The sequence below is a fragment of the Anguilla rostrata genome, chromosome 7, assembly GCF_018555375.3.
Source record: "Anguilla rostrata isolate EN2019 chromosome 7, ASM1855537v3, whole genome shotgun sequence".
NCBI classification, from domain to species: domain Eukaryota; kingdom Metazoa; phylum Chordata; class Actinopteri; order Anguilliformes; family Anguillidae; genus Anguilla; species Anguilla rostrata.
Genome location: NC_057939.1, coordinates 54849323 through 54919646, shown reverse-complemented (window position 1 = coordinate 54919646; position 70324 = coordinate 54849323). Strand labels below are relative to the sequence as shown.

The window sequence follows — 70324 nt, the reverse complement described above, 5'->3', positions numbered from 1 at the left end:
GCTGTTGACAGTTCACTTAGAATGCCTGCGTCTGTGTGCTGGGTATGCAGAGATAAAAGCGGTGGTTTAGGTAGGTGTTGAAAGCTGGGATTAGGTTTAAGGATTATGGGTTGTAGTTAAGGTCTACACTGGAGAGTAGAGCAGCCACGATGAGGCATGATCCAGATTCTTCGACTAATAAGGCTGTCAGGTTGTCAGCAAACTATTATTAAATGGTTATTATATATACATAAAAAGGGTTAATGAAGAGCTAACACAAACAAACAAACACTAGAAAGTTTGTATCCTTAAACTTCTGAAACAAACTCATGATATGCAGTCAAATGCTACATAACCGCAGCCTTTCACCTGTTAAATTAATTAACAGGTGATTAATTTGAAGGGCCTCCCAGTGAGCAAAAGCCGGAAACTAAGGGTCTGGAGTGGTGGAAACCTAGGCCGAGAGACGTTGTGGCATAATCGGGCTACACTTACTCCAACAGGCTATATCATTAGTCGGTTAGAAAACTTTCACTTCTCAACTCAAATGTAGCCGGGTTTTCACTTCAACGCCTAGAAGGCATTTCGCTGACTTTTTATCAGAAAGATATTCGCTGGGCTCTGGCTTAAAACAAGAGATAATGAAAAGGGAAAGAAGACCCCTGGCCCTGGGCTTTGCGGATTCGTAGGTCGCGCTCTCAGTTCCCGACTGCCTCTTGCAGAGAGGCGACAGAAGGCCGCTTGCTCCTGTCGGGGACCTGAATGGGGCCTGCCGAAAGCACAAAGACCAGATTAAAACAGCTGCCAATCATCCCAAAATCTTAAGCAGCGCTTTCTGCCTGTCTCTGAAGTCTTCCTCTCGCACGGTAGCACGTCTCCACCCGAGCGCGAGTAGGAATCTGCTGCTTCAACCAAGGAGGCCATGAAGCAAGTGCTCAGACGTCAAAACAAAAGGAAAAAGGATGCTTTCCTTGTTTAAGGGAACAGACGTGTTATTTTGCTTGGAGAGACAATTTTTCAAGCGGGTGTTTCTAGAACTACAGTCCCATATTTTGCCTTTGTGGGAAGTGATTTTGGCAAACTTGCCATAAATTGTCCAAAGTGCATTGCATATTGCATGCATATTGATGGGTTTGACATTATTTCACGTTGATTGCGATGATATTTATAGTGCTGTTGTACCTTCAATGAGGACAGAAATTCATTTGTAATGGTTCAGATATGAAGCACATTTCCTAGCGGATATTTTCAGGGGGGCTGCCATATTCAAAAACCACAATTCATTCATAAAGGTCAGTGTTTAATATTTCTACTCGTATGGCCCTGTATGATATGTTTATTCTATGACAAGCAGATATGTTTTTAATCAAAGCCTCCAAACATTCCTTTTTCATTTACGGTGTATAGATAACAACAATGTGACAACATTCAAGCAATATGAGGCAGTTTCTCTGAAATTAGCCGGAAACTCATGGAGCTCAATAGCTTCAAAAGAGCGAATCCTTCTGCTTGACATCAGTCCTTGTGTGCGCATATCTGTGTGAGAAGAGCCGGGGTGTCTTCCCTCATCCAATGAGATGCAGTAATATCTCAGCACTATCAGATCTATCTCATTGTCAGTAGAATCAAAACATTTGCACTCATTGAGCTGTGGAGTCACTTTCATAGAGCCATATTATTTTATTAGCCTCTGTGGGAATCCTTTAATTCAAAAAAGAAAAAATTTTTTTTTCCAGTGGTTGACTACAAAGGAAGGACATAGTTCATGGCATATTTTATACCCTTTTTTTGAGCATGCTTCTCTTTTATGAATCAATTTTCCTCAGGGAATCACTTCTAACGATGCAGCCCGCTGCATCATGTGCAAATCATCAAGTCATCCGCCATTTGGGATCATCCCAAACCATTACCCGGGCAGCCCCGGCTGAATCAGAGAGTAATGATGAAGTGCATCTTAAACAGAAAGGGCTTTAACCCGTTACAAGCGCGTGTTCACGGTGCTCGTGCCGAAAAGTGCACCTTCAACATCACAGCAGACTCAAGCGAGGTGTTCGGTTTAAAATGGCCGACAGGGGCAAGTGTGGAAGGACACACAGTTGGGAAAGAAAAAATGAAGATGAAGATGAAAAGGGAGGAAGAAGGCGGAGTCGGGCCCGAGGGGACGCGTCATGGCGCCGCCGCCGCTGTAGCGGTGGAAGACCCGTAAGGTCCCAGGTTCATACGGTCCCGCCACCCCGGGGGGCCGTGCCCCCCCCCCCCATTATTTCCCCCAGTTGGAAGCGGAGCAAAGGAAAAAAAGAAAAAATCTGCTTTTTTGAAGCCCACGCAGACGTTTCCAGAACAAAGCCCCGCTCAGATTCCGCCATGCCGTGTCAGTCCATAAAAGCGGAACCTCTCATCTTTTGCTCCTTGGGGGGAAGGGGGAGCGTAATGACGGACGGGACTGGTTTTATGTTTTATGGTACAAATTTCAGAGCGAGGAGTTGAGGGAGGGTCTAAGGCCAGGGGCTTTCTCTCATTGGGATTGGGGGGGGGGGGGGGGCTTCAATCACTTATTTCTCCTTTTTTCTGTCCAGATTTCCCCCTGTGAAACAGTCATACATTTCAAATAACCATCGTGTGAAATATCGCCCGCTGAGCTGAGTCCATGTTTGAAAGGGATTCGCGGCAGAGTGTTCCCATTGGAGAGTGCAGAAACCCAGGATAGTGACCCTTCTCTCTCACAGTCTCCCTCCCCTAACAATAACAATTTTGGACAATTTCTGAAAGTCAAGTTGCTCACAAGCAAGTCCACACACTGACCTACAGGTGTCTGTGCTGTGGTGCAGGGCTGTGTGATCTGTACTGCGGTCCTGGTGCTGGTGGGGGGGTGTGGAGGGGCAGGTCAATGGGGCAGCAGGCGCACGATGGGTGACCGGCGACCTTTGACCCCGCCCTTTTCGCGGTTCAGTACCGCCATTGCTCTTTCCCTTACAGGACGTAGCGGGATGGAGAGGCCCAGACGGAGCTCATCGGAGGGCTGAACTGCAGCGTTTCCTCCCTGGCTGTGTCCCGCTGCCCCAGGCCTGTGAGACTGCAGCTCTAATTGGTCCGTTTCCACACAGACACTGGAAGGCAATGGGCCACGTCTGCACAACATTTTAATCTGAAAGGCACCACACAAATTATCTATACAAATATTTAATTTTGCATCACTTATTAAATATGAATATTACTGTCAGTAACTTTTTTTTAGGGGAGGAAAGAAGCATTTCTGAACAAACAATTTAAGTGGTCCACACTGTAAAAGTGTTTTGGGTACTTTAATGCTTGGTTAGGACTACAGAAATTATTCAGCGAAACTTAATTTTAAAATATTGAACCCATTGATCAGATAAAATAAAACACTGTCCTCTAAAATTTCTGAACGTCACTGGAATGCTTCCCTAAAACCGTCTCTATTTTGCCAATGGATTGAAATTTTTTTTTTTAACCTTTAACCATTTTCATCATTTCAATGAATAATCTTTTAATATTTTATATTTTTTAAGCTGGTGGGTCTCGTAAGAAAGGAGAGAAGCGCAAATATTACCAGGCCTTTGGCCCAGGTGAGGATGCTGCCAGTGAATATAAACTTCAAAGCACTCAGGACCGGATCACACACCTGAGAAAGGCGGACCGCACAGGTAAACACCTTCCCACCCCCAGCCTGGAGTTCCTGAACGCAGGAGCGGTAACAGAGGTTTAATCTCTGAGCTCATCTCCATCGATGACACGGGCGCACTGAGCGTGTCTGTTTCCCTACCCGCAGAGGGGCGCGGTCTAAAGGGGGCGGGGCTTCGGTCCACCTGCTCCGCACAACGCCGCCACGGTGGCGAGCTGGCACGCTGGTCCGGGAGGATGCCAGCCAAAACCGCACGGACGGGCACAGAACACCCGGGTCTGGTGGAGGTGATCCTCGCTCACACACGGATGCACACACACACACACTCACACACACACCTGCATGCATGCACGCACACGGGCACACACACATGCACACACAGACACACACATAGCATGAACACACACACACACACACACACACACACACAATCCTGGACCCCTTGTGATACGCATTACGCACACGCTTGTCCCAGGTTTTGGTTTGCACAGTGAGGGAGTTCCAGTTTGAAGCAGTTGCCTTGATCTGTCTTTTGATTGTTTTATACTTAGACAAGAAAAGCTTTAGAACTAGAATTGCCTCCACTAACACCACTATGATGCCTAATTATTCTTTAAACAAACACAATGGTGAGCACTGCTGGTCTAGTGAGAGAAGTGCTCTCATGCTTTTTGCATGGGGAACATTCACATTAAATGAATAAATAACACGTTTTACTGCAATTAATTTTTTTGAAATTATTACTCATAGCTGGAAAGAAACACTTGTCACGACAAAAGACATGACACTTTTTAAGATTAAAACTTGTGTTCTGCTAATTTATTAACAACTATGAAACTTATCCTGGATCAAATATATCCTTGTAGAAATAGAAGAAAAAATTAATTTACATGGTATTAGTCTGTGGCTATGAAACACATCTCTTAAAAGGGGTTTTCCTCTTTTAACAAAAAGAACAACTTTCACTGTAAACTTTTACTAAAAGTAAAACTTAACAGTAAAATCATTCAACAAATTAGATATTTTATATATAAATACAGATTTTTGTTTCTCACATCAGATTTGTATGTATGTTTCAGAATGTGGTGTATGGAAGCATACCTTCATGTGTGTCTGTGAGAGCACTAAATGTTGTTTGCTATTCAAGCAACTCGTGTTGACAAATTACATGTGTGGAGGCTAGCTTTTTTACACATCACGCGCAAAACCAGCCATGACACTCCCTCCTTCCATCAAGGGGATAATACATTTTTAATAACACCGTGTGTCTCTCTCTTACTGCAGTTTCCATAAATCAGTAGATCACAGGACGGGTCGCTAAAACGATCCCCCCGGAGTCATGCTTCAAACGGCTCGCTTGCCCGTGATTTTCCACCTATCAAAGAGGAAGAACCGAAACGATCGCTCACCTCGTAACTCTGCGGTCTGATTTTTTTATAGTTGATAAATTGCCCCCTTTTTAAATATATCTGACTGCAAAACATTTTTATCTTAATTTGACGCTTGTTTCCTGTCTTTTATCGGCGCAGCGCTCGGAGCGAGGAGCTATAAATTTAGATTACAGGAGATGTCTTAATTGCAGCAGGTGGAATCAAGAACTCTGCCACCTGTGTTGTGGGCGGGTTTGGGGGTGGGGATGGGAGAGACTCACCTGAGGATCTGAATGATATACTGGATACTGGATTAAGTACATCAGATTCACATCATGCGTTCGGCTTATTAACAGACACGCATTCACACTGATACGGCGCGAGATAAATATTTCGGCATTGACAGCGCAACGAAACTTCGTCGACGTGAATACGGAGAACACATTGCACACATCAGTGAGGTATGGATAACAGATCAGCCAAAAGGCTTTGGAAGAGCGCGTTTCATCTCACAGAGGAAGTGAGACCTTTCAGACCTTCCAGACTCCAAGTGTCAGAAAGACGCACGCGATGATTAATGCTCACCCGTGAACAGAATAACAGAGACTCAGCAGTAAACCTGCAGCAAACAGAGACAAACGCGTCATATCGCTACTTTAACACTGGATAAAAGGCTTATTTACTAGTTCATCATCAGCTCATTTGTAACATAGACCACTGCTTTGGCTTCAGGTGCTGGCCTACTATGGTTAAAAATAAATAAAGAAATTAATAAATTAATAAAGACGGTATAACGCGTGCTAAGATAGAACTGAGGAAAGAACGTCCATCGACACAGCACTCGTGAATCCGAACCGTATTTCCAATAATCACGTGATGAATTATGGCACGAGAACGCGCATGATAAACTCTTGCATAATAAACAGATGAACTGCACTGCACTGAGCCGCACGTTCATGTAGGCTACGTTCGCAACTTCAAGGTCACGTCGCGCTTAAAATTCCGCAGCTGCGCCCGAAAGACAGAGCAGGAATTCAGGCCAGCACACAGCGGGCAAAAAAAAAAAAAAGCTTCTGATGCCGGATCCAGAGAGGTCATTTTCGCGAGCTCATTGAGCCAGGCAATGTTGGAGGTTTCTTGTTATTGTTGTCATTATTATTAGAAACCTTTGAAAATGGAACAACGTTTAGACATCATTAGTCTCTAAATCCACAATTGTGCCTGTGTCTTCAGTCTGTTAACTCACACAAGGCTGTTGGAGAGAATTGTCGCAGAAACAAAGCTGAACCTCCTGCCCAGTACCCCAATGTGCAAATGAACATGATGGATTTTCATGAGCATGCACTGGGATAAGCAAGAGGCAGGAATTCACCCCGGACAAGTGGCCAATCCATTGCAGGGCACACACACCACTCACTCACACACTCATGCAGTACCTACAGGCAATTTAGACTCCAGCTAGCCTAACCTGAATGCCTTTGGACTGTGGGAGGAAAGCGGAGTGCCTGGAGGAAACTCACACGAACATGGGGAGAACAAGGAGACACAGAAAGGCCCAGGCCCAGGATTCACACTCAGGACCTTCTTGCAGTGAGGCGACAGTGCCGGTGGGACAGTCTCCCTACAAAAAATAGTCAGATAGTAAAAATGAATAGCTGTCAAAAGGGAGACTCCACTGAACTGCTTTTCGAGAGAGAACAAATAATGAACCATTACAGCGGACCCAGGGGGAGGGGCAGTCAGATTCCACTCACTTCCTGTGAAAGGAAAGCGGCCGACCACACCGAGAAAAAAAACCACACGCTTCGACTCCAAAGACAACGAAGCAGACGGAACCTCAAAATCCAAACCAGATCTGAGCGTGCTTCTCTTCGTTTTCATTCTGAGTTATTCATGCGAGATCCAGAAAGAGTGGAACTGCAGCACCGTGGTCTCTCAGCTCCGGTCAGAGGAGTCACGAGTTCAGATTCGGGGAAAAACATATCGCTTGCGATTCAGCACAGGTACAACACAACTGCATCAGTCTGCGTCAGAGTTCTGATTACCCAGCTGTATATGAGGGCAACGCATTATTTTCTTTGGGATTTCCCCTGAAAACATATCTGAATAAATATACAGTATGTTCTGAACTCTAAATGAGAAAATGCTTTGATCCTGTTTACTAACTTGCATGGTGAAGACATGACCTTTCTTCACACAGGGGAGAACCCCCCACCTCTCCACCTCCCCGCCATTTCAAGTAAATATTTCAGTAAAGCATTTCTGCATTTCAAATGTTGGCGTAACAAACTGGCAGATTTCTCACACACTTTGAAGGTGTTTAAAATATTTAGACAGTGGAGCTACTGAAAACAAATATGTAATTTGTCTAATTTGAGACAGCGTGTTTTAAGGCATTAACCAAACAAAGACAGAGCAATGTTTTGATATCCAAATGCATTGCCAAAGCCCCACCATTTACAGGTAAAGCCTTTTCATTGGCGCCAGCTGCACACCTTGTTTTCATTCTAAATGTTCTCCAGAGCACACCTGCGCCCGCTTGATAACACAAGCATCGCCTTTCTGCAGGATTGGAAAAACGGGCTGAGAAAGGTGGCACGCATTCGCTAAAGATATGAACACACATCTAAAAGCATTCACAGTAATAAAGGATATGGGCCTCTTTCACAAAACTTTATTTATTAAAAATGTTAAATGGATAAAGCAATGAGCGCCATGACACATGCGCAGACCTTTGTTTTTGTGCGTATCCCAGGTGCATGGAGATGATGTCAGTAAATTTCAACGCACAATCCTGTTCGTGTGATTTGCATAAAGAAACAGCCGAGAACAAATACAGGCAAGAAAGAAATGATGAATGGCGTTCTTAGAAACGTGCGTACACACAGTTTACGATCAAAATGTGATCCTACGCATGTTTTGGGAAGGAGGCCCAATGACTCCAGGTTTGCAGTGCAGAGAACCTGGGTCCCATGCTGGACTGAAACATCACTCTATAGGCTCTTCAGAGACCGCAACAACATCCCCTTCTCAAAACGGCTAAAATATTATATCATAAATATCGCATTTCTCTAGCTGTGCACGTTTATATCCACATTCTGGTCTGGCTAACATGACACACTTACTGGACTATTTACAATGTCTGATGTCTACAGTCAGCAGACTTGATTCCAATAGAAATATTAAAACAATACTTGCCCTTCAGCTCAAATAAAATAAGTTTATTACCATCCAAAGTGTTACACCCCAAATGTTTTCCAGGGATTGAATATAAAAGAAGGCAAACAACAACAAATACGTGTTAAACAACAAGTAACACCTTAATACACTGCAGTTCTAAAATTCCTAAATATCTTGCGTGTAAATGATACCTTCGGGGGAAAAAAAATAAGTGAAAACAAGAGAAAAATGTTTGTGCATACTGTGGATTATTAAACGCACGCTGATTATTCCTGGCATTTTGCAGCGGGAATCGTTTTCCCGTCAGCAAGCGTGTGTGTGTGAGTGCGTGCGCGCTGTGGCCGTATTTGTGGCGCGCCTCTCAGTTAAACCTTGGAATGCGGCCAGCCTCGGCTCTTTCCAATCCACATTCAGATCCAAATCCCAAGCCTTTGATCTTTTCGCTGTCTCCTTACCCGGAAGTGAACCCTTGCCTTCTCAGCTGAGATGAGGCGCACGTGGAAATTCTGGCTCCTTTCCATCTTCTTACCAAATCTGGTAATACAAAGCCGAAGGAAAGAAAAGGGGGGGGCGAGCGGATGAAAGAGCAAGCCGCCAGACGATCAAAGGGAGCCGCGGCCCCGCCTGCTAACCCCTCCTCCGCGCCTTATAAAGATCTACCGCCTGCTCGGTTATTCTCACGCAATCTCTCCTCGGCCGCCGAAGCGTTCTGCCTTCGTCTCTCTCACTCGTAATTTTCTGTTCTTTTAAAACTTATGGCACGAATATGTAGCCCATTTTTCCGCATTAGTATTCGTTAAGACTCGTAGATTATACAACGTTGGATAGCCTATGCTATATATACAATTATACAAATTGTTGTACAACGTCATTTTAAACGTAGTTTCTGTTAATTCCACAATAACTAGTCTTTATAATATTTTAATTAATGCACATGATGCATTTACAAACAAAGATGACAATTTGTTTCTTGTGATGTAGCCAATTTAAATATCCATTCATCCGCGGAATACAAAAGCTGTAGCTATTTGGCAAAGTCATTTTTTCTCTCTTTGCTTCCATGCTTAATCACTATATATGGGGTTTATTTGCTTGCGGATTCATATATTTGTTTATTGTTTCAAGGTTTGTGTTCTGGAATATTATCACCCCCCCCCCCAAATGGGCTTTTCGGGGCTGTGGCTTCATCTGCTTATGCTCTTGTCATAAATCATTATTCGCATCCACGATCTTCTCTCACAAAGTTAACGCCAAAAAAAAAAAAAAAAAAAAATCGGAACGGGAAGTTGTCCAACCCACATAAAGGGAGCAAGCAAGATACTGAAAGAAAGGGAAACATTAAAAGGGACATATCTCTTAAATTAAACGCTGTGTCTGGAGAATAATTTGGCAGTAAAAATGGTCTTCGGTGGTTTCTTTTTATCTTCAGGTTAAAGGTAACAGACAAAATACGTGCCCTTCCTTTTGGTTTTAGGAACCATTTAAAAGATCTAACAGATATTACCCAGGCTAATGTTTTAATGTCAGTACGTATCCAACAACGACAACAATAATAATAACAAAGGAAAAAATATATCAATATATCAAATATATCTATTTGTGTAATGTGTTTGAATGTACTGGTTACCACCACTACAAGGATTGTGTTTTTAATTATTGATACAATTTTTTTCTTACCGTATCATACACACACTCACACTGGACTACACCGGTGTCTTTATCCGTTACCTGGAAGATTAAAGCAGTAGGCTAATCTGCGCATTTCTCATACGGGCCTAGTCTAAAATCTCGAACAAGCTTCATGAGGCTCCAAGCCACACCCAGGTCAAACACTCCAGAAGTAACTTCTCACTTCAGTTTCTCTAGCTGCCCTTTTCTTTTCTTTTTGTTTATTATGAAAATATATTTTTTTAATCTCATGGTCGACAGTGTAAAATCAAACCAGAATAATATGAAAAATTATAGCCTATTACGTGTCCTACAGGCGACAAGAAATTCTTAACGACAAGAACCACATCTTAACAACAAAAACATCATCATCAACAACAATAACAACAATCAATCAATCAATCAATCAATTTTTATTTGTATAGCGCTTTTAACAAAGGAGTTTGTCAAAAAGCAGCTTTACAGAGAACCGCCCCCCAAAGGGCAGCAGTGGCAAGGAAAAACCCTCTGACTGATAACAGGAAGAAACCTTGAGCAGAACCGGACTCAGAGGGGGAACCCATCTGCCGCGGGCAGGCACCGGTTTTTTATGGAAAATCAACAGTAATAATAATAATATAAAGATAGTAATATAATGATAAATAATATATTTTAAAGTAAATAACATTTATTTAAAAAAAGGGTCAAAATATGGAATATCAACACTGACAAAAGTAAATATGAAAAATGAAGATTCGGATATGTAGATTATATTAAGCCAAAAAAGGTTTAGGCTTCATAGACTGCTAATGTCAGCTTCTTGTCTCCATCAGACCACCACGGACACAAGGTGAAGTATTCAACTGCACACATCGAGTGTGAGTGAAAACTTGATTATATAGGCTACGACAATAAAATAGTATGAATGAAATGTGCACCTCTATTCGAACAGATAACCACGACTGATAATATACTATGTATTACATCACTGGAATACTGGCATCCGTCCAGTTATGTAACTGTCTAAACGACTCGTCTAGTCTGTTGAATATGTTTCAATTTAAAAATCGGGTTTTTTGTTTGTTATTATTTCTTATAGTAGTGATAAATACAGCGGGAAAGTGTGTTATGTAAAAGAATGAGTGTATAAATTCATTCAAAGTTTCAGCCGTTTGCCGAGCCTGAATGGAAGTTTTGAACTGAACTGCCATTGCTAACCTAATGCGGGTCTATATTTTCTGCGTAATGAGAGACAAACCATTTTAACAATATCATATTGTTTCACAGAGAACTCTTGTTACAGACTGCAGTCTGTTTCCGAAACACCGCCGCTCCTGCCTCGCCCCCTTTTCCCCCCGCCTATCCGCTAGCCTTGTTCGTTGTACGTATCCTTCTGCCCACTCTCTCAAGAGTGTCAATCAGTGCGGTGTCAATCAGACCGGCGGCTTTCCTTTCATCTCTCCCCCCACAGTCATAGCAAGATATAGGGGAGGGGGGAGGAGAGTTACATTACTAACACACACACACATACACAGACGCGACATTACTTACGGAGCCAGGCTCCAGTTTGGAACTCTGTCTACAACGCGCAGATACCGCCTCGTTAAGATTTATTTTTTAATTTGTTGGACTTTCTTTTCCGTTTTAAAAGAGAGTGGTGTTCAATACTTTGCCTGTTTATCAAGGATGTGCTATACATGCAGCTGCAGAAATATAGACACGCCGCGTCTGATGTAAAACGGACAAGCAGCGACTTTAAGCATTACTTAGGATAGTTTTTTACTTGGGTTCACAACAATCTGGGCACATTCGTAGGTTACTCACATTTTTCTGAGATTTCACCAAGATTTTTGCGTCTGGAGCACCGGAGACGGAGATATTTTTAGCACCACTTGTTTTTATGGTTTATTTATTTTCAGGTGCGGGGCTAGCCTACGGAAAATTTGGCGTGTCCCGACGTAACTGCACTTGAGGAGTTGTTAAAAGATGTTTCTATTTTGAAGTCCGAATGAAAACTGGAGTTTCCGCTCGAGGAACATAAACATTCAGCTGATAGCTGCATCTAGCCAACTGCATTTATTTGTTTGTCAGCATCGTTTTAAGAAGAAATTACTTTAAAAACGAAGTTAAAAACATTCGACTCCGCCGTTGCTGTTGCGAAAATACGAGCACTTGCAGTGGGACATTGGCGCAGAGCTTGAATTGTGCTAAGATTAGCCACCTTCTGCAGGACGTTTACGGTTGCCTCTGGGAACTTGATAATTTGCCATTTTTGACACTGGAAAAGCTGCCTTTTAACAAGGCATTTTGCAATTACCTGGACCAAAATGCCTCAGTTAGCCGGAGGAGGCGGTGGGGACCCGGAACTATGCGCCACCGACGAAATGATCCCGTTCAAAGACGAGGGCAATCCGGAGGAAGAACAAATATTCGCAGAAATAAATCACCCGGAGGAGGAAGGGGATTTAGCAGATATAAAGTCGTCTCTAGTAAACGAGTCGGAGATAAATCCAAACAGCGGCAGTCATGACGTGAGTCTCTATCCTTTAGTCATGCATGAGCTTTAGAACAATTTGGATTCATTACTTGATAAAACTCTCTCTGTGTGTGTAGATCGTTATGCTGTGCAACTATAATCACTCTAATTGAGGCACGCGCAGTTTTTGTGGTGTGTTTCAGATTTCCCCCTCATATCCCCATTCAAGTGAGGGGGAAAAGGGGCAGGAGAATATCAAGATGCGCAGGGTTTCAGAGGATTGCGTTTATCCTCTGCTTAAAAATGCGGATGCGAGGCCTCGAGCTGTAAATAACAGCATACAAAGGTGAACAAGACACGTGCACTTGATTACACGTCCTTTATCCGCCGGCGGCCAAACTGAAGTGAATGCGGAGAGAGGATCAAACCGTTATTTAGGCCTGAACGAGTTAACATAAAATTTATTTAAATTAACCTGCAGAAGAAGACTACATTTCCCTATGCAGTTTCATAAGGGAAGTTTTTGTGTATATTTTTTTTCAATCACTCTTTCTTTATAGTTAAACTACACCTGATGCGTGTTAGCAGCGTCAGTCAATGGCCTCAAGTGCACTATGTGTACCGTGCTGTGTAAACCATACCAGAAAATGTTATTGTTTTCAGTTAACACATTATTTACAATAATGATCCAAGGAACTATTTAATTAAAAACAGACTATTTGACATTTCATTACTTAAAGCAAACAAATGTAATGTCATTTATTATTATTATTATTATTATTATTATTATTATTATTATTAATAATAATAATAATAATAATAACAACAACAATAATAATAATAATAACCACCTGTAGTTATAGTTTATTCCGGCTACCAAGACCTGTTTGAAAGTGTGTTATAGTATCCACACTGAAATGCATACCTTGAATATTGGACATAATGTTAAAATAGTTTGTGACGTCTTAATTTATAAGACACATCTCTTCGTAAATGGGAACGCAAGATTTATCGCGCATCGTTTTAAATATTCCCCGTCTACTCTTCCTTGCATTCTACGTTTCAAACTGGCACACTCGATTAAAATCCATTCATGGTTGTATTTAAACCAAGCAGGTTGCACTATAAACATACATTACAGGCGCTTACTCTTGAGAACTAGACATTTATTTATTTGCTCAATTACATTTCCAGTGTCCCCAGTGCTTAAACTGAAATAATCACATTGCGGTGCAATCTCCTCTTCGTTTTTGACATTGATAGCAGTGAACCACATCACTGAGAATCTCGCTAGTTTGTGCTCCTTTAGAACGAGCAGACATTTCACCGCAGTCCGTCTGAGGTAACTCGTCAGTCTCCTGATTTTTTCCTCCTACTCATTAGTGTGTATGCCTGATGCAAGGGCCTGGTTGAAAAACGCCATTTAAACCCAAACGAAGGACGGAGGCTCGTAAGTTATGGTCGCAGTCTAGCACGGGCTGATTGGATGCTCGCAGCATCGTCAGCTGAAATGCTTATCACCCGACATTTCTGTTCATTTATTATTGCATCATTCCACCTGGGCCAATAGGAAAATTTGACCCGAGTTATTTTTGTATGCTGATAGGTGACTCAAGAACTGCATATAAACGGGGGAGGGGGGGGAGCACGTGGCCCCTAAAACTGCCTCCTTATGCTCATAAAAAGCACCTTATTTAAGGCCTCTTCAAACAGAGTTGTGCCCTTATTTCCTGCAGTAGCAGAATGACCCTGGACGCTCTTATGTCAGGGTTCTGTTTGCCCCTCCCTCCCCCCTTCATTGACATCACTGTTTTTTCTCTCTCTAACAGGCAGCTAGACAGTCCCAAATACCCCAGGATTCATACCACGAAAAGCACAGGGATCACATCGATGAGGGTGAGTGGGGTTCGGACCGGACCGACGGCTGCTTGCTTTACCTGTAGACGCAGGTAAAGGGAAGCAATGCTGTCGTACATGTTGACAAGCCAGCATCAGTTCCAAATAACAAGTCTAAAAGAGTGTGCATGGACCCACCCACCAACGTGACAGTTTTCTTTTTTGAAAATTCCAAAATCTGAAATCTAACCTGTAGGATGAGGTTGGGCTATGGAATATAGTCACTGTTGTGACCTGTTAGCTTGTGTTTGTCTTTTAAGAGGAACCTCAGATTGGTCTGTCTGAAGGCATGAGCATGATGATGTAATGAGTGGTGAACGTTGTCAGAATGATTTTCACGGACGCTCAGCTAAGTTACATTTTGATCTGAAACGGCTAATTATGAGATTCCTGCACGTTATAGTATGTGGGGGTGGGGGGTGGGGGTGGGGGGGGGTCATGAGGTAATATCGGTACTTTGTTCCATGCTGGTTGAAGTTGTAAAATATCTCTCATTTCAGTTGAGAAGTGGTTGCGTACAATAAACACTTATGTCGGTATGTGGTTATGTCATATTTTCTAAATGAATTTCTCAATCGTTAAGCACATCGTGTCGAAGTGGTATTTAATAAATTAATAATGAGCGCGTACAAATTAGTCTCAACAGCGAAATGAAAGTAATTGTTGTGACGCTGTGACATCACTGCTGTAGTAGCTCAGGGGCAGCTTTTTTGTTTGTCGCTGATTGAGCAGGCCACCTTTCAGAAAGGGCAGCCAAACAACGCTTTGTTCCCCTCCAAGTGTGTCGTTGTACAAACGCTGCCGATTCTTGTCAGCGACAACAAGTTTTTTTACTGTGGAGAGGGAGGGAGAGAGAGAGAGAGAGAAGGGCATCCCCCTGTTCCTTTCTTATCTAAATGAAGCGGGGCTAAAGATCTAGATGGAGACAGAGAGAGAGAGAGAGAGCGAGAGCGAGAGAGAGCCTGGTCTTTGTTCTTCCCCTGAATAGACCCACACCACTAACCCAAAGCCCAGATTTGAATAGACCCACACCACTAACCCAAAGCCTGGGCGTTGAATAGACCCACCGCACTCTGGCGCAAGACAAGGCAGTGAATGGGTGGCCCTGACTGAATGGTTCCTCCCCAGCCACCAGCGTGGTCAGTGCCAAGTTTAGCATGCTGCCATCAATTCAGTCTCTACCCAGTGCCCGACTCCACTAATCACGCCTGTCACCCCTCCTGGGTACGGGCGAGGGGGGGACCTCCGGGAGTGTGCCCCCCCCCCCCATCAGGTCAAAGGTCGGGGCCAAACAGTGGGGCCTCCTTGTCTGACATAATCTGTCTATTCTTCTTAATTGCTTCTAATTGGCACGGAGGGGGTTCCCCTCGGCCACAGAACAAAAGGGGGAGGGGTTAGACGACGGAGGACAAGCGCGGCACGGGCCACGGGCGAACCGCGCGCCAAAACGATGTTCCAGTTGCTGCTCACGCAAACTCAGAGCACTTGGCGTACATGATGGTTGTGCTGCTGAATGTGTGCCCTTTTGATAGTGGATGCGTTGGCTTTTCACTGAACTCAGCTTTTATTTTCTATGCTTTTTCCATTTTTCTATAATGTTTCAGAATGTTTTATTTGGTATCATAGCTTTTTTGTATCCATGTGCGTAATTTCCGATGGCTTCCATGTAAAACTCTGCTGATCAAGTCAAATGGGATATATTTACTTGTTTCAGCCCTTTTAAGATGATACATGTTTTTTAATTTTTATTTATATTGGGGAAAAAATAAGTCTCTTTGAGAGTGTACTTATCAAGTTGGAAAGTGATAATTGGCAGCAAGAATAACTTTTGGTGGGCAACAACAAACAGGAAACTCGTTTTTGGGGGTTACACAGCATGATAATATTGGGGGGTGGGGGTGGCATTTGACGTTCTCCCCCCCCACCCCCAGGATCTGCCTCCACGGTTGGGAGGTCAGTGGCGGGTGTCTGAAATGATGGAGGGGGACGGCAGCCTCGCCCGGTCAGAATGAGTGTGACGTTCTCGTTCCTCTTTTTCGGCAGGGAAGCACCACGACGGATACGGCAAAGGCCATCCCTACCCGGGATATCCCAGCTACATCATGATGTCCAGTATGAACAGCGACTCGTACCTGAGCAACGGGTCTCTCTCTCCGCCCATGCCCCGCACGGTGAGTGCTCTCTGTCTCCTGCGTTTTCCTTTTAGGACACGTAACCGTTTCTTTTTTTAATACACAACTTTTCTTTCCATTTTAACTCCTCACTACATGTCACACGGATGTGTGTAAAAGAGCAGGAATGTGTTCCGCTGGTATCTGAACTGAAAATCGTGAGCATTTTTGGCTTCTGAGGTAATCAAACTCGTACGCTGTCTGTAAAACTGCAGTGGCACAGTGTACGTCTTGTGGGCGCTAAATCTCTTCAAGCGGTCGTCCTGGCACCTTGGACGTACTGTAGCATGCTATATAAGTGTTTTATTTCATCTGAAAGAGAGCTGAGGTTTGCCCTATGGCGTGCGACCAGACTGTTGCTCTGTGCCTCAGTTTGTGTTTGAGGTCACCCTGCTAGTATTAGCGACCGCTCTTGTTGTGTGAAATGGTTACTGATTTTTCTGGTTAGCCGGGGTCAAAGCCGAATCGCTTTACACGAAGACGAGGCAGGACAGAAAATGAAGAAGGCAACTTCCTGACTTAGCTCTGCGGCTGTCATATAGAGAAGGAAACCCAGCCTGGCCCTAATGCAGAATACCTGCAGATGTGCCATTTGATGTTGGAGCATACCTGAGGTGTACCTGGCATACAGTGGGGAGTGTACCTGAGGTGTACCTGGGGTACAGTGGGGGGTGTACCTGAGGCTCAGTGGGGGGTGTACCTGAGGTGTACCTGTGGTACAGTGGGGAGTGTACCTGGTGTACCTGGGGTACAGTGGGGGGTGTACCTGAGGCTCAGTGGGGGGTGTACCTGAGGTGTACCTGAGGCTCAGTGGGGGGTGTACCTGAGGTGTACCTGGGGTACAGTGGGGAGTGTACCTGAGGTGTACCTGAGGCTCAGTGGGGGGTGTACCTGAAGTGTACCTGAGGCTCAGTGGGGGGTGTACCTGGTGTACCTGGGGTACAGAATGTGTATGAGAGCTGGGTTTAGTTCAGCCAGCATGTAGTAAGATTATCTTTCCTTCAGCTCCCAGTGGTTAGTTTGTAATGCACTTCAGCACACAGCGATGTTCCTCCATGTGTATCGCAAACTGTGTTTTATCTTTTAATGTCAGTCCTGTATAATACAGTGGAACTACGAGGATTTCTTGCCTCTGTAGATCTCATGTAATTGCACTCCTATTGGGAGCCTCTCATCTTTTGATTGATTTTTATTTGAGTTATATGTCACAGCGTGTGTTCTCTGTATGGGTGCTTTGTTTGCTCTTGACGGCATAAAATATACCCATTTTCCTACGGTTTACAGTTGCGCTGATCCGATTTACCTGCTGTTCACTTGATTTGAGAGGGCACACCTTCAGAATACTGAGTTGATAGTAAAGGGGTTTCTGGCAAGTTGTAGTGCGGGGGTCAGAGGATTTACAGTCATTTTTTAAATCGGGCTTATGGTATTTTACAAATTACCTGAGACAAACCAGAAAGAACGTGGTGCAGAGGTGCTGATGGGTAATGAAGTCCAGAGTGTGATTTAATGGAAAACAACCCCCTTGTTTTGGACCTCACCTGTCTTTCACCAGTCAGCAGAAATGCCCTGCAATATTTTGCCAGCCAAGAGGGTATGACGAAATATAGGAAGAGGAAACTTAGACCAAAAGGCAGAAAACTTTGGTGGGTTTGAGCATTTTGTTGCTATTTAGGGCTGGTTTCACAGGCACAGATTTAAGCTTAGTCCTGGAATAAACTGAGTTTCGTATGGAGAATCTGCATTCAAAATCTATATCTGTGAAATGGGTCACTGTTTAAATGGTGAAAGCCCAAAGGAAGACTCTGATGCATACTCAGGCTTGGTATCTCACGCACTCCAAGTCTAAAGGTTATTGCAGGCAAGAACAGCCCAACACTCTTACTGCTATTTTTAAGAAAGGAAGTCTTCAGGCGGAAATGCGTTCAGATTAAAAACAAAACAAAACAAAAAACAAAAGACAGGCGTTATAGATGTTCTCACCAGAGGGCCACAGACCCAGGAACGAAGTGAAGGCAATAAGACGTAATTCCTGACGGATTTACCTTCTCTAGGGCCCGCGTGTCTCCTGACATCTGGACTGACCAACACGAAATAACGAGTTGCAGCTGCCCTCGTTCATTCAGAGACTCCGTACTGCATTACGCGCGCCCTTGTCTCCCGAAGAATAATAAAATATCAAAAAACATTATGACTAGGATGAGGAGTGAAATCTAATAATTTGCAGCGAAAATGAGAATTCCCCGTCAAGCTGTAACAGTGAAATTAATTAACTAAAGTGCACGTGTCGTCAGTTTTCGTACGTATAGTCGGTTGCTTGTGTCTTTGTTGACCACTGTAATAATGATGACTAAATGCAAGCCTTCGCAGAGTGCGGAGCAGGAAGCGCGTTTCCCTGTGTTTCCCTGTGTTTCCCTGTGTTTCCCTGTGTTTCCCTGTGTTCCTGCGTTCGGCCTGTGCTCGCTGAATTGTCCGTGTGTTTCCGTCTCCGCTTTTGTGAACCCGGCTATCCCCGTGTTCCGTGTCCGGCAGACAGGGAGGCGTGGCGTTCGCCTGATGCTCCGCCCGCGGATCTTATTGGGACAACATCGGCGATCCACGCCGTGGAGTCTAGCTTCGGCAACATCAGGAGGGATTTCCGGGTCGCGGGTTAGCCCTAATGCCGCGCGGATCTTTAGGGACGCGGAACCTTTGCGGCAGCTCTCGACCTGGCATCGCTTGCGGTCTTGCCTTAGGCGATGGTTGTGTGGGTGTTGTTGGTGCGGTTACCTAGCTGCGCCTTTGTCGGTGTTGTCCGCATGTGCATGCTAGTGGTGTGTGTGTGTGTGTGTGTCTGTATTTTCAGCTGGTAATATTACTGTTTCTTTGTAATTGCTGTGTAATCAATTCCAGTCTTCTTCATTTAGTATAAATTCTTCAGTGATTACAAAAGTAATCCTGATTAGAATTTAAGGACGTGTGATTTCGGTTTATGTTCTGTCACGTGTGATTGATTTTAAATGTCCAGTTAGCTCGACCTTGATTCCAGTGTCTGTTTAATGACATCACAACCCGCGCTTGGAATAGTAATTAACCCTTCCCACATCCTCCAGTTTCTCCTCACACATGGAGTCCTGTCCTATGTCTCATGCTTGTGGAGTACCATGGCCAGTTAGATTTATGTAAAGCTGGCTTGGCTTGCATTTTCTCGTAACTTTTTGTTGTGTTTGTAGAGGACAATTGCAGCCCCCATATTTTCTCCCTAACTGTAGCAGTTTGTGTTTGTGCAGTTTAAGGGTTATGATGGCAAGGAATGTGATCTCTGCAAGTCTTGGAAGTTGACATTGTTTTGGGTGACACACTGAGTTTTGAATTCCCAAAGTTATACTTTTGACACCCAAAGCCAAAACTGCATGTGCATGTTTGTGTGCATGTGCATGTCGGTGTGCCTGTCCGTGCGCATGTTTGTATGCATGTGCGTGTTTGTGCAGTGTGCATGTTGGTGTGCCTGTCCGTGCGCATGTTTGTATGCATGTGCGTGTTTGTGCAGTGTGCACGCATGCTCCTTGGCATGTGTGCTGCAGTACGAGGCTCGTGCTCTGCAGTGTGATCTGTCTCCTCTTATCTGAGGCTTTGGTGATGGATGAGAGCTCAGCTCACAGTGTGCAGGTACGGCCTGTGGATCAGGAGCTCCAGCAGCCCCTGCAGCCCCGCCCAGTCCCAGCAGCCCCTGCAGCCCCGTCTAGTCCCAGCAGCCCCTGCAGCCCCGTCCAGTCCCAGCAGCCCCGGCAGCCCCGTCCAGTCCCAGCAGCCCCTGCAGCCCCGTCCAGTCCCAGCAGCCCCTGCAGCCCCGTCCAGTCCCAGCAGCCCCTGCAGCCCCGTCCAGTCCCAGCAGCCCCGGCAGCCCCGTCCAGTCCCAGCAGCCCCTGCAGCCCCGTCCAGTCCCAGCAGCCCCTGCAGCCCCGTCCAGTCCCAGCAGCCCCTGCAGCCCCGTCCAGTCCCAGCAGCCCCGGTACCTGCTGAGGGGGGTTCAGTCAGATCCGCCTGGCCCCGCTCTGGGGTACGGGAGGAGGCCCTGCGGCCTTTGTGTGAATGTTGCCCTGCTGGGCACTGTGGGGACTTAGTGTGTGAGTGAGAGAGAGAGTCTGTGTGCACATGCCTGGTGTGTCTGTGTGCATGCGTGTGTGTGTGAGTGTGAGAGAGGGTCTGTGTGCACGTGCCTGGTGTGTCTGTGTGCATGCGTGTGTGTGTGTGTGTGAGTGGTGTTGTTGAGGCTCTTGTTTCTCAAAGTGAGCTAAATGAAAGAGTGCTGTCTTTAAAATCTGTTTAATTTGCACCAAGTGAGCTCTTTTATTTACCGTATTTCCTGTTATTGGTGAGGTCTTGTGTGTGTGTGTGTGTGTGTGTGTGTGAGTGTAAGAACTTCCACTGCCTCTCAGGCATTCCCAGATATACTCCCATTCCCAGCGATTAAAGCTGTGCTCGGGTAATTTAATAACTGAGGTGACGAGCTGGGAGATGCTCCTCAGTAATCCTCTCGGGTTGCGATGCGTTAGCGATGCTGGCGTAGCGGTGAGCGTTAGGCTGCGCGGCTGATTTGCGATGCGTTAGTGATGCGTTAGCGATGCTGGCGTAGCGGTGAGCGTTAGGCTGCGCGGCTGATTTGCGATGCGTTAGTGATGCGTTAGCGATGCTGGCGTAGCGGTGAGCGTTAGGCTGCGCGGCTGATTTGCAGTGCGTTAGCGATGCGTTAGCGATGCTGGCGTAGCGGTGAGCGCTAGGCTGCGCGGCTGATTTGCGGTGCGTTAGCGATGCGTTAGCGATGCTGGCGTAGCGGTGAGCGCTAGGCTGCGCGGCTGATTTGCGGTGCGTTAGCGATGCTGGCGTAGCGGTGAGCGCTAGGCTGCGCGGCTGATTTGCGATGCGTTAGCGATGCTGGCGTAGCGGTGCGTTAGCGATGCGTTAGCGATGCTGGCGTAGCGGTGCGTTAGCGATGCTTGCGTAGCGGTGAGCGCTAGGCTGCGCGGCTGATTTGCGGTGCGTTAGCGATGCTGGCGTAGCGGTGAGCGCTAGGCTGCGCGGCTGATTTGCGATGCGTTAGCGGTGCTGGCGTAGCGGTGAGCGCTAGGCTGCGCGGCTGATTTGCGATGCGTTAGCGGTGCTGGCGTAGCGGTGAGCGCTAGGCTGCGCGGCTGATTTGCGATGCGTTAGCGGTGCTGGCGTAGCGGTGAGCGCTAGGCTGCGCGGCTGATTTGCGTCGTTTGGGCACGTGCGGCGGGATAATGATTCTGCTCCGGCGGTGGAGCCGTGATCAATCGCCGCTGAGAAAATACGAAACTTGAAGGCTTTCCTTTTCAGAAGCTCGTTATTTTGCAGATATTGTGGGCGTGCGTCTGACGGCTGTGAAATATTAATAGCCCGTTGCGTATGAATGTGGCGTACGTCACTGCATTACAAAGGGAATGGCTGTTTTTCACCAGGGACTATTAGCCGGGTGGTTAAATGAAGGGAGAGAGAGATGCTATGCAGATGCGTTTGGCTGCACAGCAAGCCTTCGCCTGTTCTGCAGGTACAGCTCCACGTTTGCCGCGTTCTGGTCTGTGAAGTGCTAGCGGGGGTGGGGAAAGGGGTAGGGGGGGGGTTCTAAATTCATTTTGTGTGGTCTGCATTGTAAAAAGGGCGGAGTGTAGCACAGTGGGTAAGGAACTGGGCTTGTAACCGAAAGGTCGCAGGTTCGATTCCCGGGTAGGACACTGCCGTTGTACCCTTGAGCAAGGTACTTAACCTGCATTGCTTCAGTACATATCCAGCTGTATAAATGGATACTATGTAAAATGCTACGTGAAAGTTGTGTAAGTCGCTCTGGATAAGAGCGTCTGCTAAATGCCTGTAATGTAATGTAATGTAAAAAGCACCCTCAACACTCTTTGCATTTTGGAAAAAAATGGCTGTGTTTAATTCTTAGGAAACTCATGAAAACTTTGCTTTTCCTTTCATATCGGCCTCTGAACTGAAAACAAATGGGCACTTTCTTCCCCCTTTCTTTCTTTGAACTGCCCAATTATGGAGGTGTGAAAATAAAAATCAGCCTGTCGCTTCTCTCTCTTTCTCACTCTCTCTCTGTCTCTCATTTTCTCTCTCACTCCTCTCTCACTCTCTCTCTCTCCTTTCCCTCCTTTCTGAGCGAGCGGGGGTATCTCTGATTTGAGAGAGTGATGTGGAGAGAGAGGAGAGAGAGAGCGATGTGGGGAGAGAGCGCTGTGGAGAGAGGAGAGAGAGAGCGCTGTGGAGAGAGGAGTGGAAGGGTGGGAGAGAGGTGATGGGAGAGAGCGCGTGGGAAGGGGGAGAGGAGAGAGCGCGGTGGTGAAGGGGGGAGAGAGAAGTGAGAGAGAGAGCGCGGTGGAGAGAGAGCGCGGTGGTGAAGGGGGGAGAGAGAGAGCGCGGTGGTGAAGGGGGGGAGATGAGGAGAGAGCGTGGTGGTGAAGGGGGAGAGAGAGAGGAGAGAGCGCGGTGGTGAAGGGGGAGAGAAGGAGGGAGAGGGGCGCGGTGGTGAAGGGGGGGGAGGAGGAGAGGAGAGAGCCGGTGTGAAGGGGGAGAGAGAGAGAGGAGAGAGCGTGGTGGTGAAGGGGGAGAGGGAGAGAGAGAGGCGGGTGGTGAAGGGGGAGAGAGAGGGAGAGAGCGGTGGTGAAGGGGGGAGAGAGAGAGAGGGAGAGAGCGCGGTGGTGAAGGGGGAAGAGAGAGAGAGGGAGAGCGTGGTGGTGAAGGAGGGGGGGAGACGCAGCGCAGCTGCAGTCTGCCGTGCCGCGGGGAGCTGGGCTGCGAGCCCGCGGGCCGCCCGTATTCCCTGGGCACGCCGCGCACGGCCCGCCGCCTTGGCTTTGATCTCTTCAAAGCCCGCTGCCTCCTACTAGACGGGGAGTCTTGGCTGCTGTTCATTGGAGCTGGAGAAAGGGGGAAGGGGGGGGGCGGATTAGGAGAGGGGGAAGGAGGGAGGAGGGAGGAGGGTGGCTGGCTGTTTTTTTTCTTCTTTTCCTCTCCCTTTTCTTGGCTGAAATCAATCGCTGCGCAGAAGCAATTATGTGTAATTCAGCTGGGCTAGACTTTGGGTGGGGCGGGGGGGCGGGGGAGCGGGGGGGAGGGGGGGAGTTTTGCTACCTGAGCGACTGTGGCTGGCGTGTGGGGAGATGATGATGAAGTGATGAAGAGCGTACCCCTGCTCCATAGTCTCGCTGACAGTCCCGTCCCAGGGGTGGGACGGAGGGAGGGACAGTGGGATGGAGATGAGGGACAGGGGAGGACAGGAAAGGGAAGAGGATGGGGAGGGACAGTCGGAAGAGGGGGGATGAAGGGGAGGAGGAGGGAGGGACAGTGGGACAGGGGGAGAGAGGGAGAGAGGGAGGGAGGGATGGAGAGAGGGAGGGAGGGAGGGAGGGGTGCTGTAATCTGGCAGTCACTCCGTCCAGCAGAGCAGAAAATCGCTGCAGAATAGAGTGATTAGCGTGCAGATGCTCCATATTTGCCTTTCTGTGTTTGTTTGTTTTTTCTCAATAATTTTGCACGAGGCAGAAGTTGCCACCGTGCTAACGAGGGTGTCTTTTTTGGGGGTGTCTGTGTCCCTCCCCCTGCTCAGCCACCCCTGCGCTCCACCCCTCTGCCGATGGCCCACGATGCCGAGCGGCTGGTGCCCCTGCTACACGGCTCAGAGAGCGTCACGGAGACGTACGCAGTCTCTCTACTCTGCCCCTCTTCCTCAGTGCCGTCACATGCCACGGACGCACAGTCCAGACCCCTCCCTCTCGTCTCCACTGCTGCTATTCCCCGTTAATCGTATTCCCTGGTAATCAGTTAATATTCTTATCATAAAGAAATGTTTTTGTGATATTTTTAAAGGGGCTGCAAGTCCAATTGCAGGCGATACTTTTGTCTTGTGATTTGGGGCTTTGAGTACCCAACACTCCCTGTTGCCATTCCATTATTACCTTGAAATAAATTTGTCTTTCTAAAGTGCATATAATTCACTCCAGTGTTATGTGCAACATTATGTCTGTACAGGATGTTTTGAGACAGAACGGTCTTCTCTCAAGTACATGTATGTTTTCTCAAAGAAAATGAAAAACGCCAGGAACGTCTGAATCCAAACTATGTTCTCAAAGAGAAGTTAAGATATACTAATTCCTGGAGCCAGTCGTGATCAACAGGCTTCAGCATGTCTGTAAAGAAAAAAGAATCTGTTGAGTAGACAGCCATAAACCTGTCATATCATTAAGCTCTTGGAAGTTCCTGTGACCACCCTGCGCGTGTGTGTGTTTGTGCGCGTGTACGCTCGTGTGTGTGTGTGTGTGTGTGAGTGTGTGTGTTTATGCGCGTGTACGCTCGTGTGTGCGTGTGCGTGTGTGTTTGTGCGCGTGTACACTCGTGTGTGTGTGTGTGTGTGAGTGTGTGTGTTTGTGCACGTGTACGCTCGTGCGTGTGCGTGCGTGTGTGTGTGTGTGTGTGTGTGTGTGTTTGTGCGCATGTACACTCGTGTGCATGTGTGTGTGTGTGTGTGTGTTTGTGCGCATGTACGCTCGTGTGTGTGTACGTGTGCGTGTGCGTGCGTGTATGTGTGTGTGTGTGTGTGTGTGTTGGGGGGGGGGGGTGGGAGGTTGTCCTGCGCACGCGCTCAGTGCTCGGCACACAGGTACCCAGGTGAGGTCTTTCATGTTCCCCACGCCGCGCACATCAGAGGGGCGTGTGCCACTTTGAGCCGCCCGTCTTCAAACGGCGAGTCAAAACACCCAATCAATCGGCCCGGGCCCCGCGCGCGCTGCACCTTCACATCAAAGGGAGGGAGCCCAAAAGGCCCAAAGCGCCGAGCGGGGCGGGGCGGGGCGGGGCGGAGTGGGGAGGGGGCACCGAGTGGACTGAACGCCAGGCGAGCGGGGCGGGGAGTGGGGGGGGCACCGAGTGGACTGAATCTAGCCAGCGAGCGGGGCGGGGGCGGGGGGGGGGGGCACCGAGTGGACTGAACTCTAGCCGAGGCGGCGGGGCGGGCGGGGGGGGGCGGCGGGGCGGGCGCGGGGGGGGCACCGAGTGGACTGAACTCCAGCCGAGCGGGGCGGGTTTGGGGGGGAGGCCGACTGAGCGAACCATCAGCTGGGCCGCCATGCATGACCTGCTGCGGATGGCGCCGCCGGTGAAGGTCGATGAAGGTCGATTCATCCGATAGGTTTTCGCCGTGAGTCGGGAATCTTCTGCTGGAAGCTCCGTGCTACCGCTCTCCTGTGGCCTCCTGGGGGTTTTCCTGGGCTAATTTCACACCTCCACCTTTCCCCTCCTCCCCCCCTTTGATATGTATGGAGGCCAGGCCACACAAAGGGTTCAGTTGTCTTAGGAAAGGTGATGTCTGGCTGCTACTGCTTATGATCCTCATAAGATGTGGTGTTTGTGATGTCATCGCTGGCACAGCCTGGCTTTTTGATTGGCAGATGCGTTGGAGCAGTCATGCTGCTGTAAATTTGGCAGGTTTTTCCACACTGAGTTGTTAGGCCTCAAACCTCAATTAGAACTCCTCACCTTACAAGCTCACCTAGTACATTTCAAAGTGCATCCCCCCACCTCTATGCACTTACCTTCTACAGAAAAAAGTTGGAGTTGGGAGGGAGCGTGCAGGGTGTTATGGAAGACAATGATGAAGTGTGAATATTAGCTACATTGAAATGTCACTATTTTTAACCCAGTAAAAATACTGTGTGGGCAAAAGGCATATGATCCTCACAGTTTACACCTGTCTGTTACACACTTCCTGTGTTTTGTTTACACCGGTTTGTGTTACACACTTCCTGTGTTTTGGGGAAAGGCTGTGTGGAAGCTGTTGCTGGCCTGTTTGAGTAACAGAAGGATGAAATTTATTTTCTTCACATTCCAGACAAGACGTATGTGGAAGTGCATGGCGAGAGAGAGCGCTATGTGTAAAGCCAGTGGGCCAGACCTCTTACCTCACAGAGATCTGAGAAAATAGATTTTTCACAGGTGTAGCCTTTTTGGATGCTGGTGCAGTCATGAAAGCAGTTTTATAATGGAGCGCACAGCGCAAAATTATAACAGAACTGTTCACATCAAAGGTGTATTTGCGTAATGCGTGAGAAGCATTGTTATTGTTATTAATTCTGGCAATAACAACTTTAAAAGATTTTTATGCGTTTGTTTATACATAATAATTTCACTTTTGCTGTTCTCCGGAGGGAGTTACATTGAGGTATTGAGTTATTGAGGTGCGATACATTAAAAAATGCACATTTTCTGTCTTTTGTTGAAACAAACAGCTTTGCTATTCAATGTTTTATGCTGCTTGATAGCATAACAAGGCTGCTATTGCTTGGGGCATTTTTCAGAATGGACTCCCAGCCTTCTACACGGCTGTGTTGAGTGCGATGTGTTGAGCGTGATGTGTTGGGCGTGATGTGTTGAGCGTGATGTGTTGGGCGCAATGTGTTGAGCGCGATGTGTTGAGCGTGATGTGTTGGGCGTGATGTGTTGAGCGTGATGTGTTGGGGGTGATGTGTTGAGCGTGATGTGTTGGGCACGATGTGTTGGGTGTGATGTGCTGTGATTGGCCGCTTGCTCAGGGAGGAGATGACGCTGTGACTGGGCCTCGCGTCGCATTCAGACCTGCGAAGGCAAACGTGCGATAAGCTGCGGAAACATTGAGACTTTGGTTTCAATGGCTACTGAAACCTGTGAAGTGCGCGTGTGTGTTATTATTAAACAGTTTTGGCTGTGCTCTGATACAGCACTACATTTGCCATGGAATCTGAGTATTCCCTGAATTATGTTAGCAGGTATTTACCTGTATGGGACTACTGCAAATCTAGACTTTGTAAAACTTGTATTTGTAAAACTTGGCCAATTGTATCAGGCACCTTGTTTATGAATTGATGCAGGTCATTTCATTAGCTGCCTTAACTTTGAACTGTTCCTACTGGTCAGAAGAGGAAGCAAACTGCTGTTGACTATTGAATCGTACTATGCATATCTAATACTGGTGTCAGCAGTTGAAGTTTTTCTGTAATTTTACTGAACTATTCTGAGTAAAACCTGAAGCTCTGCGTGTGGCTGTGATGCTGATAACGAAGAAGAACATTCTAACTCATCACAATCGCGAACATGACAATAGAGTTCAGTAGCCTATTTTCTGAAGGAGGTCTTCGCCACATTGGCTGACGACCCTGAAATTGATTACGGTTTGCGGCTGCGCATCCCGAACGCGGCGTTTTCACCGTGCGTGTGCTTGGAAGTGCAGCTCCGATGCAGAAAACTGGGTCACCTCTGCACGCCGTTCAAAAAAAAAAAAAAAAAAAAAAAAAATAACATTGCAGGTGGGCTGTGGTTGCTACTGATGCAAGGAGGCCGTTCAAACCTTTTTGTGCGCACACTTCAATACGCAATTGTTACCCCTCTGAGAATGCTGCAAGCTTGCAGTGCCCCCCCCCCAAATCCACGCAATGGTTTTTCAAAACTTCTCAACATTTCATCTGAAATGTTTAGCTCATGGCTTTTTTTATTTATTCCCGATGCCAAATTTCCGCTTGTGCTGAGCAGGCACAAGACAGCGGCGACGAGCGCGCGGCCTCTGCAGGCAACACTACAAAGGGCGAGCTTGACGTTCTTTTCCCCACCCTCATCATCCTCTCTGAAATAGAACCTGACAGCCATCGGCGGGGAGAATACCTGCTTTAAACCTGGCAAAATCCCCGTGCCCGCCGATTCAAAAGGCTTGCTAAAGACGGCCGCTCAGCGCTTTCTCTCGCGCGTTTCGCTTCCCCGAGCCTGCACCGAGGGAAAGACGCTAATGTTGTTTTTGGATCCGTGCGCTTGGCAGAGCGGCCCTTTCATTCGCTTAAAGCCTCCAAAAAAGATTCCCATTTGGATACTTGAATTTACCGACGTGGATGCTTTTAACGGCCAGTCAAAGCAAGAGCTTTGTTTGTGTGTTCTCTTTTGCGGTCTCCGTTTCCGCAACTAGTTTCTCATCCAGCGCTCGTTTTATGTGAATCCTGCCACATTGGAAGTCATGTAAGCTAACCGGTGCACCGGGCTCTGTAGACTACGTGGAATTAAACAAGTATCAAGATGCAAGTAAGATTGAACCTTAACCATAGATGCAGTATTACGAGATTCAGTTTTAATTCCCACTGGAAGTCCGCTGGATATTATGAGCTAGGCTGCAAGTGACTATTCCTCTTGAGTTGTTTGTGTTGGCTTCACACATGAAAAGCCTAGTTGCCTGTTTTTCACACACATGAGCATTATCAGTGAGTGAACTGAACAAAGTGTTTGAAAATCGCCCTTCATAAGACCGAATGGAATTAGCCGCAAAAGTATATTTTGTGAAAGTTACTGTGAAAACATGGATGTGATTATTATGAAAAGTTTTCATGATAAATCTGTGTGTGTGTATTGCTGTGCTTTGAGTGTAATGCCTCCAGGTGTCTGTTTGGTCATACCTGACCATCCTGACTCAGCTGTGACTCAGCCTCCATTTTCTCTGCTGTGTCTCTGATAGTCTGGTGATTAAGCGAGAGAGGGCTTTGTTTGCTTTTTCTAGTGAAGGGGAGGGGGGAGGGTTTCGATGGTCTGAGGGGGTGGGGGAGTGGGGGGTTCTGGTCTGCTGACAGCGGAGTGTCACCTGTGTGGAATGTTTGCCCTCTCCGGGGCCTTTGATCTGGCCGGGTTCTCCTGGGATAGCACCGAGTCCACCTAGCTGCAGGTAAAGGCTTCCGCCTGGCGCTGGCCTCTGTTCTACCTGAGAGCAGACAGCGGATTTCACTGGAGTTTTCCCCCTTTAGCCCCGCCCATGTGCACACGCGCACACGCACACACACACACACACACACACACACACCCTCTCGCACACACACGCTCACACACACACACACACACACACTCTCACACACACACACACACACACTCACACACACACACACACACACTCTCTCTCACAGACGCACACGTGTAAATGAAGCTTTCCCTGCTCTGACGAACAGGCTCTCTCTTCTGAATCCCCACTTTCTTTGATTCTGCTGCTGTTTGCAGGGTTTTGTGTGTTACTCTTACTTAAAGCCGAGCTTTGATTTGTTTGCACAGTTTTGTTTGTCACTGTTATTAAAAGCAGGGCTTTGATTTGTTTGCAGAGGGTGTGTCATTAAATCCCATAGTTGTCTGTGCAGCACTGGCCTTTCAGTGAAATTGGTAACACGCATGAACATGGTGGTTTGCGCATTTGTGCACATTTTCTGTTTTAATTTGTTATGAAGACACATTTAATATATAACAAATCAAAATAATAATTAAGCAGTGTGAGTGAGATGGCTCATGTTAGATCTAATTTGTGTTAATGATCAGACGTTAAATTGTGTCTGTGAAATGCTGTTCATTTTTCTTCAGAGGGTGACATTCGCTAATCCGTATATTTCAATTAGGCAGTCTGTGCAGATGAGCAGAGCTGAAGGAGGTCTGTCTGTTTGCACATGCAGGCAAGCCCGTGTTTGTGTTGGAAATGAACAGTGGCTCAGTGCATTAATGTGGGGTGAGTGTGTGTGATGTCCACCGCCCGTCCAGTACCGCAGTATGACATAAAAAAAACTGGAACTGCGCCGATGACCTCAGAGCAGATGGTCTGAGGTCATGAGGGGGAAAGTGGGAAACTTGTCCTCCTGCACATATCTGAGGCCTTCAGTTTGTCATTTTACAAAAAACGTAAAATGTGAAGCTACAATGCCGTGTCCCGTTCTGCCATTACAGTTCCTTTTTTAAACGTTACCGACTGCCCTGCTGTGCTAGAGCTGACGTATCTCCGATATGTTGGACAGACGCTTCATTTGACTTTATTGTAAAAGTTGATGAAATGCAACCGCTTTTCTGGAGTAGTCGCTTTTCCTTTTGTGCATAATGTTCATTTGTCTGAGACCCGCGTCTCCGTTTTTTTTTTTCCTTCCTCCAAAGCCGTTAACTCCCGTTTGATATCTGGCACGCGGGGCGATGGAAACATGTGCTTCTGATTTAAGGATCAAAATGAGGAGGGGACGTAATGGGCTGTAAGGGCCTCGCCGACAGTGCGAGGGAATGTTAGCGGTGCTCACTGGCTCAGGCGCAGCGGGGCCGGCGTTTCGGGGGACAGACTCCGGCACGGCGCTCCGCGTTTAAGACCATGAGCACTCACTTTCAGACCCGTAAAATCTTTATTAGTTTCTCTTTGATACGCCCCAGCCCGAACCTATTATAGCACTTGGCGATGGGCGATGTGTGGGGAAGGGGGGGGGGGGGTGAGCGAGCACCGAGATGTGAATTTCACCCCAGGGCAGGCTTTACTGCATTTTTTTTCAACCTCCCCCACCCCCCCCACCCCCTACCCCCAAAATTTCATGCCCACCCCTTCCCTGGCCTCGTTACCCTGGGCTCGTGGCAGTTGCTGGTGGCGGGGCTTTCCTCCGCATTAATTGGGTTTCGTTACATTTTCATGCCCAAAGGCCAAAAGGGCGGGAAGCTCACCCTTTCCAGTGCCTAACGGAAGGATCCTTCCCGAGAAGCTCACCCTTTCCAGTGCCTAACGGAACTCACCCTTTCCAGTGCCTAACGGAAGGATCCTTCCCGAGAAGCTCACCCTTTCCAGTGCCTAACGGAAGGATCCTTCCCGAGAAGCTCACCCTTTCCAGTGCCTAACGGAAGGATCCTTCCCGAGAAGCTCACCCTTTCCAGTGCCTAACGGAAGGATCCTTCCCGAGAAGCTCACCCTTCCGTGCCTACGGAAGGTCCTTCCGAGAGCTCACCTTCCAGCGCCTACGGAAGGATCCTTCCCGAGAAGCTCACCCTTTCCAGTGCCTAACGGAACTCACCCTTTCCAGCGCCTAACGGAAGGATCCTTCCCGGGAAGCTCACCCTTTCCAGTGCCTAACGGAAGGATCCTTCCCGAGAAGCTCACCCTTTCCAGCGCCTAACGGAAGGATCCAAGTTCAAGCCGTACTCAGGTTAAACGGTCATTTTTATTCTTTACTCGCGACCGAGATCTCGAGTGAAATGTCGTTTTTTTTTTTTTTTTTCTTTTTCTTTCTCTCAACTTGAACCCTACGCCAGTTTTGAGAAGTGCAAACAGCGGCCCGGAAGCGCTGAAGCAAGTCCCCTTTGTGCTCAGAACCCCGCACATTCATCCTGTTCTGAGAAGCACACCTGGTCCCGTGTGTGCGGCGAGCTTGGCGGCAGGGTGCGGTCCGGACGGCGCGTCCTTTCGTGCCTTTGTGTGCGTGCTCTACCGTTCGCCGTTCACCCTTCAATGGACAACGGGGGCGTGGTCATAACTTCTCCCCGCTACTTTTTGTAATTGCGAAAACAATATTTCAAGTTGTTAGTCACGCAAATTTTTTGTTGTTGTTTGTTTTTGTCTGATTGTCTGAATGTTTGATTGTCATCTTCACTCGTGTGTGTGCGTATGTCTGTGCATGTGAAAATACTAACGTGCTGTGTGTGCTTTAGGTGTGGGGCCCAGATAAGGGTGTACAGTGTGGGTGGAGGGGGTGATGGGGGGGGGGGGGCTGTGAGGGTGGCGGGGGCGATACAGGTCAAACAAGGCAGAAATGTCAGAGTGCGAAACCATCCTTCACAAAGGTCATCGTCTCTGGTGGTTTTATTTTTGTTTTTCCATTGTGGTCGGGGGTGGTGTCTGATCACAGCAGACGGGTAACGACAGAACGCCTGGCCCCGCCCCTTTCCGACAGCGCTTTCTGCTGGAGGTGTCGGGCCTCGCGGAAGCCTGACCTGATAACCATCAGCGGGCCCCGCTCTCTATCTCTCTCTCCATCTGATGCACTGCGGGGCGCGTGTACTCGTGTAAGGCTGTGTGCTGCATGTACTCATGGAAGCGCCGTCTCTCCTTTCCCTTGCTTTACTCGCCTTTTCTTTAAAAAAAAACAAAAAAAACAGCCTGAACTCTTGAAGCAAAAGGACGCCAGCACTTACTAGATCTCTATGTTTGAGTTTCTAGCCCTCGCGACCCACACTTGACTAATGCTGGAGCCAAGAGAAGTGTCTCTCCGTCTCTCACAGTTCTGTCTGGATATCCTGTTTATTTGACACCTAACCCCTAATTGCTCCCAACGAGCTGATTGGTACCTTGCATGGCAGCCTTTCACCGTTGGTGTGTGAGTGTGTGTGAATGGGTGAATGAGACGCATCAATTGTAATGAGACTACAGTGACTGGAGGTTAACGGCATCTTGACTGTACGATTTTCATGCGTGTGTATGACCATCAGAGGGCACACACAGTCCAGAGGTTGGACTTGTTTACCCATACCCGGAGAGGTACCTGCTGCGTTTCTCCATCTCCCAATCTGTTAGCAGAGCGCGTCACGTGATTTAACGCTGGCTTGATTGCAGCCACGGGCAAGAGGAGTCCTCATTGCATATAAATCATCAAAGTGGGAAGTAATTATTATTAAAATCCTTCTTTCCATTTCCCTCTCTGCAAAGTATGATAATTAACTGTAGCATAATGGCCTGGTAATGGGAGGGGGAGAGTCGAAAGCGATCGGAGGGCATTGTGGGAAAGGTTGTCTGGGATTGCAGTGCCATTCGGTGGCTCCCGTTCTCTCCTGTAGCTTGTCTGCAGTTGATTGGCCGCCGCAGACGCAGTCTCGTGCGCTGGCTCTAGATCAGATGTGCAGGTTTAGCTCGAGTGATTCCCTCTCTTAAGGAGTCGGTGCCCGCTCCGAGCCGGGCACGCCCACGCCGTTCCAATGCCAAGGACGGAAAACCTCGACCCTGCATCCTAAAAATAATTTGCCTCAGACGGTGAATAATCGCGTGTGTGTGTAAATCCTGCGGTCGAGAACGAAACCCGGTCTCCAGATCCCCGTGTGAGCTTCGGCGGTGGTCCTGCGGGGGGCTCCTCGGCCGCTCGGGGGAACAGTCCGGGGCTTGTGAGCGCCCGTCTCCGCACTGGCCCGGGCTCAAACGGCGCTTTGTCCTGCCAGGCGGAGTTTCCCGCCCGGCGGGTTTGCCAGCGCGGGTTCTGCACAATGAATTTCTTTTTGAAAGCGCATCTGAGCCGCGGAGAAAGGCTCGGGCCAAGCCCAGTCAGAAAATATGAAACGGAACATTTCTTTTCATTCCCTGCCACCGCCTCTCTGGAAATATGAATAGGGGAACCTAAGCCTATTATTCTGTCCCTGACAATAACAGAGACCTCCAGTTTGGGTGCCCGGCCAGTGAGGGGGTGGACCCTGTCTTTATGGCCCTGCCTAGAAATGCGGTCTTTTCTGGCTGTCAGCATACTATCCGACAGTCCACTGAAGCACGTTTTTAATGCGATGTTTCTCTTTAAAAGGGGCTACACTTCAGGGAGAAGCCTTGTGCATCTTCAGATACTTCTCAGTTGCTTTCTCGTTATCCTGAATCTTGAATGATTTTATTTTTTTTCCAGTAGTTTTTACAAACAAGTTGCCATATCTCCTTCAGCAGCCCCGGCTTTTCATTTCTGAACGCAGGAGCTCACAATTCTTTTGTGAAAAACTCAAACAATGGCTGCCCGAATGTCGTAAATCCAGAGCAGTAGAGATGGAAAGGAGGAGGGGTGGAGAAGGAAGAGTGTAGTTTCAGATTGATACAAAGAAGACACGTGTAGTTGTAAGACATAATTTCCTCTGGATTTTTTCCTTGCAAGTACTAGTCTCCAACTGAGGGGGGTGGGGTGGGAGGTGGGGGATTCCTGGTGACCCATCATAGTCCTGTGGGGGGGAGTTGGGTGCCCTGGGTGCCCTGACATTTGGACTAGCCCTTCACGCAGCCCGGGGCTAGCGTCCCGTGATGACGCCAGTACATCGCTGGTCAGCTTTGCGACCGGTGGGCTACCACACCAGTCCCATCTGGTTCACATCAGGCTGGGGGTGTCCATGTGGGGTTGCTCGGAAAGTTCTGGCCCCGGGCCTTCCTGTGATGATGGATTCGGGGGGGGGGGGGTGGGGGGCGGTTCGATGGATCACCTCTTCCCAGAAGGAGAGGGGGAGGGGGCGGGGTGAAACGCTTTCTGCGGGGACCTGGTAATTACACGGCAAAGGGTGAACGGTCTTTGTTTTACAGCTTGGAGTGCACCGTAAACACAAACTGGCGGTGTTAGATGGGTAATCACTGGGGTTGGGGAGGCTGGTCTTAAATCACTTGCAGTGTTGCAATCAGAGTAAATATGAAACATATTGTGTCTCTGTATCTCTGAATAGAGATACAATATTATGTACAAAGTACATACTGTGCTCTGTCAGGTGTTAACGCCCACCGACGTCTCTACTGAAATAGTAATGTACAAGTTGTGAAAAGTGCATTTATTGATCATTCGATGTTGCCATTCACCATATTAATAATTCTCGTTTGAAAAGAAAATTCTGAGAACACAGTTGGTGACAGCAAAGTACCCTGCAGTAAGAGCCCGACTCTGTGGTAATGCGGGGTTGATGTGAACAAGACGTCTTCATCTGTCTAAACCCAATGGCCGGGCGTCAATCCTTCTTGGCCGTTCCGTAAAGCCTCTAATGTCGGGAGGGCAGGGCTTTTGCGGTTGAGGCAGTGACGATGGCGTTTATTAAGAAGTGGAGAAAAATGGGGTTTGACAGCCGCGACCGCGCAGCACAAAAGAGGGGTCCCCCTCAAAATGGCGCCGCGCAGAGCCGCGAAAACGCAGCCACTGGGGGGGGGGTCAGTACCCGCCTGACTGTTTCCACTCTTCCTCTGGTACACTTGGGGCCGTGGGGTATTGGGCCGCAATGGCAGGGCCTGTAGGATGTCTGAACAGTGGGATGGGTTTGTGTTTATTTCCCTGTGTGTGTGTGTGTGTGTGTGTGTGTGTGTGTGTTGTGTTGTGTTGTGTTGTGTGTGTGTGTGTGTGTGTGTGTGTGTGTGTGTGTGTGTGTGTGTGTGTGTGTGTGTGTGTGTGTGTGTTTGTGTGTGTGTTGTGTCTGTGTCTGTGTTGTGTGTGTGTTGTGTTTTGTGTGTGTGTTTGTGTGCTCGGCTGCGGCTGGTCTGCGCTGTGTGGTCATTTGCTGTGCTGATGTTTGGAGGCGTCTCGTCAGTCAGGACAGCTGCTAGCTTTATCCCTGGGTTTGTTATGTCTGTACAGTGAGCGTCTGAGTGAAGGGTAAATTGAGCGAGGGCGGGGGTGCTTGTTCGAGCGTGATTCGGCTGCTGGCAGCTGGCAGAGCTGGGCAGAGCATGGGCGAGTTGGGCCAGAAGCCGGTCGAGCTTTCTAACCTCCAGTCGCAGACTGGGCTAATAAATCCCGCGGTCTACTCTCAGCGGAAAGGCGAATCTGATGAAAAGGCGATTGAGACTAATCGCGGCCATTTATTTCATTAGCCAGCACAGGCTGCCTCTGACGTAGCTGCGAGATTTAAGATAATGAATGAGCCATTATGCTTATTAGGCAATGGTTTGGGTTTTTTTTTCTTCTTGCCACAATGGGTGTCGTGTATTTCAGTTTTCTGTCAAATTCGTTATGATAACTTTGATCATTCCTTGACAGAGCTTCATCTGCTCCCAGTCATAAGCATTTCTCATGTACCGTTATTCGAATGGAACTTTGATGTGTGCTATAAATGCCTGACGTTAGCAGGAAAGTTCCGTCCGCGTAGTAGTCATTCGCTCAGCATATTCTGCTGAGATTGATCAAAAAAGTGTTCTTGCCCCCCAACAAAAAATAAATAAATAAATAAATGGACGTCATGAGGGTGCTATTATGAAACCTTGACAGATAAGTGCAGGTAAAAAATAATTTTCGAACAGTGCGTTGCGCCTTAATTTGAATATATTTTCCATTGGAACCTGCCGTTAACGCCATGTGGTTTCTCTTGGGAGAGTCTCAAGCCGCCTGCCCAGTGTGTTTTTGCAGTTCTGGGGCATCGCAGACTCGCTCGTTGTTGATGTGACCCAGGTAATGCAGGGTTAGCCGTTTTAAAAAAAAATGTGGTGAGAAGACTGTGGTTTGGCTGAAGTCCATCTCCTGTCCATACGAGGTTGCGTTAGTTTTTTTTTTTTCTTTTTTGATGTGTATATACTCTTCTGGGGTGATGCTTAATGACAGTGGCTGCTCTATTGAGCTTGTTTGAATGAGAGAAACTTTATTTATAACTGATCAGCAGTTCTTTGTTCCTTTGCTGTCTGAGTCGGGAGCGTTTCTCCTTTGTGGAGTCAACTCGTAACCGATCAGGGAGAACGGTGAAAGAAAATCTGTCTGCTGAATGAATTGAGCTTGTTTAATGATCTCTTAGTAATCACACAGACAGGATGAGTCAGAGAGGTGTAAATCTGTGCTCTTAGGCCCTCAGGCTGCCTACACATCTCTCAGGTATCTCAGCGTGGAGGTACCTGAGATCTAACACACACTCACTCACACACACACACACTCACACACTGTCACACACACACACTCACACACACGCACACACACACACACACACACTGTCACACACTGTCACACACACACACACACGCACACACTCTCTCTCACACACACACACACACACACACTCTCTCTCTCTCTCTCTCTCTCTTTTACTCTCTCTCTCTCATAAGGCCAGGCTAGCTCTGATATTTTAACCCTGCTTAGTTCCACAGCTGACGATCACTGCATAAACTTGTGTAGTGATGAAGGTTGACTCCAAAATTTGCCTGCTAATTGGCCTCTCTGACCCACAGGACCAAGGCCTTGCCTGTGGTCTGTCCCTCTGGCTTTCCCACTTCTCAAATAAACTGCTTTTATTTCTCTTTCTCAAACGGCTCCAGCGGCAATGGAGGGATTATTCTGGATCATGCCTAAACTAAATCTTGTGGTCCAGGGCAAGGTTACTGTCATATTTATAGATTTATGCCCCACGCACAGAGCTGCCTTGGTGTACCACCTTCAGCTCGCCACCGAATGAAGTCTTTCAGGTGGAAAAAAGAATGACATGCCTTCACGTTAGGGTGAATTTGTAAACGTGTGTCTGGAAGTGCATCTTCTGACCACGAAAGGAAGCGTTTGACACCCTCACTGTATCGGTGTGATATGCAGAGCAATAAATAAAATGAGCAGCGTTTAATCTTGGTGTTGTTCCACTGTTGACCCCCCCTCCTTTTTGTCTTTCAGTCCAACAAGGTGCCTGTGGTTCAGCCATCCCATGCAGTACACCCGCTCACCCCCCTAATCACGTACAGCGATGAACACTTCGCACCCGGACCCCACCCTGGACACCACACCCAGGACCTCAACGGCAAGCAAGGTACACGGCATTTTACTTCAAATGTAACTTGAACAAACAAAATAAAAATAATTTTTTTAGGGTGTTTCCTTGTATGCATACAGCGTGCACAGGGGAAATGAGCTCACTTTCTTAGTTCAGGGTTTTAGACGAGATGCTGCTCCTCACACCTCATACCGTTGTGATAACATCTACAAGGACAACTGCGTTGACAAACGGACAGCACTGTTGCATGCGAAAGTTAAGCTGGACGGTTCAGAGACGTGCATTTTAAGGCTTTTTGTTAAAGTTTTTTTTTTTTCAGTTTTTCCACTGTACTGGCTTGTCACACCTCTTCAGGAAGCCAGCCTCACCTTCAGAGAACCGTGTCTGTGGTTAACAGCTCGAAATCAGACTCGCGCCCCAGCCGTCCGGGTACGCTTCGGCTGGTATCGGAGGGACGGGAGCCAAAGGGGGGCTGTTTTTTTTTTTGTTTGGCACGGGGGAGTTTGGCAGCGGTTCACGCCTGTGATCAGAGACCCGTATGCGCCCTTTCCTGCAGACTCCACCGCAGCACGCAGACTCCTGAGCACGGGGGAAACCCGGCAGGATGTGGCTGTGCTGCTGTAGAGTTCAGTTGGGATGGAAATATCCCCACTAGGCCCTGCTGTTCCAGGCAGACATTAGGGTTTTCTTAGATATTACCCAGAAACCACTGGGCTCGTTCAGGCAATGCGTGTTGTGCTTACAGTGTGCGGAGGGACATGGCTGCTCTATCTGATGGTCCAGACAACTTTTGATGGATTATCTTGACACTTCTGGACCATTGTGAAAGCAGACTTACTTTGGAAAGGTTTGGCTTTCTTGTAAACTGTGTGTTTATGCAGAGGGTTTGTTCATAGGTAGGCAGAAGGAGGTACACAGGTCAAAGGTCATCTCTTTTGGTTTGGCTTGATCACAAATATGTGATGTGATAAGAACATTCTAGTGCTGAGCAATGCTAAGCAATGGAGTTCTAAAACATTGACTTACAAAAAATAATTCTTCAAATGGTTAAAAACAAGCTTGAAGTGTATTGCCACTTGGTTAATGCAGAAAGAGCAGTACCTTCATCCGGTTCCTACAAATACCCACAAAGTGTCAGGAGTGTGCCTGCAGCAATTGAGCTTATGTCAAACATTTCTGGAATCTGTATTTATATTTATGTAAATAACACATGTGTGTGTCTGCAGTTAATGTTCGTGAAAAGCCTCTGCATTGACTTGAGATAATATCTCACCGTTCCCTCAAGCTTTGCCTCAAGCAAGCCCAGCAGGTTGATAGACTTCCTGTTTTTAAGGGGCGTGACCACAGAGACTTCCTGTTTAAGAGACCACAGAGGACAGCTCAGACGTGTGACGTATGTCAATTAAATTCACTCCTCAGCACTTACGTGTTGATGGAACTGTCCTGATCATGTGACACACTTATGTGATGGCTGATCAAGACCTCTGACTCATGCGATCTTCCTACACCGGAGAACTAGCGAATCAAATTATGAACAAATAGTTGTGTAAAATGATTATATAAAATTATGTTTTCCATGGCGCGGTTTTATAGATGGGTGTAGAACCAGAGGCGTTATATTGATTGCCTTCATAGCAGAGCTGAATAAAATAATAGAGAAATTGATCTTCAGGTCCCAAAGCGCTGGGATATTGTTTGAAAATTCGGTACGGTTTGATTTTGATTGTGATGCCGGCCCGGTTGTTTTTCCTGTCACGTGATTGGCGGGAGATGCGCGTTTCTCCGCCCCCTGAGCGCTGGGCTCCGTGTCACAGCTGTGAGTGGCTGCTGCATTTGAGCAGCGTTCCCGATGTCCTTTACTTACTGCACGCGTGCGCTCGAAGGTCGCCGATGGGAGTGTACGGTGGGGAAGTGGGGGGGGCGTAATTAAGGGCCTGCACTTGGGGGGGGTGAGTGACGCAGCATCACCGCGGCGACGCTGAGGCGCTTTTCCCTCCGCTCAGCCCCGCGGAGAGAGCGCCGCCGAGCCCAGCCGCGGATTAGCGGACGGGGGTTAGCGCCGCACAGAGGAATCCCGGCCCGCTACAGCGGCTTTGCACATTAAGACCCTCGGCACGCCGCTCCTCTGGGGCTCAGGCCTTTCAGTCGAGTCTGAAAGGGGGGGGGGGGGGGGGGGCGAGGGGGGGGGGGGGCGATGGGGAGGGGGGGGGCGATGGGGAGGGGGCGATGGGGAGGGAGGGGGCCTTGAATCTGTTTGGGATTATGATTTGGTGTTAATCTCAAGGCAGTTACTTTTTTTTTTGTGTGGCTGTACAGCTTTGTGGTGAGAGGGGAGGGTGTGGTGGTGGTGGTGGGAGGGGAGGGGAGGGTGGGGTGGTGGTGGGGGGGGGGGTTGGGGGGAACGGGGCGGTGAGCAAAGTTGACAGATCCATTCACTCGAGGCCTCCCTTTTTTTGCCGATAAACGTTGCGAACAAGCTGAGTGCTCTCGACCTTGAAGCCCAGAGGAATGGTCTTAATGAAGAGATTAACTAAAAAAGAGAACCCCTCAAAAAAAAACCCCAAAGTGGCAGTCAGTCGCAAGCCGAATGGATCATCGCACACAGAGCGGGCTTTACCGGACCAGGACACCGGGCTTTACTGGACCAGGACACCGGGCTTTACTGGACCAGGACACCGGGCTGTACCGGGCCAGGACACCGGGCTGTACCGGGCCAGGACACCGGGCATTACCGGGCCAGGACACCGGGCATTACCGGACCAGGACACCGGGCATTACCGGGCCAGGACACCGGGCATTACCGGGCCAGGACACCGGGCTTTACCGGACCAGGACACCAGGCTTTACCGGACCAGGACACCGGGCTGTACCGGGCCAGGACACCGGGCTTTACCGGACCAGGACACCGGGCTGTACCGGGCCAGGACACCGGGCATTACCGGACCAGGACACCGGGCTTTACCGGGCCAGGACACCGGGCTTTACCGGACCAGGACACCGGGCTTTACCGGGCCAGGACACCGGGCTTTACCGGACCAGGACACCGGGCTGTACCGGACCAGGACACCGGGCTTTACCGGACCAGGACACCGGGCTTTACCGGACCAGGACACCGGGCATTACCAGACCAGGACACCGCTCTTAATTAACCAGCCATCTGCTTTGCCAGCGATATCAAAACATCCGTGGGGGTGGGGAGGGACCGCTTGTAAATGTTCCTGTAGTAATACTCTGCTTTCAGCCATTTTACATGCAGAGGTCTCTTCCCCTGCCTCTGTTCACTGCTGTCTGTCTCCGTTCTGTACAAACCGTACCGTTCATACATCATCTGTTACAGACGCCATTTTTAAGCAATGCAATTCAAAGCCACCAGCAATACCCCTCTAAGAACATTGGTTCTGTTTAGAAACCGATACACGTACACCCAAACGGGTAGCACTGCTTGGAGCACTGGCATGCTTAGTGTGATTTCACTCTCGTTCGGTCACATCTTGCCAATCTCCAGATTGTGAGAAGATAACGGAAGTAAAAGTGTCGCCACGGTGGCACATACAGTATGTAGCTGTATGAAAGGGTGAGCTGCTCTGTTGTCACACTGATTAAATGCTATGCTACCTGCCGTGCCTTTCTCGTGAAGGGTTAGACTGTTTTTATTCTAACGGTGATGGAGAACTCCTCGGCCTGTTCGGCAGGCGTTGGTGGAGATTCGCGGTAACTGAACATGCCCGAAGCGCACTTTGATACGTGGGGGCTCGGTACAGAGAAAAGGTCAAACTCAGCACTGCGGTCCGTAGAATATCCCTGTATTACTCATAACGCTGAAATCTTGAGCAGACGTTGACGTGACGGATGTGAAACTGTGACACATGAATGTTTTCTCCTAGAGCTCTTAAGACGGGGATGTTTACGCTCCTTGTGGTGAAGGTTTAAAAATCAAAGCAGCCCATCAGAGCTTTGATGTGTGTCTGTGTCTTCACCCAGGCATGCAGAGACACCATCCCGGCCCTGATATTCCCAATTTCTACTCCCTCTCTCCTGGAGGAGTCGGACAGGTGACCCCGCCCTTGGGATGGTAAGTTTTGAGTTTTGCCCCGGTAATCCCCCATGTTAGTCCACCGCCCATGGGGCAGTAGAATGTGGCGAAAGCACCCAGCCAGTGCCCAAGTTTAGGAATCCCCAATCTTAAGGCACAAAAGGCCGTTCAAAAGCCCTCTTAATCTGAAAAGTGACATGTTTTTCCCTGGTGCTCTCTCACTGGCCCCGGTCAAGGGCACTGATGGTAGTGTTGATATGTTTTTTTGATTTCCAAAAGCATAGTCGAGTTTGTAAATTACACTCCGGTGTCCTCCACGCTTTTCGAAATCGAGTGCTGGTGGAGGCGCTCCCGGGTTGGGGCAGTTGGCGTGGTGGATGCTGTGGGCGGTGCCGTTGGGTGGGCAGATCCGTGTGTTAATGAGGGGTTCGTGGAGGGCGCGGGGCGCTGGTGTTCACCCATGCCTGTTGTTTTTCTCCGGACGCTCAGGCAGGGTCAGCCTATGTACCCCACCTCGGGTGGATTTAGGGACCCCTTCTCTACCCCTCACCCAGGCGACACCCACATCTCCAGGTAGGTGGGCCAGGTCCGGCTGGCTGAGGGGAACAAGCTTTTACCCCCTTTCAGCCCACCCCAAACCCCGCCCCCTTTCTGCCCTGGCTCCGCCCACAACCTGTGCTTGACTGTTGGGGAGCTTCAGCTAGGCCTGGGTCGCAGGTCTGTCCAGCAGGGAGGGATTTGGGTGCTTACATGTGACCACCTTCCTCTTCGGATTTTCACGTTGTGCTTCGCTTGTCTGTGTTTGAATTACTGGGTAATCAATGAATTTTCTCAACAAAAAATTATTCACTGTATGACGGAAAAACAGGTTGGAAAAAGTGATTCAAGTCCGGAGGGAATGAAGTGGATAACCATTTTTTAAACTATTTTATTCAAAAGAGCTGTTTATATTGGAGGGGAGGGATAGTGGGACAAGTGAATGAGAAGAGAGAATATTGTATAAGAGTTAAAGAGCGAGAGAGATCTGGATTTCTGTAACCTGCATGGCTGTGTTGTGGGTGATAACTCAATGGCATTGGCACTCTATGAACACCGCCCCTAGAGGAGTGAAATGGGCTGGTGGGATGGCTCGGCTGAGGGTGGCCTTGTGTAAATGAGGGGCTGGTCGCGTAATCTCTACATCCAAATAACAAATCCAGGTCAGCCTCCTCCAGCGTAGTAATGGATGTGCTTTTTTTGGGGTCAAGTTACCCGTTCAAGTCTAAAATATTCAAAAACAAGTAAAAAAAAAAACAAGACTGTACTAAATCTAAACATGTTATAAAGGGTTTCTGCAAAGGCTTTTTCTGCGTGCTTAAATTAGCTGAATGCGCCATCTCAGTGATGCCGGATTCACACGTATGTCTGTGATACTCACTGTTAAGTGAAAAAAAGATCTGCTGCAACGCTGCTTACTTGCAAAACAGAAAAACTTTATTCCTTTGGCTAATTGGTTGTTCTGAAGCGAAAGTAATAAAGTTTCTGCTGAGCGTTGATTAGTGAAAGTAATGAAGTTTTTCTCTAGGTTCTTGGCTTTCATGCTCCGTTTGTTAGCACCTGCAGAGACGCTCCTCAGGTGTGCAGGCAGCACTTCTAAGCGTACTCCCTGTCCGAGCTGCAGCAGCATGCGCGGTGTTTCTGTGGTGGGAGAACGGTCTCCTCTCCGCGCTTCTCACCGCTGGTGTCCCCTCGCGGTCGACTCTGACCTGGGCTTCTCTTCGCCGCGCTGCAGTAACAGTTCCAGCTGTTTTCGCCAGGGAATGAGGGACTGGGGGGGCCACTAAACAAACCGTGTTTGTGATTTTTTTTTTTTCCGTCCTTTTCAGGTTTTCGCCCCACATGGTGCCGGGACCCCCCGGACCCCACGCCACAGGAATCCCCCACCCCGCCATCGTCAACCCCCAGGTCAAACACGAGCCCCACCACGACAGTGACCTCATGCACATGTAAGACTGCTGCCCCGTTCTGCCCCGTCCTGCCCCGTTCTGCCCTGTTTCCGCCACGTTTCCACCAGTTAAGCATCTGTTTGTTTTCAAGTTTTCAGCTTCATGTGAAAAGTTCATAAGAAAGTTAACGGCAATCTGGTATTTTCTCAGATGAAGTAAATCAATGGGAAATGTATTAAAGAGACAGAGCAGGACTGCTGGGCTGCTCGTTCTGTCAAGGCATTGTTCATAGTGCATGGATAGGCCCCCACTCCTGGTGTTTTACATATGGGCATCACTTTTCATTTCACTACGCCTTTGTCTGCAAGAGCCGTGAACTTTTACATTTTTTACTTTAATTCTGTTGACAAGACCCCAGAAATGCTGAACTGTTCAGAGCTGCTAATAAGGGAAGATAACTGTGATCTCCTGAGGCTCGCTGTGTAGCAGTAGATGTGTATCTATCCAGAGATCATTTCACTGCACAGCAGGCTGTAAGTCAGTAAATGTCGCTGTCTCTCTTTTTTAAGTACTTGAGCCAGCCGCATTTAATGGTGAAGTCTTATTACTGCCAAATTTTCCCCTGAAAAATCAGTGCAAAGACATGTGTAAATGAGGCGCTCATACTGTGCTCTGATTGGGCGGGGAGTTACCCCAAGTCTTCGCTCTCACATGTCACAATGCAACTGTTGCCGGGTGCATTAGGCTCCGCCCCTCACCACCTAGCTCCGCCCCTTCCAGTCCCACTGTTTTGCCATTGGCTCCTTGGCACGCCACTCACGTCCCTTCCCCCCTGTGACTGCGCTTCGCAGGAAACCTCACCACGAGCAGAGGAAGGAGCAGGAGCCCAAGAGGCCTCACATCAAGAAGCCGCTCAACGCCTTCATGCTCTACATGAAGGAGATGCGGGCCAACGTGGTGGCCGAGTGCACGCTGAAGGAGAGCGCCGCCATCAACCAGATCCTGGGGCGGAGGGTGAGTGTCCCCGCCGCACACCTGCACCACACCTTACCGCCATGTTTATCGAGAGCGGGGCGGCCCAACCCTGCTACTGGAGATCTACCACCATCCTGTGGGGTTTTCACTCCAGCCCTAACAAAGCACAGCTCATTGAGCGGGGCTGCCAAACCCTGTTCCTGGAGATGTATAAATGCACTGTAGGTTTTCATTCAACAGCTAGAACAGGGCTGCCCATCCCTGTTCCTGGAGATTTACTGCCCTGGAGGCATTCACTCCAACCCTAACAAAGCACGCATCACTCAACAGCTAGAGTAGGGCTGCACAACCCTGTTCCTGGAGATTTACTGCCCTGGAGGCATTCACTCCAACCCTAACAAAGCACACATCACTCAACAGCTAGAGTAGGGCTGCACAACCCTGTTCCTGGAGATCTACTGTCTCCAGGAACAGGGGTTGGACAGAGCCTTTACTGCATTCATCTCAGATTCATTCGGGACAGCTCTATTCAAATAGCACTCATATACAGTATAGCAGTTGTATGCGCTAGCAGGCTTCTGTTCTGGACAGAACTGGAAACAGTGAGCCTGTATCTGACCGCTGTCTTTCTCTGGTGTGAAACAGTGGCACGCGCTCTCTCGCGAGGAGCAGGCTAAGTATTATGAATTGGCCCGCAAGGAACGGCAGCTCCACATGCAGCTATACCCGGGCTGGTCCGCCAGGGACAATTATGTAAGTACCAACAGAACGGGCCGGCAGCAGGCAGGTGTACCTGCACTGTGTGAATGTGAAGTAGTATCTGAAATACCCTCTCCCCTTCAGCACTTCCTGTACAGGCCTCACCTCTTCCCTGTTAGGCCCCTCCCCTAAGACTCCTCCCTCTGAGTAATATTTTGAAGGCCCCCTCCCAGGCAGGCCTCTATCTGCTTAGGCCCCTCCCTCCTGAAGACACTCCCCCCCCCTTACCCCTGATAGTCCTCTTAATTTGATGACTGTATTACCTAAACTAAATGTAAATTATAGCCCTTAAATAAAAAGGAAATGCATCCATTTTGCCTGTCATTACTGAGTAACAAATTAGACTAAGCTCTGAATATAGGTCTCCCAAGAAAGTGTGGCTTGTACATATTGTGCGTGCGCGTGCGTGCATGTGTTGGGGGGGGCGGGGGGTGCGTGCGTGCGTGCGTGTGTGTGTGTGGATGGGTGGCTGGCTGACGTTGTTAAAAGTGTGGCTCCAGCACTCATATTCACTGCACCGCTGGAGATGGTGGGCGGCCATGTTTTGCCCTCCTCCGCTCGGACACCTCCCACCTTCCTCTCCTCCTGAATTTCACCTGCCAATGTGCTCACCTGAGGGTAGGGCTGTGTTAGAGAGGGTAGGGCTATATTAGCGAGGGTAGGGTTATGGTAGAGAGGGTACGGTTATGTAAAGGTTTTAGGGTTATTTTACGGATGTAATATTTTACAGACTCAGCACATCCCTATTTTCAGACTTGTGTAGTTTTTAGGAAACTTACCTTTTTAAGGCAGTGGCAATCACCCGGAATTTCCAACAAATGAAACTCTGAAACTGGCAGTGTATACCATTATTATTACCCGGATTCCGAATTCCATTTATTCAAATGTGAAAATCACAGTGTCAGCCTCAGGCTGTGTACTGTAACTTCAAAGCAGAGTTTTGAGATTATTCAAATGTGGAAGGTGAATAGAAAGCATTAACGGCTTTGACTGCGTTTTCTCTGACTGCTAAAATATAACAAACATTACAAGAATATACTTGATAAGGTGCTTTACCTACATCATGGCACTTTCCATAATAGTGCTGTACACTGTGATTCTTTGACTTTGACCGTTGACTAGCGGTCGCGGTCTGAAGCCTGCTGGTGCAGTAGCAAAGATTACCTTGTGAATAAGGGGATTATCAGACTTTACAGCACGATGCCAAATCGCACTTCACGTTTAACCGAAACGTCTTTGTGCCGTCCTATCATTGCCAATGCCAGTTTCCTGGAGATCACAGCGAGCTAAGTGTGTGATTAAATCAGACTGCTCCCTGGCAGCACGAACAAAAACGCTGACATCGCCAATCCCTAGTGTTATTTGGAAACGTCTTCCTTGTGGCTCGAACGTCCTCGTTTTTACCTGCAGGCTTCCCAGGAAGAGCCCTTGGAATATACTGCAATATATTGGGCATATATGTCAAATTTAATGATGCTTTGACTTTACTGCAATGTATTTTCAAATTACATACTGCAATATATAAAATGGCAATGTATGGCAAATTGTACAAATTATTCCTGACATGTTGCAGCATATACCATATATATTTTTTGATATTGATAATATAAAAGTTATGTGAGTATATTGCAGTATTTTCCGTTTCTGTGAGGGAGGAAAGGAGGGGGGGCATTGGCAGCTGAATTCAGTCGGGCTGGGGGACAGACAGGAGGGGGTGGAGTCTCGAGGTGTCCGGGGGGGGGGTTGAGTAAACATGGCGTCAGGTGGGAGGAGGACGGTGGTGGTCCAGTGAATATGGGTGCTGGAGCCACACTTTAAGTGTTCCCCTGGATATTTTACAGGGAAAGAAGAAGAAGCGGAAGAGGGAGAAGATCCAGGAACCTGCCCCAGGTAAACCACACCTCTTACGCCACCTGCCTCAACAGACAGAAAACATTCTTCTGCACCTCTGGCTGCCTAATCATTCCCTCACGTCTGATTGGCTACATGGGTCCCTGCCTTCTCCGCCCACTCTGAGTCACTGCAAATGAGAATTGAGCTTTAATCTGACCGGCTACTCTCTGGATAATTTCCTCACTGCTACAGGGAGATATTTGAATTGTATTGCCACAGGAAAAACCTTATTGATATGCCTTATACAGTGGGACAGAAGTACAGGCTTGTCCCAAATATACAAGGTGCCCATCGTGCTGGTACTTAGACCCCCCCCCATCCTTCACACCCTGACTTTGGGATTAGTCTGTGAAGAGGTCGGAGGTCAAAGGTCGGACATTACTGGACAGAGGGCATTTTAAATAATCACTAAGGAAGTTTGGCCACGTGTACACAGGATTGGAGACCCAATATTTTACTGTGCAAAAAATAAAATAAAAAATAAAACCTGAAATCTTCTACAGGTACAGGCCAGAGAATGAAAACTGCATACATCTGACCAATGGTAAGAGAACGTCTGTCCCCCTTATGCACTTGTAGTCATGACTGATGAAAATGATCACACCATGCTAAAATGCTAAAACATTTCGCTTACAGGCTAATCCTAACGGTCTTCCTTTTCATTGAAAAAAATGCTTAAGGTGGCCTGTTTCAATTGTGTTTTTGATGCACTGGGCACCTTAATACCATTGTTTTAAAAAAATATAATTCTTTAGGAGTATGCAGGAAACACTAATGATGTTTTTTTTCTGTAAAAATGTTTTTTTTTTTATTAGTTGGCGTGTGGTCTTCATTTAATTTCTACACACAGCCTTCTTTGTGCAGACCTGCTTTCTGCGGGATGGGTCCCCTTCTTCCCAGAGAATCTTTCTTCCTCATTTTGGGTTATGGACCAGAATGACACACACAACTCTGCCAGTACCAAACAGCAGAATCTTTACTTAAAATTCATTTCTAATTTAATTGTGAGGCTGAGCACATTTTCCTCTCCCACCTGCTGACTCAGGTACAGCTCAGGTGAGTGAGAGAACCCGCATGCACAGCGTAGTGCACTGTAAATCTTTTCCGCTCCTAGCGCCCGACGTGCAGCTCGATTCTGTCCCGTTCCAGAGCAGCTTTCTGCTCAAGGTCGCTGTGGATGTGGGGGAGCCCATATGGCCGGCACATGTGGTGTACGCCGTACCAGGGCCCGTGTGTTTCACTGCCAGGGGTTGTGTTTTTAGCTGCGTTTCTGCGCACGAAGCCGCGGGCCAAAAGAACGTCCGCAGAGCTGTGAAAGACCTCTCGGCAGCAGAGCAAAAATCAGCGCTGGTTTTCAAACACTAAATATGTAATTTTACTACGAGCAGATTTACTGTGAGCAGATTAACTGGTGGAGATTCCCCTCCGACAAGCAGTCAATATTTGGATGTCCTTGTGCCAAAAGCTTTTTATCCAACAGCATCTAAAAATGCTCTCTTTAAAAAAGGCATTTTAAAGAAAGTATTGATAAGCCTTATAATGCCAGTATTGTGTGTGTGTGTGTGTGTACGCGCGCGCGCGTGCGTTTGTGTGTATGTTTTGATTTTTCTATTTGTTAAATTTATCTCAGCCAGGTGCTGAGCTGGGATTCCTCAGCGACCCTTAATGTTTACATACAATTTAGACTGAAATAATCTGCTGAATTATTGATTGGGCCCAGCCTTCCAATCTGTTGTTCAGCTCAAACAGCTTAGTCTTGTGCCACCCAGTGATGTCAGACCCAGCCTGCTTGTAAAAGAATAACATCTGTCCCAGTCAGTTTTATTATTGCAAGCGGTATACTCATCGAAAAGTTAATTGGAATAAGCCAGTGAAAGGCAAGAGCCAATCTGTGTTAAGAAAACATACTCGTTAATTAGACATTTTTATTAACATATCTGAAAACAAATGAATGCTCATTTCTGACATCAATTATCTACTGTGCAGTAGAACCACCTTATTAAGGTCATTTTTAATGAATATTTATAGCAGAGGAATGCGATGCTCCTTCTGATCTTCTTTAAATGCATCTGCAATATGGGACCACTGCCCACTCAACTGGCACACAGGTGTATGCCAGTTATTTAGTTTTTAAGAATATAAATAATTCTGCTGGATTTCCAGCTAATTCTAAATATATTAAAACAGTGTTTGGATGGGAATGATTTCATCCCACCAGTGTTCATCGCTGTATCGGGATTAATTTTTTCACGCAATATACGTAGTTGAGCTGTCCACAATATAATAGGTTCAGCTGTTTTCTTTCTATACATGGAAATAGGTAATGGGACAGAATCCATATTATAGTATCTAGGTAGGAGAACTCCCATCCATAATACCTCCAGCAAGTGTGTCATAACAGCACACATTTTATAAAAAATATAATACTAATAATTTCCTCACATGATTATAAAATAAGAGTGTTCTGTTGTGGGAAGTTGGGCTTCCGGGAGGCAGGCTGCTGAGATGCTGTGAACCTCTGCACAGGCGAGCAGAAGCACAATGAACTGAACTCATGCGATAATTAGCGAGTACCCCAGTCGGGTTTGGACTGCCACTCGCGCTGATTCATTTTGACAACCTTAAACTCATATGCATAATACCAAGAGTACCGGAGCAATTTAAACGCACTCAATTTATGCATATCCCATGAGCTGGATTGAGCTTAGCTTAGCTTGCGCTCCAGAGAACAGTCCTAAATGAACTTATTGGTTGATTTTTCTTTAGCCTCGATATTGCGTCTCTGACTCCATTTTACTGTCTTTGGTACATTTTGATGTGCCACACTGGGCACCTTTAGTGAACTGGCACCTGACATTTATGACCATAAACAACTGTGGCACTTGTCTGCTTGTGAAGCTCACTGCACTTTACACTATCATAAGCTTCTTATGCTAGTTGTTTTTTGATGCCTTTTCAATTTCAGTGCGAACTGAATCTATGACTACATTAACCCAGCATAGCAGTGGAGACGGTGATTACATTAACCCAGCATAGCAGTGGAGGATGACTACATTAGCCCAGCATAGCAGTGGAGGAGGTGCTCGGTCCCTGAAGATGAAACCTCGTCACTGACGCCGGTGCCTTTTTAATGCAGTGCAGTCCTGCTCCTCATTGCTGCGTATCGATTTCTGTGTGAGGTGTGGGATCGCCCGGCTGCCTGTCGCGGTTTTTAAGCTCTGCCACGCTCCGCCGTCCTCGCCGTTGTTTTGGGAGCGGGCGGGGGGGGGGGGAGGGGGGGCCGGAGTGGGCGGGGCGGCGGAGGCCTCTTTGATGTGCGTCAGCTGCGCAGCGGGGCTGCGTTCTTATTTCTTTGTTCGTACGAAAACCGGTTGACTGTAAAATAACATCTTCCTCCCCGCTACCTGTGATCCCTGGCACACAGCTTGCTCGCTGTGTTTGTGCGGGTGTGTTAGGTTTCTCCTTCGCCAAATAAGTCGCTTTGAAATTTTTTTGGGGGGAAATAAAGGTTTATTTAGTTTCTGTGCTTCCTCTCTGACCCCACCCCCCTCCCAGCTTCCTCGCTGTCTGTTCCTGATTATTTTGTCTGAAGAAACCTTTTGATTTTAAGACCGAGATGTTTATCTCCACAACACACACACACACACGTTTTTGCTACCTGGTGAGGACACACACACACACACAGGTTTTTGCTATTTGGTGAGGACACACACACACACACAGGTTTTTGCTATTTGGTGAGGACACACACACACACACAGGTTTTTGCTATTTGGTGAGGACACACACACACGCACAGGTTTTTGCTATTTGGTGAGGACACACACACACACGCACAGGTTTTTGCTATTTGGTGAGGACACACACACACACACATCCTCGTGATGCACACATTTTGTGATTGTGCCTTATTCTGCCAGTGGAAGTGGTCGTGCTAAAAGGTAGATGGTTTATTGGTGAAATAACGCGTTCGTTTGTCTGGGTGGATTATGACAGGCGTCATTGTCCCAGGTGTTGGTTGGTGGAGCCCTGCGGATCGGGCTGACCTGAGGTGGCCCACGTTCCCCCTGGGTCTGCGCTTTTAAACGCGGGCATTGTGACTGCCCCAGCCTGCCTTTGTTCCTCCGAGTTTCTGTTTTGTTTTGAGCCCCGCGCCGCCAAGCAAGCGCATCCTTTGAAGATCCTACGTGGATGTATTAGAGGCTTTGTGTTATTCCTGTTTGTTCCGACAAATTCTATTCAAAGAATACATCACTAGCAAGGGGTATAATAGTGGAAAAATGCCCGTGTGTTTTTTTTTTTTTTTGAGAGAAAGAGAAATTGCTGTTCTTGCAGGAACTCTCTGGCGCTGGCTCGTAACCGGCCTCGGGGGGGTCTGTGATGTGTGCGTGCAGAATTCGGCTGTCAGACTTTGATGGGGTGGCAGGAGAAACAAATCCCTCCTTGTGTGGGAGAATCCCCCCCACCCCCCCCCCCCCCCCCAGCCCGAGCACTGAGCCACACTACTCACAGTCTGCGGTTAAGATCAGTCTACGGTCCACCCTCAGTTTGAAACTGTACCTTAAGGGCTCAGGAAGGGAAACTGTACTGTAAGGAGAGCCGGCTCTGCTCACTTGATTTCTGACCTGTAGTATTCTGGGTTTTTTTTTCTGAATGTCTGAATGTACAGCATGGTGTTGGCGAACAGAAGCCCACTGTTTTTTTGTCGTGGGCGTTAAGTGACATACTGTGAGTGTAAGAAAGTGTATGAAGCACAGTGCCACCCCCCCCCCCCCCCAAGCTCACTCAGAGCCTGTTAGCACAGACTGAGGGGGGGCTCTCCTCGCCCATGCTGAGGTGAGAGGCGTTCAGGAGGGATGGGGGGGGGGTGTAGGGAGTGGCGGAAAGGTGTGGGAGGTCTCTTCCCAAAGCCTCAAATGCGGTCTGACCGTCCCTACTCACCCACGCCCACCCCCCTCCTGCCCCCTCCCGCCCGCACGCCCCCTTCCCCACCCCCCACCCCCCCGGCCTCGCGGAGCTCGAGTGGCGGTCCCGCCTTTGAAACCGCGACCGCAGCAGAGTGAGCAGTCAGTCGCCGCTTTCTTTGATGGGGGGGGGGGCAGGCAGTGCTGGGCCGGAGTCCAGCTTCCAGCTCCTCCCCCCAAACCTCCTGAACCCCCCCCCCCCCCCACTCGCCACCCCGCCCTCCATGACGCCTCACACCTCAGATGTGGGCAGTTCCCCGGCCTCTCCAGTGCAGGCTTGCGGTTCGGGGAGCGGATCCTGATGTGACTGGCTCATAGACCCCTCCTCTCTCATCCCCCCCTCCTGATCGTATGCCACCATGTTTAGGTTCTTTAGCCTCCGGCCCTGGGTAGATTTTCTCTCTTTCTTTTTTTTTTCTTCTTCTTCATCCCTCTGTCGTTTCTGGTTTCTGAATTTCCCTGCCTTTTCCCCCTCAGGCCACCTTTTAACACATGACCGTTTCATTGTCTCCAGAGAGCTCAGGGAACTCCATTTAATATGTTTATTTAAAACATTTTCCACAAATGCGGTAAGAGACCTGCTATTTTTGCAAAGGGGGTAATGAACCGTTAATCCTAAATTTTGCTCTGAAGCCTCTCTCGCTTGCGCCTGTACCCTTGGTGTGGCGTGAGTGTGCGCCACGCTGTGTTCGTCGGCCATACAGCGGATCGTTCTGGAAGCTGCCGTCGAGTGGCCTCGAGCTGGCAGGACGGCACCATTGTGTGCTGTGATTTGGCCGCGATGTAGGAATTCTGGGGCAAAGTGCTCTTCAGCTGCGTTGCCTGTCACAGAAACGCTGATGATGGAGGCCGGTTTTTCAGGACTGGAACCCGCACATGTCCTCCTGTTTTAATCAGAACTCAAAAAACACTCTCTATGGTTTCAGTGATTCATAGTGACGCTGAGGATCAAGGCGTATTTTTATTTGTGGTTTTAAACTGTGCCCCATTAAAAAAAAAAAAAAAAAAAAAAGTTGTTACTCTCTAGATACACGCGGCATTCATTACTGTAGTTAATCGAGCTAGCTAGTGCTCATCTTCCTGTGTCACTCACACTCTGTGTGGCGAGTGGAACACAGACACTAAAAAATACTAAAATCCTCTGTCCTGTATGTGGGGAGGGGTGGATGCATGTGGAGAGACATTGAATCCACAGATGTTCACTGGAGTTAATCCCCAGATTTGTTTCTGTATGAGGAGGGGCACGCCATGCAGACAGTTTCACTGGAGAAGCAGGTTTTGTTCTGGACATGCTTGGGGCGTTTGTTTTGTCAGGGTAGAGGTGTAGCGGACTCTGTGAGGCTGACGTGCCACCAGAATAATTACCCAGCTGCCCCAGCGTCTTCCTGGTTTTGTTGTTTGCCTGTCCTTTGTGTGTCGTCTGCTGGAACCTATTTTCGTGTGAGAATGTCGCTGTGATGTTGTTTCAGCGGTATCCTCAGGCTCGCACCTTGCAGAAGGCCCACGTTACGGGAGGACGGGATACACGTGCACAGACCTTACTCAGCGAACTACCTGAATAATTGGATAAAAGCATTTCTGCAAATCAAATGATGTTTGTTCGTGGAAATATTAAGGAAAATTTGAATGCTAATATTGTTTATTCAAGTTGCAAATTTTATTGCACTGTGAGTAGGTAACATTTAAACTTTTGTACAATAATAATTGCTCTGATATGGTGACATTTGGCCATTCAACACTGGCATATACACACCATTAGATTTAGACAAATGACTTTCTTACAGTGATTGCTTTCATTACAACTACAGCTCACTTGTGAGTCACTGTTGTACAATTCTAATATTTTTTTCTAAGTTGTTCTAAATAATATTTTCTAAGTTATTTTAACACATTTAATTTCGGATTAGAAACTCTGGAATTAAGATAGTATTTGATGCATGGAAACAGCAGACTTGAATATATTAATTGTTTAGCTTCAACAGCCAGTTCAGTTCATTTTTTGTTGCCCTTCAGTGTTTGCCCACGTGTGGCAAATTGCCCCCATTGAAAGCTTTGTTTGCCATTGAAGAGGGAGAGCCAAGCCGGAGAGTGTGGGAGTCTGAGAGGGAGGAAAAGGGGCGGGGGTGGGGTCGGAGTCGGGGGCACGGGGGCAGATTGGGAGTCCTGGTGGGGGGGGTGGGAGGCGTGGGGAGGGGGGGCAGGTGGGAAGCCGCAGCTCTGGCGGCGCTTTGATTCAGGGAGGGGGGGGGGGGCCGCGGGGTGAAGGCCGCGTTTGGGAGACGTGAGGCCGGGGCCAGTTATCTTAACCTCCCGCACTTCAAAGCGGCCCCGCTGCCCACGCTGGGGCAGGGCTGCCCCGGGAACAGAGCAGTGCTTCATTTCCTGCGCGTCCCGCTCGCATTCCTCAGCGCTAGTGGGGGGGGGGCAGCTCTTGAATCCCGGCGTTTGTGTCGGGAGGCTGTGTGAAGGCCCGGTCCGGGGTCCCCCCTCCTCTTCACCCCCCCCCCCCGGTCCTCTTCCCCGACAGGAAGCCCGCTGTTTTTCATCAGAGGCCGAAAGGGAAAACCTCCCCAGGAAGGGCCGCTCGGGGCGGGGGCTTTGAAACGGCGGGATGAAAGGGGGGGGGTGGCAGGGGGGAGGAGGTAAATAAAAGCGACAGGGCCCTCTCACCAGCGCTCCCAGCCCTGCCCCCCCCCCCACCCCCAAGCTCGGGGTCAGCTCTCCCAGGGAAAGGCTCTCCAGCCCTCAGTCTCTTTCATCCGCATGTGGTAAAGCTGTCTGTGGGGGGGGTACGGGGGGGGGGGTCTTAACACGGGCCTCTCCAAACGGACCCCCTGACCAGCAGACGGGACTCCAGAGTGAGGCTGCGCGCGCTCCTCTCTTCACACTGAATTGTGAGGACGGGCTGGCGGGTTCATGGGCTCAGTCTTCATCTCTCCCTCTCACTTTTGATGAAGTATTAAAGTATTCCATTTCATTTCCAGAGCATTAAAAGAAGTGGGCCCCGCTCATTAGCCAAAGCCTTTTACACTGCGTTCAGTGTAGAGCTGATCATTAAGGCAATCTGTTTTTTTAAAAATAAATAATATATAACCTTTGTGAAACTTTTTCTTCTGAACTCTACAGTTCAACCGCCTGCAATTTTGTTGGCTTTTTCTGCCTTTGGTGATTTTTCAAAAATAATGTCAACTTTATTTTTTTAAAAAAAAGTTTTGTAAAAGTTTATTTCAACATGTTAGCCCCTTGACAATCAACTAAAGAGTCTATAGTGTAGATCTGGGTAACATTAAATGTCTTTATTACATGTCGAATCACCAGAGGATTCGTGTAGTATATCTGCATTTGCTGGATGTTGAAAATGAACATTGTGTGGAGAGTCTCTTGCTGGTGCTGCTCTCTCTCAGCCTCGATTAAAGCTTTACAAAACACGCTGGCTCACGGCTGTGTTCACACCTGTGAGTGCTCTTTTAGTGGAACGCCACTTCTCCTCTCGGGTACCTTTGAGAGTTAGACCACATCTGCGCTGCCCCCTATAGCCCGTGAGGGGGATTGAGCCACAGGCTGCGTTTCCTGTGTGCAAGAAGAGCAACTCGAGTGGTTCCTTTTTGTTAGATTATTACTTTTCCCTTCAGCCGTGCTGAACTGTTTGCTCTGTTTTGGGTGGACTGCACAGAATTCGGCAGTGTCTGTTAAGTTATCTTGTGGTGCCTAACGCTTCCCGCTTCACTGTAGCACTTGGAACAGACTGGGTCCATCTGATTCTGGATATTAACGGCGATACGATTGTCTGTCTCTCTTTTAGGAGGGAAACAAAACTCTTTCTCCACATGCAAAGTGAAGGCAGCAGCCATGGGCCCCCTTTTAAAGATGGAAGCCTGCTAGAACCTACAGCCAACCCCCCAAAACCCTACAGCCAACACCCCAAAACCCCGCTCTCGTCCAGCACCCCTACTCCCCGAGGGATGCCCGTTTTTCTCACACCTGCAGCCACAGAGACAAAGATGGTGGATTGTAAAGACAATCACACGGGACTTCACATGAACACTATGCTCACAAACAACACAAGAAATGAGTCTTCGGTTCCCGACACGTCACCTTGCCACCGTTCTGCGAGAGCACAGCCTCAGTCTGTCAGACCGGCACCTTCCCCGCACCTGTTCCTGAGTTATTTCTGAAACCTCTCTTCCTTTGTTCTGAACACAGTTCCCCTCTGCCTTTTTAAAAAAAACCACATCTAGGAAATGTTAGCAAATCATATTCCTGACACACAGAACACCTGAGGGATCACCGTTGTCAAGGAAATGTCTGCTTAAAAAGTCTGTTTCAAAAGGCGATGCAGTGTGAGAATGCTCAATGTTCATCAGCTTTCATTTTGGTGACGCATTTATTTTGAATGCTTTTATATTTTAATCTGTTTTTTTCCCCCCCTTGGTGTATATGTTGTGGTGGTTTTTTAAAATTTTTATTTCAATTTCAATTTTTTTTTATTTTTTATATATATATATGAATCTGAAATAAGCTTTGGAGACAGGAAAAACATTTTTGTCTTTTCTTGTGGAAGCATCTTGTAGAAATGACAAATTTAAAAAAGGCTTCTTTTGATAACTATTTGTAACAAATAGTGACCTCTCAGTCTTTGTCAGATGTACAATAGATCCCAGTATGTGTACATTATGAAACAATGTCAGGACCTGCCACTTACTCTTCTTGATATTTTTACAGATGTTATAAGGACAAAGTCACAAGAGTAGGTGCTCTGAAGCCTATATTTTCTTGTTCTGAATGGACAAATGGAAAAAATATATATATTTATCTCAGCACTTGACAGTCTTTCTTATATTGCAATGTATTTGTCTTCTGTTTTGGTAGCTAATAGTGTGGTCTTAGGCCATTTCAATTCCATGCAAGCATTTCTGTAATAAGTCATTGATTTTATTTTTTATTTTATTTTTTGTATTAACTGATGCATTGTTTTGTTGTTTTATTTTAAATTACTGTCAACTTGGTACAGCACTTTGCTTCCAAGTAGTTACATTTTCAATGTGTTTAAACATGTTTTTTTTAACAAAAATAAAAAGGCAGCATTGACTGAATCGTATGCTTCTCTGCAGGATACTAAATCTGTATGGAGTAATTACGTTAATACCTTGCAATCAAAGAAGGGTACGAAGAGGACCAATCAATTTATGCTTTTCACAGCAAACGTGGCTCAATTATTTAATCAGCCCAATCATTTACTTGATCCAACTTTTTATAAAATCATAAATGACGATGGAAAACCGCACTTACATTTTATCTTAAAAGTTTTGCAATGGTTACAGGTGAACTACTCTTGGTATAAACAGCAAATAAGATAATTTAGCGAGTGGTTGACGTAAAACCAGCATACACACTGAGCTTCAAGGAACAGATTTATGCAGCCTTCCTGTAATGAGTGATTTCTAAGATCCCCAACATCGGTATTAAATGGAAATGACGCTATTCATCCAGTATTTGTGATACTACAGCGCCCTCTTATGTAAAAAGTGAGAGCTGCATTTACAATCAATCAAACATTTTCCTATCTTTCCTGTTTTCTTGCCCTTTGTTGGGGTAAGTTATTATAAAGGTGCTACTTTCTACAAAAAAAAAAAAGCACAGAAAAGCTTAGACAGGCTATAGCACATACATGTAACAATGCAAAAAAAAAAAAAAAAAATGCAGCCATTTTCATAAGATAAACAGTGAAATAGTGGCTAATGCTAAACATTTATGGTCTTAAATTTTTGAAAGTCTGACAATACTGTAAAAGCTCTGTCTTTCTGCCTTCTCACATACAAACCTGTTGCAACAAATGCAATGAAATAACAGACTGGTGTATGACAATGAACACAATTTAATTCACACTATTAAGTGGTGAAATACAATACAGAAGCACCATGTTATTGACTGAAGAATAATTTTCAGCCCCACATGACCTATCTTAATTTTATAGACCTATTATCCATTATCAAACCTATCCAATGAGTTTTCTTCATCATGCTATTCGAAAAGTATATGGGTAGGAGGTCCCGAAATTGGCATAGCATCGCGATTTGTAAAGCCAAAACGACAGAGTAGACGGATTAGCCGTGTGCTTATTACAGATTCCTGTCAATGGAAACAACATTAAGATGGGCTTAGTGCTACTTGTTCAACGCACATTTACACCAGCCTATTCCTACGTCCAGCGTGGTAGCTGATTAGCGTGAGTCCTGGGCATGGGGCATTTAAGGGTGTCCTGCTGTTCGGATTTTGCACAGATGCAGTGCTAGAGGAATAACCGGGGTGGCTACACATTCACTGTGTAAATTACAATATCCGTTCTACACACAGTAGGCATCGGTGAATTTAGACAGCAGTGTCACGCAATAAAACAGCAGTAATCTTCGATTTGCCGCATTAATATGTGACTTACAGTGTACTGTCGACAATGTGTGTCAATAATATTATGGAGCATCGCCGTTTTACTTTCAATTCGCACTCATTTGCGACTTAGATTGCAGAGCAGGCTTGCGGCCTCGTTTTCGCTTCGCGGTATTCCTGTAAAACCAAGCGAGAACCAATAGTGAGGTAGCCCGGTAACGTATCTGGTGCTGGCCTCGTTGTAAAGCAGGCCAGGGGCGGAGTTAAAGAAATGCGTAATGACGTTCCCAAGTCAACGGCAAAGCTGAAGGAAGAAGGAAACCACGCAGAGACGGAGGACAATGGCTGCATTCGCCGATTGTAACAGAGAGAAAACTCATTGGTCTTCCTACGAGGCTCAGGTACTACTAACACTTTGGGCAGATTCAAGTATCCAGCAAGCACTGGAATCAACAGTGAGGAATGAGGGAGTTTACAGTAGGATCACATCTGAATTGGCGGCAGTTGGCATTCACCGTAGCATTAAACAGTGCCGAGAAAAAATTAAGAAACTCAAACAACAGTACAAAAAGTTAAAAGACCAGAACAGAAAAACCGACGCTGAGTGGTATGTCACCATGGATTCGGTCCTTGGGCACAGACCGGGAGCCAGCTTTGAATGTGACGTCACGTATTACAGCCCAGACACTGCAGTGGAAAACGGCACCGCGCTTACAGACGAGGCCCAGTTAGGTTCCGACGGGGCTCTCTTCGGCGCTTCTCCGTCAGTGGAAAATGGGCACAGGAAGACTGAGCACCATGCAACGAAGAGATGGAATAATCAACGGCGGCGAATTTTACTGAAAGCCAAGCAAACGGCGCTGCGCAGGCTCGCGTTTCAGGGGAGAAGCTGTCCCTCTGTAGCAGCTGCTGCACGCGGGGAGAGAAACGCGAGGAGAGAACCGTACGCGCTGCCCCCGAGTGAGGACAAATTCAGCTCGGGAATTCATAACCAGCCTACTGAAACAGGTCAGTTCAGTCAAAGGGGGAAAGGGTGTATGAGTACAGTTTTCTTATGTGTTTCTACTGTAAATCGCCTTTGTGACTGTGTCTTTGTAAAAAAAAACAAAAAAAAAAACGCTATTCAAATAAAATTTAATTGAATCTTTAAAAATCTAAAAAGTCACCTGTGTATGAGTTTCCTAAAGGGGGATAATGCCTATTTACTATGTTAATATGTAGTGTTGTGTGAAAAACACATCAGTTTGCATACATGCATGGATTTCCCTTTTTTTGCTGGATTAGCTCACTGTAATAAAAAGACCAGGAAGAATTACTTTATTTTCTACATACATAATATTGCAGTTCTGCTATGCACACAAACAAAGCCTGTTGATATTACAGAATGAGGTTTGGTTTAGACAATAGATTGCCTTCAACTGTTTATATTCATAAATGTGGCCCTGAACAGAACTGAAGAGTTGTCACTGACCACTGACCACTGAAATGAAAAAAAAAAAAAAAAAGAGCAACATGAGCATTTTGTGCATTTTGTCATAGAATTTTATGAAGAAAACACTGGGGAGAAACAACACACAATAAAAACTGAGACCAAGGAGTCATTTGAAGGCCTGCGGAGCACAGGTAGGCTCAGATACCTTGAGAACGGGTTCATACGCGGTCTGAGGAAGGCCAGGCTCGCAGTGCGACCTTGAGAACGGGTTCACACGCGGTCCGAGGAAGGCCAGGCTCGCAGTGTGACGCAGGGGGCCGCAGCGTTCACAGTGGTAAATGGACTGCATTTATATAGCGCTTTTATTCAAAGAGCTTTACAATTGATGCTTCTTATTCACCCATTCACACACACACTCACACACCAACGGTGAAAGGCTGCCATGCAAGGTACCAATCAACTCACTGGGAGCAATTAAGGGTTAGGTGTCAGGGCGGGGGATCGAACCGGCAACCCTCCGACTGCCAGACAACTGCTCTTACCTCCCGAGCTATGTCGCCCTACAGTGCAGCAGGACCTTCTGGCGGCCCAGCAGGAGCAGTGCCGTCTGATGGCCGAACACAACGCCATCCAGCGCACGCTGGTCAGGGCGGTTTCCCGTGGCAACAGGTGCATGAGCGAACTGGCAAAGAGCACCAGAGCCCAGACTGCCGTTGCCGCCGGCGTCCAGGACAGGATCGTGCAGTTACTGGAGAGGCAGGAGTGGACCAATCAGCTGCTCGCCATGAAGGTGATGGGCGTGTCCTCCACAGCACCACAAAACGCACAGGAAATGAGAGCAGGGCTCTCTGTGTCTGCTGCTGGACCCTCGTCTGTGGATCCCAGTGCATTGTCCGGCAAGGAAGTCACTGAACTCTCACTTACCTCTTCAGCTACAGACCAAGGAAATATATGAGGCTGTTGGAAAGTTGCTACTTTCAAGTTTTTTTATTGTTGCTTTTTTATTTCACGTTTGACAAATTACCTCGTCCAAGTTCTAAGGACCCTGTACAATCTCGTTAGACAGCGGGAAAAGATGACAGTTTAGCTCGTTGAATCAACTGCTTATTCCATGTAAAAATAAAAAGTGCAAGCATGCAGCTAGCGTATAAATAGTGTGTTTGGAATTTGCAGCAGGTCAGTTGTGTATTTCAGGAATAAACTACAAAATGGAGTGTATCCGTATTTTGTTACACATTATTTGTGTATCAAATGATTGTTATTTTACCTCAGTATTTTGAAACCTCGAGAGTAACAGCAGTGAGTAAAATGACAAATTTGTCTTTCAATGCAAAGCATTCTGGCTTATAAGAGAACAGGCGATAGTTACTTCAATCTTATTGTGTCTTCCCTGCTTGATCACTGCAGAAAACAGAGTGGCGCTTACAGACTCAATAAAACATCAAACGTATACCAATGAAAATTTTCACTGACTGTTCACCGGAAAATAAAGTTGAAGCACTCTGATAATGGAGAACACAGAATAATTTAAAGAATACAGAAATAATTTATTTGGTGTAGACGGAAGGCTTTTACTGAGGTTGGATGATGCTTTGACATGGGGAAGGCTTATTCCATGCTGAAAGGGCAGCTAGTCTTTATTACTGGAGCGCTCCAACCTCATTTTTTAGTGTATAGTCATTGAAAATGTTCATTGTTTTTTTTTTAATGAGTCTGTAGTTGTAGAGCAGCACCCCTGCCATTTCTGCAATGATTTGTCGTTTTAATTATCATAAAAAATAATTTAGATGTCAGTTATTGTCTTTACATTCAACTCTGGTGTGTTCTCATTTTGAATGATCTTTTTACTATGTAAACCAGTGTTACAGAAAGCGATGTTTTGGCTCCTCCAAATTCTGTTTGATAGATTTGGAAAGCTATGTTCTATACAACAATAATTAAGTAATTCAGTGTTTAATTAATTATCAATTAAATATTTTAATTATTTAGTAATTATTAAACAATCTGAACATATTGTTTCCACAAGTTATTTTCATATTTAATCTTTGTAAGAATTTTTTGTTTTAATTTAAAAAAGAAAAAAGAAAAAAAGAATTGCTCTGTTGCGTACAGGTGGGATATCCCTGGGTATGCAACTGGTCACATATTTTTATTTCCTACTTGTTATTGCCTAGTAAAGTGAGGTGAAGGAAGAAAGAAACTGGCTATATCCAAAAAGAGCACTGGGGATATTATGCGACGTCGGGATGAAGGCGTCAGTTTTCAACGCGATGACGTCTTAGCAGAGAAGTGGTGCATGGGAATTGGGAAGTACATGCGTGCAGCTAACATTAGCTACTTACCTAGCTAGCAAACAAGTGATCAACATAATAAGCAGCTTGCTACCTGATGATGGATTCGTTAAGACTTTACGACGGTGCGCTGCCTTGGACTCCGGAGGAGATCCAAGCAATGTTGTCTATTTGGGCTGATTCTACCATCCAAAAAGAACTCGAGTCGTCAGTGAGGAACGAAAAGGTATTTCTGCGGATTTCATCCGAACTGGCCGCGGTGGGATTTCTGCGCAGTGCAAAGCAGTGCCGTGAAAAAGTTAAGAAACTAAAACAAGAATACAGGAAACTCAAGGATCACAACAGTCAAGGCGGTCTAGACAGAACAAGGGGGAAATGCTGGTTCAATCTTATGGATACTGTCCTGGGCAATACTACACCTTCATCGACAATGGGGGGTAGTCTGTTGTCGAATTCTGCCGTGGCGATCCTGGAGGCAATGTCGTCTCCCTCGCAAACCTCTGGTAACTGCATTATTCAGCTAGCCAGCCGACTTGTAACAACGTAAATACTGATCCACGTAGCGTTAGCTAGCTAGTGCAATGCATATTCACTGCGTAGATTGCTAGGTTTCTGCAATGTAGCGTTCACGTATTTGCAGAATCGTTAGCCGTCTAACAACAGCTTTAATTTACGTTGGCTGTCAGGTAACTTAATTTAGCTAACCAACCCGATATATTTGCGTGCAGTCAACCACAACAAGACAAATGTGCTTTGTTGTGACTTACAAAATGTCTCATTTATTTAAATTCGTGGGCAGTTTTTAGCGACTTAGTTTGCAGTGCATTCCGTCCAGCTGTCAGAGAATTGACCAGCAACCTGTTGTGATGGTGTTTCATTTGCATTGAAGTTACAATAAGTCATCGTGACCACATGAATTATGATGAAGATCATAACGTCATGTTAGTGCTCAGGTGTGCAGTATCTGATGTACTTGTTTCTTTTTCTTTTGTAGAAGATTCAGCGCTGACAGGCGACGAGCCCATAGTAGAGGTCCAGATTCTTGGTGAAGAACAACCGCCGATCATTCAGGCAATGCCCGATGAACGATTCCCCTCTCACGCGCCTGCTGTTTCCATGCCCAAGCAGGGTATGTAGCTTCAACGTGTCAGGTCGTAATGTTTTGCTCAGTTTGTATGGAAGATCACGCAGGAATAGCAAAACACTTTTTACACGTTCAGTTTTTTTTCTTGATGCAGATACCTTTTAACATTAGCAGATTGAGGTATACGAATGAGTGAAGGTCTAATTGCTGGACCCAAAATGCAATCGTCAGGTGTGTGCATACCGGTGTGTAGCCTGTTGATTGTACAGCATCCTCTATAGGGCCTGTTTTCTATATTAAAGAGCACCATGTTCTTATGACTGTGGATAAGTTCCAACATATAATTGTTTTACATGGGTGGGTGAAGAAGGTAATTTGTGTCAAGTATGAAGGTGAGAGAAGCCAAGTATTAAGTGAACAACACTGGTTGGTTGAGCTGTAGTGAAAGAGTTCTGCAGTGCCTCATTGCAAAAAAACCTCATGCTTTAAGATTTTTCTATTTCACCAGCTGCATTTGAGCACAGCCACAAACTTAATTTCAGACCCCAGAAGGAGTGTGTGAAAGGAGGAAACGATAGGGGTTTAATTGGTCCCGTTTCCCTCCCTTTTTAGCTGTAAAGAGAAAACGCGCGTTGTGCTCTAGTGAGGAGTGGAAGAAGGTGATTGCGGAATCGGACGAGCAGTACGTGGGCGCGCTGCACAGGATGATGGAGAGCGAGAGCCAGCACCGGAGGGAGGAGCTGAGGATGAGGAGGGAGGAGATGGAGCTGAAGAGGGCCGACGCGCAGCTGATGAAGGACGAGGCCTCCTCTTCCTCGGCCGTCCAGGGGCAGCTGGTGGGCGTGCTGGGGCAGATCGCGGAGCTGTTCCGAGCCAAGCAGGCCGCGCTACACGCACGCGCGCCGCTGGGTGGACACGCCCCCTCCCCCTCCCCCGCAGCGTCGCAGACCGCACCCCGGGGGGGGCAGGCGGGGAGCGAGCTCCACACACCGGCGGGGAGCGACGCCCAGCCTGGAGCCGACCGATGCCAGACTGCCGCAGCAGGTCAGTTAGCCCATTTAGGCGCGCTTGTTGCTAGGGTTACCAAATCTTCAGAAAATCTCTGGTATTAACTGAAGCTCCTCGGGGGCAGGGCTGGGTATTCTCAGAGGGGAAACTTTAAATGTTATTGTACACGTTTTTCCACAGAGTCGCATGAAGAGAATCGGTCCAGACGGACTCAGAACGCGATAAAAACCGAGGTGGAGGAGCCTGTTGCTGTCCAGCTCGGGACAGACGCGGGTCCCATAAATTTGGAAACGGTTCCCGCGCGGTACGAGGAAGGCCCGGCTCGCGGTGCGACGCAGGGGGCCGCAGCGATCGCAGTGCAGCAGGACCTTCTGGCGGCCCAGCGGGAGCAGTGCCGTCTGATGGCCGAACACAACGCCATCCAGCGCACGCTGGTCAGGGCGGTTTCCCGTGGCAACAGGTGCGTGAGCGAACTGGCAAAGAGCGTCAGAGCCCAGACTGCCGTTGCCGCCGGCGTCCAGGACAGGATCGTGCAGTTACTGGAGAGGCAGGAGTGGACCAATCAGCTGCTCGCCATGAAGGTGATGGGCGTGTCCTCCACAGCACCACAAAACGCACAGGAGACACAAGCAGGGCTTTCTCTGCCCTCTGCTGGACCCTCGTCTGTGTTCCCGAGCTTGTTCCCTGAGCAGGAAGCCGCTGAACTCTCACTGACCTCTTCAGCTACACATCTCAGTAACGCTTTATAAAAAAAACTTTTGCTCGTTGATCGTTTTCATCCCCCCCCCCCCCCATTTAAAATACTAAATTTACATTCCTTTCATTTTATATATTGCAGACTATTGCATCACATTTTCAAGTGATCCTGCAACATCCACTCCAGTTTGTTTGAAAAGAACTTATTCCCTAAAGAGTGAAACAGTATTAAAATATTAGTGATTTGCACACTTGCCAAACAGTGGAAAAGGTTGTTTCCATCCAGCAGAGTTTAGGACATTGTCTCATTTCTGTAAACATAACACTTGGGGAAAGGGGGGGGGGGTGTGTTGTAGTAGAGAACACCAAATAAATTGGAGCAGAACAAGGTAATTTTAACACTGATTTAACATTTCTGCATTTCTCATGGTCTATAAATGAGCATGACAGTGAAGGTAAAGTACTTAAAAATCACAAAATTCTTAAAGCTTTAAGTGCACAATCTTTCTTTAAAAACTAAAAATAAATGAATAAAAAAGGGGGTGGGGTGGACAGAAAAAAATCAATTTTCGGTCTCCAAAAAATGAACAAACCAATAAACAATCAGTCTGCAAAAAAAAAACAGTCACATGACTTGCGGACTGCTTGCATCTCTTTTCCCTGCACTGAAAACTCTGTGCACTGCTGACATTTTCTTGTGAAGAAAACTCAAGACTTAAATGGTTGAGTGTTGGGAAATGCATGTACAAACTTGCATTGAATGTACCCATGTACAGATAGGCCTATGTGGCTTGTAGATAAATAGTACAGAACTGGATGGTTCTTTACTGTTGCCAATATGTTTTTTTTTTTTAACGAGTCAGTGCTAGAAAGTGTTAAACTAATGAATCAATTTGTTCCTTTTCCAACTGGCTCAGTTATACATCCATGATCTATACCCACTTATTCTGGGTCAGGTTATGGGGGGGGGGATGCTGGAGCCTATCCCAGCATGCATTGGGTGAGAGGCAAGAAGTTTTATATCCAGTGAATTTGTCGTGTAACTGGGAATATCCCCTGCAGTTTCTTGCAGAATGAATTAAAATTCATAAGATAAAATTTTTAATGTAATTTTTAAAAAAAGACAATACGGCATCTTCACAATGTATAAATCAAATTTAATTTCAAGTTCATTCAAGATTAATCTTAAAAAAAAGAGGTCCATAGCAGGTAAAACAGACAATACAGAATGTCACACAAGTCAAAAATTTTTTTAAAGGGGGAATAAGTTACACATACAAAAGTAGATAAGTAGATTTAAAAAAATTACTGAAATATTATTTCAGGCTGAACACTAATCATTCAGTCATGTCCGAACACTGAAACAGAGTGACGGTTCGCTGCCTCCATCTTGCTGTTCCCGGTTAGCTTCCCTGCAGGGTTCCATCTTCAGTGGGTCAGGACTGAAGTGCAAACCAACCCTGCTTTGTGTAGGCCAAGTCATTCGCAGCCACCCCTACTCTCATGCATTATACTTCACTGAAGGCTACAGCTGCAGTATACGGCCTGGGTTTTGCACCAGGAGCCTGCTAGGTGCTAATATTCTCTTGACCCTCTGCCACACACACACACACACACACACACGCGCGCGTTGTTACGTTGAAAGGCGCGCGGCAAGCGTTCAGCTGGACCGGGTCAGACGCGGGGTCACGCGGACCGTGTACGGGCACGGCGCCAGCGTCAGGCCGAACCTCCCGTGCATCGGCGGGGGGGGCTGGTCCTCGGGAAGCCTGAAGGTGAAGGCCTGCATCAGGCTGGAGAAGATCAGAAAGAGCTCCATCTTGGCCAGCTGTTCCCCCACGCACACCCTGCGGCCTGTGTGCAAGATGGACGCCAGAGTCATCCTCCATAGCATTACACTTTATGGTGCATTTGACCACTGCTAGGCAGTCCTTACTGCAGATCCTATTTAGCCTAGCAGTGATAAATATGGTTGGGTTAAAATAATGGTTATATAAATATGGTTACTCTCAGGTAAGAACTACTTGAAGTGATGTTACCTATGCCGAACGGAACGAAGCATTCTCTTCTCAGAATCTGTCCGTCCTCGTTGAGGAATCGGCCGGGGTTGAAGGTGTCTGGGTCTTCCCACACGCTGGGGTCTCGGAGGACCGACCAGAGATTCGGGAGAATCACTGTGCCTTTCGGTATGGTGTAGCCACGGAACACTACAGAAAGCGAGAGAGAAGGTGAGAGAAAATAACTGACATCAACAGCAACATTCTGTCATGTCATGGTTGCCTTTAAAAAATTAAAAAATAAACCAAGCACAGATTTGTTAAGAATTGAACCTTTCAGAACAGTGATATGAATGTCATCGGGAAAACACACGCATGCCCTGTGGGATCCTCCAAACTGTTACATGCATTTTTGTTTTATGTCCCACATACAGACTTTAATTATTCAGGAGTTAAAGTTCTCTCACCGGTCGTCTGTGAAGCCATGTGGGGTATCGCCAAGGGAGCCACTGCAGTCATCCTCTGCACCTCCATGATGGTGGCTTCTGTGAACGGCAAGCTAGCCTTGTCCTCCAGTGACAGTGGTCTGTCCGCCCCGACCACCGAATCGATCTCCGCTTGAACCGTTTCTGAAGTAAATCGTGGTACAGCCACATCAGTCTACTCTTAAGCAAACAGAGTCATTAGCCATAATATGCACAGCTGTTATAATCAACATTATTGATTACTCCAGACAATGACATTCTTGCTTTTTTTCCCCTCAGAGGGAGAACAGAAGTTGAAAGCTTGAGGAAACAAGATCAGCCATAAACTGAAGGGCAAATTCTAAAAACTCACAAATAGTAAAGCTTTACAAATAAGCACAATCTGATCTGATTACATACCTTGCACTTGTGGGTATATGCACATGTACAGAAAGATCCAGAGTATGGTGTTAGTAGTGGTGTCAGTTCCAGCAACGAAAAGGTCACTGATGACGTAGAAGAGGTAGTCCTCAGAAAAGCTGGTTTCTTCGGCTCCGACTTTCTCGCGCCGCCGAGCTGCCTGCACGAGGTACATGTCGATGAGGTCTTTAGGGTTGTCCGGATCCAGACTGGAGCTGTGCTGGGCAATGATCGCTTTCAGGAAAACGGTGATATCGGTTTCCACTTTTCGCATTTCCTTGAAGATGCCGAAAGGCGCGTAGTAGAGCCAGGGGAAAATGTTGATGAGAACAGCTGACCGATCGGCGATCATCTCCATCCCTCTGTCCATGAGGTCTAGCATGGTCCGGAACTCACGGTCCCGATGATCGAAGCGGCGGCCGAAACAGATGGAGCAGATCACGTTGGACACCGCCGTGCTGATAAGGGGAGCCAGGTCGACCCCGCCCACCCCTCGGCTGAGTTTCCGCAACTCGGACGTGACAACCCCCAGTTCCTGGACGCAGGACTCCAGGTTTAGTTTGCTCAGCCCGAAGTTCCGCAAGGTGGTGTGGCAGAATTTGCGTTGCTGTCTCCACACTGACCCATAGGGGGCGAAAACGATCCCTGAGAAATTGTCAGAAAGAGACTCGTGTTTCAGTGTGCTCTCTGCATTAGTATATCGCGTATAACTGCATGGTCCGCTATCCTGCGTTGAATAGTCTAGGCCAGTGGCTCTCAAACTCGGTCCTGGGGGACCCCTGTGTACGCTGGTTTTCATTCCAGCCTCAACAGCAATCCCAGAATTTTAACAAGCTGTTATTTTCTTTTCATGTTTTAGAGCTGGGGTTCCAGAAAGGGCCAGTGTCGGTGCACACACCTGATTCTACTAATCAGCCACTAGTCATTGCTAAGCACCTTGATTAGTAGAATCAGGATCAGGTGTTTCTGGTAAATCATAGAGCCTATCGTTTTTCTGCATGATCCGGATTCCTGCATTGTGCTATATTTAAGATTTTATAGATTTTTTAAATGTAATGTAGATTAAGATTCTACATGACATCACATTACAGCCATTTGGCAGACGCTCTTATCCAGAGCGACGTACAGTGTATAACTATAACCAGGAACAAGTGTGTTGAAAGCTTCAAGACTTACCTCTTCGTTTTGTAATCATTGTAATGATAGGGAAATCGGGTCTGTCTGAAAACACGTCCGCTCGGTTGATCAGGGCGTCCTTAATAACCTCATAGCCCGTTAATATAACAACCAGTTTCTTTCCAACAAAAAAGCTATAGATATTGCCGTAAATGCTGGATCGTTCCATGAGAATAACATGTGGCGATAGAACCGTGGGGTTTCTTGGCTTCAACTGTCCACCGCTGTCTTTTCTTAGCATCTTTGAAATTAAACACGAAGCGATAAATTCCCCACAGTTGCCAACAAAAGGCCACGGTTTTGGACCTGGAGGAATGTTGACTAAATTTTGCCTCCATTTAAATTCACGGAACAAGTAGTTAACAACACAGAACGCAGTGACAGCTACGACGACAGTGCTGGCATAGGGGTAGAGTGGACTGTCCCGAATCTGAGCCTCCTGGACTGCCATGACCACCACTTTCAGGCGTCCGTAAGCTCGTTTTTATATTTAGGAACACCGAAACCGCTCCATGCAGTTTAGCGCTTGTTGTCTTTCTGAATACGCTGACAGCGATTTTATTGCGTTATTGCGTTGTCATCTCGGCGTCTATTGGTCAGAGGACGTGGGTGGCGGCAGGCAATTGAGGAAAACAGACGCGCTGCATCTGTCAGGGGGCAGGCGGCAACTTGAACAGGAAAAACAAACTATTCGGGACTGGATTCCCTATCACTAATAGTTGCACTACTTAACTAGTTTACTGAAGCAGTTTAGGACGCTCATTTTATGGAGCACCTGCTATATGAGAAGCTCGAGTGCTTCATGTTCAGATGAAAGCTATAGACTAGTGGTCTCCAGCCCTGGTCCTGGAGAGCTACAGGGTCTGCTGGTTTTTGTTTTCACCTTAAAATCAGCACCCAATTGAGACTGAAGACACCAGGTGAGTTGAGTTAACTGTGTAATCAACTGCTCTAATTGATTCATGAAGTGCAGAGTCACTATGAAAACCAGCAGACCCTGTAGCTCTCCAGGATCAGGGTTGGTGACCACTGCTTTAGACCAGTGGTTCTCAAACTTGGTCCTGGGGGACCCCTGTGTATGCAACAATCCCAGAATTTTAACAAGCTGTTCATTTTTCTTAATTAGGTGCTTTTCATGTTTTAGAGCTGGGGTTCCAGAAAGGGCCAGTGTGGGTGCACACACCTGATTCTACTAATCAATCACTAGATTAATTGCTAAGCACCTTGGTTAGTAGAATCAGG

At 47.3% G+C, this 70324-nt stretch overlaps 3 protein-coding genes across 8 annotated transcripts; 2 read left to right on the top strand and 1 right to left on the bottom strand.

Annotated features, from left to right (window-relative positions):
- The first annotated feature begins 11264 nt into the window (after positions 1-11264).
- LOC135260093 (lymphoid enhancer-binding factor 1-like) lies at positions 11265-57228 on the top strand. Of its 5 annotated transcripts, none has more exons than XM_064345268.1 (12): positions 11266-12350; positions 14125-14191; positions 16235-16362; positions 37485-37617; positions 41563-41653; positions 42104-42187; positions 43480-43599; positions 44391-44553; positions 45160-45267; positions 47124-47163; positions 47670-47710; positions 55933-57228. In XM_064345268.1, exons 1-11 carry the CDS (start codon positions 12147-12149, stop codon positions 47702-47704), a joined length of 1173 nt encoding a protein of 390 aa, XP_064201338.1. In that variant the 5' UTR covers positions 11266-12146; the 3' UTR covers positions 47705-47710; positions 55933-57228. The 5 variants fall into 5 exon arrangements, with proteins under 5 accessions (XP_064201340.1, XP_064201338.1, XP_064201337.1 ...); XM_064345267.1 differs by having other exon boundaries at positions 47121-47163; XM_064345266.1 differs by having other exon boundaries at positions 11268-12350; positions 47115-47163.
- Positions 57229-58725: 1497 nt separating this feature from the next.
- On the top strand, positions 58726-65505 carry LOC135258659 (uncharacterized). Its single transcript, XM_064342102.1, has 7 exons — positions 58726-59522; positions 60054-60137; positions 60513-60899; positions 62321-62740; positions 63232-63366; positions 63934-64365; positions 64510-65505. Exons 1-7 carry the CDS (start codon positions 58856-58858, stop codon positions 65076-65078), a joined length of 2694 nt encoding a protein of 897 aa, XP_064198172.1. The 5' UTR covers positions 58726-58855; the 3' UTR covers positions 65079-65505.
- A 660-nt stretch (positions 65506-66165) lies between these two features.
- Positions 66166-69933, bottom strand: LOC135260090 (cytochrome P450 2U1-like). Of its 2 annotated transcripts, none has more exons than XM_064345260.1 (5): positions 69083-69933; positions 67907-68551; positions 67490-67651; positions 67050-67232; positions 66166-66879 (listed from the first exon to the last, which is right to left on the bottom strand). In XM_064345260.1, exons 1-5 carry the CDS (start codon positions 69531-69533, stop codon positions 66686-66688), a joined length of 1635 nt encoding a protein of 544 aa, XP_064201330.1. In that variant the 5' UTR covers positions 69534-69933; the 3' UTR covers positions 66166-66685. The 2 variants fall into 2 exon arrangements, with proteins under 2 accessions (XP_064201330.1, XP_064201331.1); XM_064345261.1 differs by having other exon boundaries at positions 67065-67232; positions 69083-69932.
- Positions 69934-70324: the final 391 nt, after the last annotated feature.

Excerpts from the sequence above, each read along its gene's own strand:
- LOC135258659 (XM_064342102.1), top strand. The coding sequence starts at position 58,856 with ATGGCTGCATTCGCCGATTGTAACAGAGAGAAAACTCATTGGTCTTCC. Across the intron at positions 63,367-63,933 it reads TGTTTCCATGCCCAAGCAGG|CTGTAAAGAGAAAACGCGCG; the intron begins GTATGTAGCTTC and ends CTCCCTTTTTAG. Across the intron at positions 64,366-64,509 it reads ATGCCAGACTGCCGCAGCAG|AGTCGCATGAAGAGAATCGG; the intron begins GTCAGTTAGCCC and ends GTTTTTCCACAG.
- LOC135260090 (XM_064345260.1), bottom strand. The coding sequence starts at position 69,533 with ATGGCAGTCCAGGAGGCTCAGATTCGGGACAGTCCACTCTACCCCTAT. Across the intron at positions 67,652-67,906 it reads CATATACCCACAAGTGCAAG|AAACGGTTCAAGCGGAGATC; the intron begins GTATGTAATCAG and ends GATTTACTTCAG. Across the intron at positions 66,880-67,049 it reads CATAGGTAACATCACTTCAA|GCCGCAGGGTGTGCGTGGGG; the intron begins GTAGTTCTTACC and ends TCTTGCACACAG.
- LOC135260093 (XM_064345266.1), top strand. The coding sequence starts at position 12,147 with ATGCCTCAGTTAGCCGGAGGAGGCGGTGGGGACCCGGAACTATGCGCC. Across the intron at positions 42,188-43,479 it reads GGCGACACCCACATCTCCAG|GTTTTCGCCCCACATGGTGC; the intron begins GTAGGTGGGCCA and ends CGTCCTTTTCAG. Across the intron at positions 45,268-47,114 it reads GGTCCGCCAGGGACAATTAT|GGAAAGAAGAAGAAGCGGAA; the intron begins GTAAGTACCAAC and ends GATATTTTACAG.